The 72,089-nt window shown below is 46.2% G+C and overlaps 1 protein-coding gene across 1 annotated transcript; it reads right to left on the reverse strand.

Moving 5' to 3' along the window:
* Positions 1–681: 681 nt before the first annotated feature.
* Positions 682–58,556, reverse strand: spata1 (spermatogenesis associated 1). The gene is made up of 12 exons (XM_078561806.1): positions 58,453–58,556; positions 34,402–34,508; positions 31,084–31,201; positions 19,807–19,860; positions 19,130–19,709; positions 15,586–15,733; positions 14,847–14,901; positions 13,011–13,119; positions 11,761–11,886; positions 9,735–9,907; positions 2,968–3,066; positions 682–1,044 (listed from the first exon to the last, which is right to left on the reverse strand). The coding sequence occupies exons 1-12, from the start codon at positions 58,489–58,491 to the stop codon at positions 916–918; spliced, it is 1,737 nt and encodes a 578-aa protein (XP_078417932.1). The 5' UTR covers positions 58,492–58,556; the 3' UTR covers positions 682–915.
* Positions 58,557–72,089: the final 13,533 nt, after the last annotated feature.

Genomic DNA, 72,089 nt, shown 5'->3' on the forward strand with positions numbered 1-72,089 from the left:
TGGTAAGTGCCGGCAGGATTATCTTTGCATAGCCTTTGACTTAACTCAGAAGAAAACACTTGAACAAAGGTAAAACTTTCCCCCAACGCCCACATCTGTTGTATTTATTATTGATGCCGCTATGCACAAGGCCATGCTTGTGTTATTTGAAGGTGTGGCAGGTAACACCTGTATAACTTTTCCAATGCCCCGTTGGACTGGGAACAATAAGCAGGGATTTGGTTCTATCTACTTTTCCAGTTTTTTTTTTCCTCACCTTGCTGTGGTGTAAGGTAATGACTGGTGCCTGGATCAAATAGGAAAGTGAGTGGGATAGGAGCAAATTGACCTTTCCCCTCCAAGGTGTCACATGACAAAAGTTGACCATTTTGTGCCGTTGCCGTGTGTTTTGACTGTCAACGGATAAAGTTATAATCGCTGCTCTACATTTATGTCAGTCAAGAAAAGAAAAATTGCTGAATTTGTTTACACTTTAGAGCTGACTGGCTTGCATCATATCATCACTCAGGTTTTTCCACTCCTTTGGGAAATATTGGAGGGATTAACAGGCTAATTTATCAACCTGTTCGAATGGTATCACAAGACCTAGAGTCAGGCTAGAACCCAGCTACCCTGGGTTCAAGGGGCACAGATGCTACATACTGAGTCACAAGACCTGCTCAGCTTACGGCTGCTTGGAAACGAATGAAAAGCAAGATATTTTGTCTTTTAGGGTCGGCCAGTCTATTGTACCCCCCCCCTCCATACAGCCCTCACTGCTCATAAAATGTCAGTAAGATACCCCAAAGTGCTTCACAGGCAGTGAGGTGCTTTTCGAAGTGTATTCACTCTGGTCGTCGGCAAACATGGAAACCATTTCAAGCGAGTTCCCACACAGGCAGCGACAAGATCAATGGCTGGATAACCTGACGTGGGCTAAGATGCTAAAACGTTCAAACTGTGAGGTATGGGATCTCCGTGCAGGCGATTTAGGGATGACTGGGTTTTCTTCTGTGCCAGTTCAGCGCGGAGCACTCGAAGGTCTGTTGATGTTTGTTTTCTCAGCTGCAAAGGTAACAGAGGTTATTGAGCTACTTCTCAAACATCTACTTAACTGAATGACAACTTTAATTACCTAATTCAGCCAAACATTAAACAGAGACCAGAGTGTTTATTTTACTTAGCCACATATGTAAAGCCCAAAGCACTAACTCAACTCATTCAAAAACACTAGTTTTATACTGGCCATGCAAATAACTGGCACAGTATGGCCTCCTTTTGTGCCTGTAATTCCAAACTAACAGTTCCAGTACTTGACGACCAGCATATATTTAGAGTTGGTAATGCAGTGTCACAGGCCTGAATTTTTCCGTTGGCGATTTGGGGGCGGGGCCCGCTTGCTGACGGGAAAATGATGCGGGATGACATTGGGAGGAACCCCCGACGTCATCCTGCCCCATTTAAATTTTCAGGAAGGCGGGGGGAACAGCGCGATCAGCTGTCCGCCCGCCGACCTATCAATGGCCAATTGAGGCCATTGACAGGATCGTTAAGCCACTTATAGGCCCTGCCCATCCAACCTTAAGGCTGGCGGGCAGGCCAGGAGCCCCAGCGGGAAGGAGAAAAAACATGTAACCTCATCCACCGGCGGGATGAGGTTTCATGTAGGGTTTAAAAAAGTTCAGTCATATTTATTAACATGTCCCATCTCGTGTGACATTGTCACATGAGGGGGACATGTTAATAATTTTTAGATTTTTCTACTTTTTATATTTAAAACGCTGCCAGTGATCTCCCTGAAACAGCACTTAGTCTCAGGGAAATGTGCGCACTCTGGCAGTTGGGAAATCCCTCCACCCCCTGCACAGGAAGCACATAGCGCTTCCCGTCGGGCAGCCCGCTGGGCAGGCTTTAATTGGCCCGCCCACTTAAAATGGCAGCAGGCCCCGTTTCGTTGGCGGCGATTGGCTGCCCGCTTGCCGCTGAGCTGGTGGGGCCCGCCCACCCATCAAGGGCAAAATTCTGCCCATGGATTCTGACCTTCCATCAGAGTTCAAGTCCAGATGAAAATCTCTTCTATCAGCTCCCTGCACTACTCAGGTAAACCATGCGATAGGTAGAATTCCGGTTTCACATCAGGCCCAATTTTACTCTCCCATAAAGCCAATGGTGCGTAATATTTGGCGGAGTGTAAAACAGGCATTCTACCTGACACTGTGGGTTTCCCACCCAATAAATATGAGGTTTTAATTGTCCCAATATGTATGTCAAATTTTGACAGATAACACTCCTGTGAACCACCTTTTTGACTACATTAAAGACGCTATATAAATGCACCCTACAACAAATCATTCCTATATCTGACCCCAGGAGCGTTTAATGTTGACACATTAAGTGTCTGAGCTAGGAAGTATTCCTATCCTCAGCTTTGACCCTGAAAGTTTCACAAATAAAGCATGTTAAACAACTGCACTTGTTAAGAGAAATTAGCCAAGGCAGCATCTATAAGCATCGCATCGGAAACATTACCATGGTAAAAGTACAGAAAGACAAAAATGATTCCTTTTCTATCATTGCTACACACGGAATAGAAACTGTAAAATGCAATTTTAAAAGGGGATTGGATAAGTACGTGAAAGGCAAAAATTTGCAGGGCTCTGGGGAAAGGGCAGCAGAATGGGACTAATTGGATAACTCATCCAGAAAGCCAGCACATGCATGATGGGTGGAATGGCCTTCTATGATTCGAATGAATCAGACATGAAAATTACAAGTTCAATTTGTTTATTCAATGGATTGAGTTATGCACTGATGTATTTAATTGTTTGATAGATTGAGATACCTGTAGGTATGTAAAAAAATATATGCCAAACCTTTTGAAGAACTTATTTATGTTGGTCTAAGTCTGTCATTTTTTCATGAAAATGATCTCGGTGATAATTTTAAAGTCTCTCACGCCACAGTTTGTAGATCACTGGATTACGATACCTTTATCTCAGTAATTAGCTTGGTTCTGGCGTTTTCCACGTTTCTGTACAGCTGATCAATCTCATGTTTCAGCGCTGTAATCTGAATAATTAACTCATTCTGCAAGAGAACATCATTAGTGTTTAAATTTATACAGCTGTTCATCACACCTCCCCAACCATCGCATCAAAGACAAAGGCCCAGATCTTCTGATCTCCGGATTGTCAGAGTCCTTTCATACAACTGGAGATGCACGTCAGGACCCTGTGGATGTCCTGATGCGCTGATCTCCAGGGGAATTTTCCAGGATTCAACTTCCCATGGCAATTCCCATGCTCCCCGAGAACTTCCTTGAAAGTCTTGAACTCTCAGTTAGAGTCGGAGACTTCGGACAGTTTCGATGTACTTACCTGAATAGTTACCCAGGAAATGTTAGACAGATTAAAACCTAGTGTAACTCCTGGGTAACTACAAAATCTACCTCCCCAATCACTCACACTGGACCCCCACAACCCCCTTGACTCACCTCCCCCCCAACTACCACCCTTGACCCCCGATCCCCGAAGAGCCCCACAAACCCAACCCGACTAATGCCACCTGACCACCCGACTACCTCCAACCCGACCTGACTAGCGTCCTGACCTCCTAAATACCCCAACCACCTGAATACCACTCCCCCTTCAACCTGACCTGGCTACCCCTCCCAACAACCCGACTACACCCCTGTCCCCTCAACTACCTCCCCCGACCCAAACCGACGATCCCCAACCAACCTACCTACCTCACCCGCCTTGCACCTCACTCACCTGTCAGCCTACCCACTTGCCATCTCACCCACCACTACCTCACCCTTCTGCCATCCTACCCACCCACCACCTCACCCACCTTCCACCCTACCCCTTGCCAGCTCACCATCCTACCACCCAGTCCACCTGCCACCTCACCCACCTGACACCCCAACCACCTACCACCTCACCCATTTGATCCACCCTACCACCCTATCCACCTGCCACCTCATCCACCTGCTACCTCATCCACCTCACCCCTCTACCGCCTTTCCCATCTGACCCAGCCTACCCGCCTAATTCCTCACCCACCCTACCGCCTCTTCACCTTCCACCCCACCCACCTCACCCAACCTACCCATTCACTAACAATGACCAATTTACCATATGCCACACAATGCCATTAAAAAGAGTGCGTCCTATCTTCCCCCAACTCTACTGCGATCCGGTGGGAGTTCTCCGAGGGACGCTGCACTCCGCATTTTTGGTAAAGCCGGGCTCAGAAGACCTGGCAGGAAATTCGGAGCTGTGTCAAGCCGGGGAAAGTTTGAGCGGAGCAGCAATCCAGCGATAATTGCCGTTCCTCAGGAGACCCAGGCCTAAGAATCAATTTTTCAACTATCAGTCCTCAACATGTGATTGCAAATCGATCTACATCAAGTGACCTTATATCAAAGAAACTTTGGCATAGCCATATCACAATTACGCAATAGTTAAATATGTATCGTTCTGGTCACCGAAATATAAATGGTATATAGAAACATTTGTCACAACGGCAGGAAATTGTGGACTGAGTGAGATCTACCTACAACTTCACCAACTAACCACAGACATATTGAACTGTTTAAAGGAGACCTGTTTAAAAAAACAATACAAGAAAAAACACTGATCAAAAAATAGCTGCCACGAGTCACCAGATTTCCGATAGTGTAAGCTGACCACTTTTCTAGAAAGTTTCTATAAGAATTGCACTGCAGACCTGTTGCATGGAATTTCACACCTGGTGGGGAGAATGGGGCGTGGGGTAATGTCAAGGTCCATTTCATAGCGACTTTCTTGAAAGCAAGGTATTAAAAATGCAAAGTGCTGGACTTTGATCAGCTTCGGCTCGACCAAGACACTGGGAACTGCTAACCAGCCAGATACTCATCAGACATTCGGAACCTGCTTGGAGGATGAAATGACCCCAGCTCCTGTTGATTTCTATCTTGAAACATGTCAAAGGTTTCGGAGATGAAAAGATCAAACAATGGGATTACTTGGTCTACAACAATGACTGCAAGACATGCTAACCAAATTCCTTCCTGGGAATATACAGACTGGAGTTTTAAAAATTGGTTCTGCCAAGCAGAGTAAGGGAGAGGAGAAACATCACAGTCACCTGAAAACACTGCTGGAAGAGAGCAGCAAAGGTTCTCTCTTTCTCTCTCTCTCTCGCTAAAGTTAAAAGAGTGCCTTTAACCTGAACGAAGCCAACTCCAGAATTCTACAGGAAACTAACTAACTTCAAATAGCCGCAATGTTTAACAATCTATGCCCCAACAACAAACAAAGGACTTAATCGTATATTCTTCTAACTTTTTATTGGACTCTAACTTCCTTACTTCTGAGATCTGTATGTGTCTCGTTGCATCTTTATTATTTTTTCTTGGGTTTAGTAACTAATAAACTTAACTCTTTCTTCAACTCACCAAAATCTGGTTTGATTGGCTCCTTATTAAAAAAATTAATACATTTGGATTGGAAAAGACATTTACCCGGGAAAGAAATTTTAAACCCTTTGTTGTGACCAACTGAAGGACTGAATAGAAGGGGAGCCCAGCTCAGACCTCCTCACCAGGTCGTAACACAAAGGAAAAAGTGCTGGAAAAGATTTACATGGAAGATATCAGAACTGAAAATTTATAACAATCAGGAAAGATTGAATAATAAGAGGTTTCTTTCTTTGAGGAGAGAAGGTTCATGGGGTGAACCCATTTTAAAGACCTACAGGAGGTCTTTAAAGTTTTGGATGGGTTTTCATAGAGTAAATGCAGAGAAGATTTTTCCACTTGCGAGGAAGAACAGAACAAGGGGCCAGAAATATGACAGTCGCTCGTAGATCCAATAGGGAATTCAGGAGAAACCTCTTTATCCTGAGTGTGAGAATGCAGAACTCACTTTCACACGGAATATTTGAGGAGAATGTTGTAGATGCATTAAGAGGAAACTTCATTAACACATGAGAAAGGAAGAAAGGATATGCTGATAGGGTGAGATAGAGTAGGGTGGGAGCATCAATACCAACATGCACCTTTAGGTCAAAAGGCCTGTTTCTGTGCTTTACATTTTATGCAAGTTCACGTAATTCTACCAACAAATTAAGGATAATCCATTGTCTGAAACACTGCAGAAGATGCTGGAGATGCTCAGCAGGTGAGGCAGCAAAGCTCAAGAGAACACAAGGCAACTGACAAGCCAGATGTAGGAACCTTCTTCAGATCACTAGCCACTGTGGCATTGGTAATCCAACTTCCTTCACCTATCACAACCACCAGAATGGAACTGTATCCAAATCTCAGCTACGCATGTCTTAGCTCACAGAAGACATGTTCACCTATCCCCCCTGGGCTTGCTGTCTTTCATTAGTTCCCCAACAAACAACGCCTTGATTTTAAAATTCTCGGCCTTGTTTTCAAATTCCTCCTGGGTCTCGTCCCCTCCCTATCTCTGTCATTTCTTTCAATCTCACAACCCTCCGAGATTGCTGTGTTCCTCTAATTCTGGCCTCTTGAACATCCCCATGGTTTTAATCCATGATTTTAATCACTCCGCCATTGGTGACCATGTGTTCAATGCCTAAGCCCCAAGATCTACAATTCCCTCACTAAACCTGTCCACCCCTCTTTTAAGAACATTAGAAATAGGAACAGGAGTAGACCATTTGGCCCCTCGAGCCTGCTCCGCCATTCAATAAGTTCATGGCTGATGATCTTGTGTTTCGATTTCCACATTCCAATCTAACCCCGATAACCTTTGATTCCCTTGCCTAACAAGAATCCATCTACCTCTGCCTTAAAAATATTCAATGACCCCGCCTCCACCACCTTCTGAGGCAGAGAGTTCAGAAGTCGCACAACCCTCTGAGAGAAAATATTTCTCCTCATCTCTGTCCTAAAAGGATGACCCCTAATTTTATAACAGTGTCCCCTAGTTCTGGACCCACCCACAAGAGGAAACATCCTTTCCACATCCACCTTGTCAAGGCCGTTCAGGATCTTGCATACTTCAGTCAAATCTCTTCTAAACTCCAGTGGAAACAAGCCCAGTCTGTCCAACCTTTCCTCATAAGACAGCCCACTTATTCCAGGTATCAATCTAGTAAACCTCCTCTGAACCGCCTCCAATGCATTTACATCCTTCCTTAAATAAGGAGACCAAAATTGCACACAGTATTTGAGGTGCGATCTCAACAATGCCCTGCATAACTGAAGCACAAAATCCCTACTTGAACATTCAATTCTTCCTGTAATAAAGGATAGCATTCCATTAGCCTTCTTAATTACTTGCTGTACCTGCACACTTAATTTTTGTGACTCATGTATTGGAACACCTAGATCCCTCTGTACCTTAGAATTATGCAATCATTCTCCATTTAAGTAATACTCTGCTTTTTTGTTCTTCCTGCCAAAGTGAACAACTTCACATTTTCCAACATTAAACTCCATTTGCCAGATTTTTGCCTACTCGCTCAACCTATCTATATCCATCTGCAACCTCCTCATGTCCTCTTCACAACATACTTCCCTACCTATCTTTGTGTCATCTGCAAATTTAGCTACCATGTCTTCACTCCCCTCATCTAAGTCATTGATGTAAATCGTAAAAAGTTGAAGTCCCAGTACAGACCCCTGTGGGACTCCACTCGTCACATCCTGCAAATCCAAAAGAGGTCCATTTATGCATACTCTCTACTTTCTGCCAGCCAGCCAATCTTCTATCCATGCTAATATGTTACCTCCTACACCATGCGCATTTATTTTCCGTAATAACCTTTGATGTGGCACCTTATTAAATGCCTTCTGGAAATCCCCTTTATCCACCGTGCATGTTACTCCTTCAAAAAACTCCAATAAATTGCTAAACATGATTTTCCTTTCACAAAGCCATGCTGACTCTTCCCTCTTCTAAGTGCCCAGCTATAACCTCCTTAATGATCGATTCTAACAACTTCCTCACAACAGGCGTCAAGCTAACTGACGCAAAGTTTCCTGTTTTCTGCCTCCCTCTTGAATAGGAGGGTTATATTTGCTACTTTCCCATCTGATGGAACCTTTCCAGAATCTGGAGAATTTTGGAAAATTAACACCAGTGCATTAACTGCCTCATCAGCCACCTCTTTTAAGACCCTAGGATGTAGTCCATCGAGACATGGAGACTTGCCAAACTACAGCTCCCATCAATTTGCTCCGAGCCATTTCCCTAACGATTTCAATTTCACCAAGTTCCTCTCTCCCTTTCATCTCCTGATTTGCACCTATTACTGGAATGATTTCTGTATCCTCTATAGTGAACACAGAAACAAAATATTTGTTCATTTCTTCCGCCATTTCCTTATTATCTACTATTAACTCCCCACTGTCACTCTCCTTTTTAAATACCTGTAGAAACTCTTGCTATCAGTTTTTACATTTCTAGCTTTATTTTCTCCTGGTTAACCTTTTAGTCATTCTCTGCCGTTCTTTATATTCCGACCAATCATCTGTCCTGCCACTCTTTTTTGTGGAGTTATATGCTTTTTCCTTAAGTTTGATGCTTTCCTACCCTTAGAATTTTTCTTTATAATAGGAATGTACTTATTCTGAATACTCTGAAATATTCCCTTAAATGTTTGCCACTGCTTCTCTATTGATCTATCCTCTAGCATAGTTTCCTAGTTCACTTCAGCTAGCTCAGCTTTCATCCCCACATAGTTGTCCTTATTTAAGTTTAAGATACTAGTCTTAGGCCCGCTTTTCTCCCTTTAAAACTGATGTAATATTCATTCATATTGTGGTTTCTGCTTCCGAGGGGTGCCTTTACTCTTAGGTCATTGATTAATCCTGTTACATTACACAATACCAAGTCTAATATAACTGCTCTCTGGCTCCAGAACATGCTGCTCTAAGAAACTATCTCAAAGGCATTCTAAGAACTCCTTATCCAGGCTACTGCTGCCAATCCGATTTTTCCAGTTTGTGTGTAGATTAAAATCACCCATGATAATTGTCGTCCCTTTATCACAAGCACACAATATTTTCTCTTGAATACTTTGTCCTACACTGTGGCTGTTAGGGGGCCTGTAGACAACTCCCACTAATGACTCCTTTCCCTACTATTCCTAATCTCCACCCAAACTGATTCTACATCCTGATCTCCTGAACCAAGGTCATCTCTAACTATAGTACCAATGCCTTGTTGGATTAACAGTGCTACCCCTCCACCCTACCTTTCCCCTTTAAGACACTCCTTAACACCTTTGGCCAAGTTTTTGGTCATCTATCCTAATATTTCTTCATGTGGCTCAGTGTCATACTTTGTTTTATAATGATGTTACGAAGTACCCTGGGGTGTTTTTTAAATTTTTTAAATTTCTGCTTGGGATGTGGGCATTCTTAGAAAGGCCAGCATTTATTGCCCATTCTGAACTGCCCTCAAGAAGGTGCTATGTTAAAGGCGCCAAATAAATATAAATGTTTGTTCTTGTTGCTGGAGGAAGGACAGAACAGTCATCACCTAAGTGAATGGCAGAACAGGCTAAAGGGGCAGAACAGGCTAAAGGGGCTGAACAGCCTTCCTCCTGTTCCTGCGCGCCTGGGGCCACAGCTTCTTCACCAAGTAGACCAACATCTTCAGATCAAAATCTTGTTCTGTGATTGGTCTAACAATGAAAAGAACGTAAGTGACTAACTTTATTTTCTTTCCAGGTTCAATATAATTCCCTTGACCACACAGAATGAATAGATCTGAATGAACTGCATTTACTTTAGAATTGCTTGTTGATTTTCTGGATTGTTTCCTCGTGTGTCTTGCCTCTAGCTGCTGTAGCAGTTTCAGGTAATACGTCTCCAGCTCTTGTCGTAACTTGCTCGATGTTTCTTCCAGTGGAGTGGTCACCTTCTTTGATTCAAAGTATTTCTTTTTCCAACCGTCACGAACTGTTGGGCAAAAGAATAAGGGCATTCATTTATACAGAAAGTACGTAGGACGGTCAATGAAGAGCTTTTGAAGTGTAGTTGCCATTGCAATCAGAAAACACAGCAGCCAATTTGCACACAGTAAACTCCCACAAACAGAAATGGGATTATGTCGAGAATATCTGTTTCTGTGATTTGATTGATGGATAATAATTGGATTTTTTTTCATAGATTTAATGCTCAATTATCTGCAGCGAGGTTGGAATGTCAGTAGGGGCGGTCCCTCAATTCAAGCATGACGTCTACTCAGGTTGGTGACTTTCTGCCATGGCTTTTCGTGTTAATGAACAGGCCAATCTTCACCCACAGATCCTGACTTGGAAATATATCGCCGTTCCTTCACTGTCGCTGGGTCAAAATTCAGGAACTCCCTCCCAAACAGCACTGCGGGTGTACCTACACCACATGAACTGGAGGTGTTCAAGAAGGCAGCTCAACACCACCAAGGGTAAATAGGATGGGCAATAAATGCTGGCCCAGCCAGCGATGCCCGCATCCCATGAATGAATTTTTAAAAACTCTTTGGGCACATGGGGCAGGCCTTCCTATGACATAGTGGGGTCCAGAGTGCAGGATTCACTTCCTTTTCTTCCCTTCTCAGCCGCCGCTGTGCCTCATCATTAAAACCCTGGGACTCAAAGGGTGATGCAGCTTGATGGACAAGTTGTCACCATTCTGAACAATTGGCTGCAAGCCCCTCCCAGTCATTAATGTCACTGGTGCTGTGCTTTCAAGGAGACTTTCCGAGTGTCCTTGAAGTGTTTCCTTTATCCTCTCCTGAAGCCTTGCTCACTTGATGCCTCTGCCACACCCTCTGGGTTTAAATGGTAGGGACCATCGAACAAATGCTAGTGTCCTTCTTGAAGCCAGATCCACAAGCATTCAGACAAAGTTCCTACAAAATCAACGTCGATGGACTGGCCATTGTATCTGGATGGCCAAAAATCATTTCCCCTGCCAAGTCCTGTTCTCTCAACTTGAACCTTTTGACTCAGAGTTATCTGTATACATCACACGGCATGATCAGATATTTCCAAACGTGTCCCCAGAGCCTTAGCCTGGGCCTCTGGATTACTAGCCGAGTAACTATCACCGTGCCACCCCTAAACTGTTTTAGGGGAGAGTAGTTATATACAATCTCCGACCTCAGAAACTTCTGGCTAGTCGAAGAAGATAGCTCCTTCTAACAACTGAATGTTCCAGCCTCATTTTGCTCCATTCACACAGTGAAGGTTAGTTGTTAGCTAGGCAAACACTGCAAGAGTCTCAAAATCCCACATCAAAGGACAGAAATGACACCTTTGGTGAACTAAGCATCCAACTTATTGATGTAAGAGAATGTAGGTGATTATCTCTTGCCCTTACACCCAAGTGATTTGTAGCTTAGCACTCTCGCCCCTGAATCAGAATAGATACGTGAGCACTAAATTGAGACTAACACTCCAGTGCAGTACAGAGCGGGTGCTACACTGTAGGAGGTTCCGTCCTTTGGATGAGGAGCTAACCCATGTCCCCCATCGGCCTGCCCAGTGGAGATAAAAGATCCCATGTCACCTTTGGAGAACAGCAGGGGGCATTCTGCCCAGTGTCAGGGCAAATGTTCATCCCTCAACCAACATCTCTAAATAAAAGATTATCTGGCCGCTATCCAGTTGCTGTTTGTGGGAGCTTGCTGTGCACAAATTGATGCTGGCTGCATTTCCTTCAACAGGGGCTGCAATCTAAAAGCACTTCAATGTCAGCTGCTTAAAAGAGTTAGTAAATTTATTTTATATCCTTATACAGCCACAGCTATTTGATTAACAGCTCCTTACCTTGGTTTTGTCTTAATCGGTTCTGTGCTAACAACCCTTTTGCTTTTTTCACAAGTTCTTCCCTGGTCTTTTCAAGGCATTTTCTCTCTTGTTTTGTCGCATTTATTTGTGCAATAAGCTGCTCCTCTTCAAAAAAAAAGTGTAACATAATGCTCAGAATATCGTCACGCACTTTGAAAATAAGAAAACGCAAAATATTTGGATCTATGTGGATCCTTATGTTGTTGAAATGCTTCAAAGCACATGACAGTGCAGTTGGGCCTGTTGTTAGGTTCAAACCTAAGAATCTCCCTGAAGAGGAAAAGTCCAATCGGCCCAACAAGTCAGTCATTTTGTGAAAGATTAACACATCCATTTGCCTTCTCACCCATACCCCTGAAGCTTGCGGAGAGATGGTGGTGTGGTGGTAATGTCACTGAGCTAGTAATCCAGGGGCCCGGGCTGATGCTCTTGGGACTTGGGTTCAAATCCCACCACAGCAGCTGGTGGAACTTAAATTCAATTAATAAAATCTGGAATTGAAAGCCAGTCTCAGTGATGGTGACCGTGAAACTATTGATTGTAAAAACCCATCTGGTTCACAAATGTCTTTTAGGGAAGGAAATCTGCTATCCTTGCCTGGTCTGGCCTACATATGACTCTAGATGCACAGCAATGTTAACTGTCCTCTAAAGTGGTCTAGTTCAGTTCAAGGACAACAACTCTAATTTCTCAATGGAAGTTTGTCTACTTGCTTCCCGAGATCCCTTTGTAAATTAAGCGGGTACAACTGAGTAGCTTCACCACGTTCCAATGCAAAACTAGCTTTGGACAAAGTTTTGCAGCTTTATCACTTTCTCCGCCCTTTCCCATCTCCTAAACAGGAGCATTGATTAAAGATTTGGCACATCAGCGGGGGAGAACGAGAAGCAGCAAGCAATGTAAGGATAGGATGGATATTCCCAACCAGCTCTTGGCTTTTCACAACTTACTTCCTTGAGAGAATAGAGGCCCTGCTTTTTCAAGCAGTCTTTGGGTCTTAATTCCGCTCACAGCGTAGGAACAGGGGGCGGCCATTCAGCCCCTCAGGGCTGTTTTGCCATTCAGCCCCTCGGGGCTGTTCTGCCATTTTGCCAGATCATGTCTGATCTCCACCCCAACGTCATTTTCCCAGATCAGCTCCCTATCCCTTGCTGCCTTTCCCTAACAAAAAGATCTACCATAGTCGGTCTTGCCAGAAGTATAAATCTGGAGTTACACCAGGTACTTACTGTCTGTTGGAATTGATTCAAGTTGGGGCGTTAGATTGCGAGTTAGTAGAGGTGGTGGGGGAGGCAGGGAATAGTGCTTTGTAACTGGTGGATAGCCATCGTTCTGTATCTAAGTAGCAAAAAGCAAAACAGATAAAAATTTACAACTGTGAGGGCAAAATTCTTTTTATTATTCTTTCATGGGATGTGAGCATCGCTGGCAAGGCCAAAATTTGCTGCTCATTCTTTGTTGACCTCGAGAAGGAGGTGGTGAGCTGCCTTCTTGAACAGCTGCAGTCCATGTGGTGTAGGTACACCCACAGTGCTGTTAGGAAGGGAGTTCCAAGATTTTGACCCAGCGACAGTGAAGGAACGGCAATATATCAAGTCAGGATGGTGAGTGACTTGAAGGGGAACTTCCAGGTGGTGGTGTTCCCATCTATTTGCTGCCCGTGTCCTTCTAGGTGGTAGAGGTCGCGGGTTTGGAAGGTGCTGTCTAAGGAGCCTTGGTGAGTTGCTGCAGTGCATCTTGTAGATGGTACACACTGTGCGTCGGCGGTGGAGGGAGTGAATGTTTAAGGTGGTGGAGGGGTGCTGATCAAGTGGGCTGCTTTCTCCTGAATGGTGTCAAGCTTCTGTAAAATGGTGAGGGAATTAAACAATCAGAAGAGGACAATCCAATTTTGTACATTATGTTATGATCCCAACTGATGTTAATACTGGACAAGTCAATTCTCAGAGTGAAACCTGGCCTGATAGGAACTGTGGGGGAAAAGTTACTGAACAAATTCACAAGAGTCTGCTGATGAACTTTTAACACAAAGGATAAAATATTTGTTAAACAAGAAAAATTAACTATATTACACCAGAGAAAAAGGTTGGAAAGATCTCAATACAAACACAAGAAGATAATTGAATTTCCAAATATTCCTTTACCCAGCAATATCTTTACAGACACATAAGCCAATGAAGAGTTACCATTAGCTTGACACAAAGACTTCTAGCTTGGGACTGGCTCACGTACCAATAGTTTTTTTCTGGCATTATCCTGATGCTTCTCACCCAACTCGTGTCTCTCCCCGAGATACCCAAAATTAACCACACTTCAATCTCATTGTTTCAGTAGCAACACCGCTAAACTGATCATGTTGCTGAGTCCTATAACTGACCATTCAGTTAACTACTATCCCACTAGCTTTGTAATGTTTCTTCTCGGAGAGCGTGTCTTCTCTCTCTGACACACGCTGACTGAACCTCCTCTCAGCTCCTGCCTTTCTCTGTGTCTGTGTTATTTGACCACTGATAGGGGGGCGGGGGCGGGGGCGGGGGCGGTGGTATTGTCGCTGGGCTAGTATTCCAGAGACCCAAGGTAACGCTCTGGAGGCCCGGATTCGAATGCCACCACGGCTGGAATTACAAGTCTAATGGTGACCACAAAACCATTGTCGTAAAAACCCATCTCGTTCACTCTCATCCTTTACTGAAGGAAATCTTCCTTCCTTACCTGGTCTGGCCAACATGTGACTCCAGACCCTCAGCAATGTGGATCGCTCTTGAAATGCTCTCCGAACAAGGGCAATTAGGGACAGGCAATAACTGCTGGCCTAGCCAGTGATGCCCCACATCCCATGAACAAATAAAAAAGGCAACAGTGTGGTTTTTTTCTGCTATGCTTTTGAATCCCTGAACTCTCAACCCATCTCCTGAACCTCAGCCACAGGTCCATCCAGACTTCCAAGCGCCAAGGCTCATAAACCAAACCTACATGAAACTGAAAGCTCTCTACCTTTCATATATAAAAATTCAGCTTAAAAATCATGCATGGTTCATCACAATTACCAGAAGCATATTCAATACCTGATAGGTTCCTTGGCCGGCCTTGTTAGATTCGAAACCCTGGTTTACTTGCTGCCTGCAGAACAGAATTGGAATAGTTATTGAATCAGTCTATCTCCTTTTTTAAACACAGTTTTGAGCTAGAGCATTGACTCAATTGTGGAAACAAATTGATCAATGGCAAAGGGGAAATTGATCAATGGCAGAGGGGAAATCGATCAATGGTAGGGGGGAAATCGATCAATGGCGGGGGGAAATTGATCATTGGCAGGGGGGGAAATTGATCAATGGCAGAGGGGAAATCGATCAATGGCAGAGGGGAAATCGATCAATGGCAGAGGGGGAAATCGATCAATGGCAGAGGGGGAAATTGATCATTGGCAGAGGGGAAATCGATCAATGGCAGAGGGGAAATCGATCAATGGCAGAGGGGAAATCGATCAATGGCAGAGGGGAAATCGATCAATGGCAGGGGGGAAATTGATCAATGGCAGGGGGGAAATTGATCAATGGCAGGGGGGAAATCGATCAATGGCAGAGGGGAAATCGATCAATGGCAGGGGGGAAATCGATCAATGGCAGGGGGGAAATCGATCAATGGCAGAGGGGAAATTGATCAATGGCAGAGGGGAAATCGATCAATGGCAGAGGGAGAAATCGATCAATGGTAGGGGGGAAATCGATCAATGGCAGAGGGGAAATCGATCAATGGCAGAGGGGGAAATCGATGAAAGGTGAGTTTCTAGTCAAAGATTCTTACCTCTTCTTTCTTTGATTTTCATAATATTCCAAATCCCTCTCATCCAGTGATTCTGGTACCCCTGAATCCCTTGTGCTATTACTCTGAATCCTGCTTTCCTTTGAAATTAAACTAATGTCCATCTGCGCAGCTCCCATGGTGACAGTTTCTACAAAAAAATAAGTCCACTTATAACAACAGAATTGGGTAAATGCGTTTGTACAATTATTTAACTTTCTCTTTTTCAAATGGATCAGTAGTGGTGAGTGTTGCACTGGTAGCATGCTCATCTCGGAGTCAGAAGGTGATAGGTTCAAGCGCCAGAACCAGGCTCCCTCTTCACTGTAGCACTGAGAGGGACTACTGTAGTTTCAGGGATAAAATTCAACTCTAATGGGGCCCCAAAAACAAAGAAAATCAGGCAAGGTGAGGTGCCCTCGGCCCAGCCATCTTCAGCTGCTTCATCAATGACCTTCCTTCCATCATAAGGTCGGAAATGGGGATGTTCGCTGATGATTGCACAACGTTCAGCACCATTCGTGACTCCTCAGATACTGAAGCAGTCCATGTCCAAATGCAGCAAGACTTGGACAATATCCAGGCTTGGGCTGATCAGTGGCAAGTGACATGCATGCCACACAAGTGCTAGGCAATGGCCATCTCCGACAACAGAATCTAATCATCTCCCATTGACATTCAATGGCATTACCATCGCTGAATCCCCCACTATCAACATCCTGGGGCTTACAATTGACCAGAAACTGAACTGGACCAGCCATATAAATATGATGACAGCAAGAGCAGGTCAGAGGCTGGGAATTCTGCGGCAAGTAACTCACTTCCTGACTTCCCAAAGCCTGTCCACCATCTACAAGGCACAAGTCAGGAGTGTGGTGGATTACTCTCTGCTTGCTTGGATGAGTGCAGCTCCCACAACACTCAAGAAGCTTGACACCATCCAGGGCAAAACAGGCCACTTGATTGGCACCACATCTACCACCTTAAACATTTACTCGTCCACCACTGGCTCAACATGCTGCAGGATGCACTGCAGCAACTCACCGAAGTTCCTTCGACAGCACTTCCAAACCTGCAACCTCTAGCACCTAGAAGGACAAGGGCAGTTGACGCATGAGAACACCACGACCTGTAAGTTCCCCTGGGTCAAAATCTTGGAGCTCCCTCACTAACAGCCCTGTGGGTGTACCTATACTACATGGACTGCAGCGGCTCAAGAAGGCAGCTCGCTAACAGATTCTCCATGGTAATTTGGGATGAGCAACAAATGCTGGCATAGCCAGCAATGCTCACATCTATAGAATCATCTGTTGCCACACATTCTGTGCCTAGAGTTGCCAACCCTTCAGGATTGTCCTAGATTCTCCAGAGATTAAAGACTAAGCTCTAGGACACTGCTGAGCAACACCAGGAGGAGAATCATAGTGCATTAAAAATGTGCATCCTCAAACTTTTATTAAGCCTGGGGGTAAAGAAAAACTTGACTGACACTCAAGGATCATCCAATCGGACAACGCGGAATGGATTCACTTTCCCATTGGTGTCAGAAGGCGAGACTTGGCGAGAATGGAGTTGTCCAGCATCAACAGTGAGGGCATGTATGGGGGCAGGGCAGTTGGAGGCAAGAAGTCATGTGAAGATACCTCCAGGACTATGTCTGACCTGAGCTAGCAACCCCGTTTGTTTCCCAGCCACAGTCGAACTTTATGCCCACCATCTTTCAGAAGAGAAGATAAACTGAGGCCATGGGCGGAATGTAAAAGATCACAACTCAGCGAGGAGGAGAGGAGATCCCCTAGTATCCTGCTGAACACCAACCCCTTACAGAAAACCAATTCACTGAGCTCTTGCTGTGTAAATTGTCTTCTTTGTTTGCATGTATAACAGTGGGGTTACCCCCATGGGATAGGGGGCATGGATTGAGGATTGGTTAATGGGCAGAAAGCACAGTAACAATAAATGGGTCATTCTCAGGTTGGCAGGTTGTGACTAGTGGGGTATCGCAAGGATCAGTGCTGGGGCCCCAGCCGTTCACAATGATTTGGATGTGGTGACCAAATGTAACATTTCCAAGTTTGCTGATGACACAAAACTAGGTGGGAATGTGAGTTGAGAGGAGGAGGTAAGGTGGCTTCAAGGGGATTTAGACAGGCTAAGTGAGTGGGCAAGAACATGGCAGATAACTGCCACGAGGAACAGTGTGCAGTTTCCCATGAAATCGGACCAGCCATGATCTTATTGAATGGCGGAGCAGGCTCAAGGGGCCGAGTGGCCTCCTCCTGCCCCTAATTCATTTTTCATATGTATGTTCGTATGTAACATATGAATTAGGAGGAGGAGGAGGCCACTTGGCCCCTTGAGCCTGCTCCGCCATTCAATAAGATCATGGCTGATCTGATTGTAATCTCAACCTCACATTCCTGCCTACCCCCGATAACCTTTCACCTCTTTGTTAATCAGGAATCTATCTAGCTCTGCCTTAAAAGTATTCAAAGATTCTGCTTCCACCGCCTTTTGAAGATGAGAGTTCCAAAGGCTCACAACCCTTTGAGACAAAAAATTTCTCCTCATCTGTCTTAAATGAGTGACCCCTTATTTTTAAACAGTGACCCCTAGTTCTAGATTTTCCCACAAGAGGAAACATCCTCTCCACATCCACCCTGTCAAGACCCCTCAGGATCTTAAAGGTTTCAATTAAGTCGCCTCTTACTCTTCTAAACTTGTGGATACAAGCCTAACCTGTCCAACCTTTCCTCATAAGACAACCCACCCATTCATGGTATTAGTCTAGTAAACGTTCTTTGAACTGCTTCTAATGCATTTACATCCTTCCTTAAATTAGGAGACCAGTACTGTACACAATACTCCAGATGTGGTCTCACCAATGCCCTGTACAACTGAAGCATAACCTCCTTACTTTTGTAATCAATTCCCTCACAATAAATGATAATGTTCTATTAGCTTTCCTAATTACCTGCTGTACCTGCATACTAACCTTGTATGTCCCTATGATAAAAGAGATATTGGAGCCATGGAGGAGTGGTATGGATTCATTAAGGCAGCACTCGGGTGAGCGGATTAGGATGGCAGACTTGGGAAACTAAAGATTGAATTCACTGATGTCAGAGATGGTTAACTGTGAATCTAATGCAGTGTCCAAAATTATAAAGGGATCTGAGATGGTAAACAGGACACTATTTGCGCTGGTTGGCAAGAAGTCAATACTATACTGGAAATATAAAGATGTTAAAGTCCGTTCACAAAAAGCATCATTGAAATGTGTTCCCATAAGTGGCTTCTAAAGCTGAATCATTCAGGAAATTTATCACAATTAGCCTGTAACAATGCCGCAGCTATCATCTTTACATCTATTTCTTGCTGTTCCCCTATATCCTTTCAATAATAAACATTTCAAGAAAGCCATTGAAAAGAATGTTATATTTAAAACAGCAAAACCAAGTGGTTAGATCCATTTGCAGAAGGAATTCTGGCTCAGGTTTAATGTGCCAAATGGCCTAAGGTTGCAAAGAATCCCCAGTCCAAGAACCTTTATTTCTCTGCTGCACTTGATGGACTTGCTGTCGACTCCCGAGTGTTTTCTGATCGGGCTGCTTTGCGTTTTGAAGGGGCTTCCCGTGTGCCTCCTGTTCCCAGCTGTTCCTTAAATCCAGACTCCTGATGCTCCGGCCCTCCTGCGAGGGACTGTCCTTAAGTTCCCTCCACTCGGCGATTCCTCCCAGATTTGTGTTGGGGGTTCCCCGGTGAAGTGGAGAGCAGGCGCCGCTAACGTCGGGGCTCCGGGTGCGGTGAACTTGGTGTGGAAAATCGTCAGCGTTACCATCCCTCGGCGTCGCCTGTCCCTCCCGGTCTGTATTCTGCGGGCGGTCATGTGACATGTAGGCGTCGAGTATTTCCGGACTCTTTGTCACATGCGCTTGGTAGGAGCAACCGGGATGTTTCAATTCTCCTGAAGGCTCATCCTCTTTCAGGCTCCTGTCTCTTGGTCTTGGATGCTGCATGTACATTTCTGAATCTTCCTTAGGGAGCTGTTGTCCATCGGGCAAAGACATGTCATGCGGCTGTCTCCTGCCAACGCCGGGTAACAGGTAGAGCTCTGGCTGGGGAGCCTAAGAAATGATCGTGGATTCCAATTAGATCCAGAAAAAATTCAAATAAAGGATATCACGAAATCATAATTCCATAACTGATAACAGATCTACTTACATAGGGAGGGGCAAACGATTTCACTTTGAGTTCCAGTTCTTGCTTTGCACTGACCTGAAAACAAAGTTCAGAATTTATTATAAAAATGAGGTACTGTATTGTTCTGTGTTTTTTTTAAACATGTAGACATGAATCAACGGGATGTCCCGTAAGGGAGGCAAAATAAGCAGCCAATACCTTATATACCTTATAACTCTGAAACTTCCAGAATACTGAAAGGCCTGGATAGAGTGGACATGGGGAAGATGTTTCCATTAGTAGGAGAGACTAGGACCCGAGGGCACAGCCTCAGAGTAAAGGGAAGACCTTTTAGAACAGAGATGAGGAGAAACTTCTTTAGCCAGAGAGTGGTGAATCTATGGAATTCATTGCCATAGAAGGCTGTGGAGGCCAGGTCATTGAGTGTATTTAAGACCGAGATAGATAAGTTCTTGATTGGTAAGGGGATCAAAGGTTACGGGGAGAAGGCGGGAGAATGGGGTTGAGAAACTTATCAGCCATGATTGAATGGCGGAGCAGACTCGATGGGCCGAATGGCCTAATTTCTGCTCCTATGTCTTATGGTCTTATATGTTCCATATTAAAATACACACGCTCTTTACATTGTAAAACATCTTAAAGTGCTTCACAAGAGCATTGTCCAACAAAACGTGAATACCAAAACACATAAGGAAACATCAGGACAGGTGATGAAAATCTTGGTCAAAAAAGTAGATTTTAAAGGGTTGGAGACAGAGATTTAACAAGGACTTTGCAGACCTTAGAGCCCTGACACAGGGGCTAATGGTGGAGCAGAGAAAATTGAGAATGTGCAGGAGGCCACAATTGGAGAAGCGCAGAGATATCAGGGATATTGCCGAAAAGAGAGACATGTTGGCGAAGCTTTTCATCTTGCACTCATCTCAGGACAAACACAAGAATGCCAAATTTCAAACGATCACAACAACTTGTACTACAGGAGAAAAGGGTGCTGATTGGTTGGCAAGTCAACTCTGATTGGCCGAGATGTTGCCATCGAGAAAGCAACAGCTCCCGGGTAATTCAAAAATACACAAGGCTTGAGCATAATCCTTTTGTTTCAGAGAAACAGATCACTGTGTACGAATGCATGTATATCTCGACCAATCAGCACCCTTATCTCCTGTAGTGCAAATTGTTGTGATCGTTTGAAATTTGGAATTCTTGCACTTGTCCTGATGAGAGCGAGGCGGGAAGCCGCGGCAATATGTCTCTCTTTTCGGCATTATTCAAGTTCTGTACCACCAAGGTCTCAGGGAGCTTTAGCTTTGAAGGAAGTTACAGAATGAGGGAGATATGAGCATGTGAGGCAAAGGCGGCAAATGTTTGGATGAGCTCAAGTTTACAAGGTGCGAGGCCGATCAGGAGCACATTGGAATCATCAAATCTGAATGTAGCCAAAGGTATGGTTGAGAGTTTAAGCATCAGAAAGAGATTTGGCGGGGGGCATTCCAGGGCTTAGGGCCTATGCAACTGAAGACACGGGCACCAATGGTGGGGCAATTAAAATGGAGGGTGCTCAAAGGGCCAGAATTAGGTGAGTTCAGAGATCTCGGTTATGTCCAGTGATGCTCAGTGTCCTGAAATATTTATGACTAAGCTCTGCTGGCACCTTATATCTTGTTTTCTCTGCTGTGTAGCACTGTTATGATCCCAGCTGATGTTAATACTGGACAAGTCAGATCCCAGAGTGAAACCTGGCTTGATGGATCCTAAGATAAAAGGAAAATACTGCAGATGCTGGAAATCTGAAACAAAAACAAAAATAGCTGGAAAAACTCAGCAGGTCTGACAGCATCTGACAGTTCTGATGAAGAGTCATACGGACTCGAAACGTTAACTGTGTTCCTCTCCGCAGATGCTGTCAGACCTGCTGAGTTTTTCCAGCTATTTTGATAGATCCTAACATTTTTAAGAAACCGTGGGGGGAAAGTTACTGAACAAATTCACAGGAGTCTGCTGGTGAACTTTTAACACAAAGAATGAAACATTTTATTTGTCAAGAAAAATGAACTATATTACACCAGAGAAAAAGGATGGAAAGATCTCAATACAAACACAGGAAGATGGTTCACTTTCCCAGTATAACTTTATCCAGCAATATTTTTACAGACACACAAACGAGTGAAGGGTTACCACAAGCTTGACACTGAGGCTCCTTGCTTGGGACTGACACACGTACAAATGGCTTTCTTCCGGTAAATTCCTGACCATTCACTTGATGCTTCTCACTGACCTGTACGTATCCCTGAAATACCCAAAACCGCACTCTAAACTCACTATGGCTTCAACTGCAGAGCAAACAAGAGTTCCCTAAACTCAGTCTCCCAGTAGCCTTGTAGTACTTCTTATCTCAGAGAGCTGAAAATCCCTGTCTTCACTCGCTGACACACACTGACTGAGCTGTCCCCTGCCTTTCTCTGTGTCACTTGAGAATTGTCACCAGGCAAGAGTAAGGCTTTCCAACTTTGCTTCGAATCCCAAAATCACTAAACTTCTAACCCCTTTTTAACCCATCTCTTTAACTTCAGGAGTTGTAAAACCTCATTAAAAATGTATACGTACATAAACAAACCCTAAAGAGTGTCCTTTCAGTCACAGGTCCATCCAGACTTCCAGGCACCAAGGTTCATAAACCAGCTACATGACTGAAACCCCTCTACCTTCCTTAACACAAAAAGACGTTTACAAATTCAACAAAAATTATACATTGTTCAGCACAATTGCTTCATCGGGCACTCCTGATTCAGAGCCGTCCTGCAGCTTAATGTGGAGCCCAAAGCAAGGTTATTAAAATAAAATTCTAACAGCACTAGACAGGGTAGATGCAGGAAGGATGTTCCCAATGGTGGGGGAGTCCAGAACCAGGAGTCACAGTCTGAGGATACGGGATAGACCATTTAGGACTGAGATGAGGAGAAATTTCTTCACCCAGAGAGTGGTGAGTCTGTGGAATTCGCTACCACAGAAAGTAGTTGAGGCCAAAACATTGATGTTTTCAAGAAGGAGTTAGATATAGCTCTTGGGGCGAAAGGGATCAAAGGATATGGGGAGAAAGCGGGAGCAGGCTATTGAGTTGGATGATCAGCCATGATCATAATGAATGGCGGAGCAGGCTCGAGGGGCCGAATGGCCTACTCCTGCTCTTAGTTTCTATGTTTCTAAATAAAGTGGGGAGACCATTGCGTGAAGCGTGTCACCTCCTTTCCAATCCTGCTCTCCTAGGGACCTGAACACCAAGATAAAAAGTGTCTTTATATTCGTTGGTGCCAAACTCCGGGACAACACCAGGGTGTCTTTTGTGAAGGGGATGAGCAGTATTATAGATGAAACTCAGAACAAACCATTGGGGATATGGTGGTGTAGCAGTAATGTCGCTGGGCAAGTGACCTAGAATAATGCCCTGGAGACATGGGTTCAAATCCCACTATAGGAGCCGCTGAGTTTTAAATTTAGTTAATAAATCTGGAATAAGAAGCTCGTTGCATAATAACTACCAGTGGGTGCTGCAAAAACCCATCTGGTTCACTAATGCCCCTTTAGGGAAGGAAATCTGCCGTCCTTACCTGGTCTGGTTTACATGTGACTCCAGACCCACAGCAATGTGGTTGACTCGTAGCTGCCCTCTGGAATGGCCGAGCAAGCCACTCAGTTTGAGGGCAATTAGGGATGGGCAACAAATGCTGGCCTTGCCAGCGACGCCCACAACCCATGGAAGAATAAAAGTTAAATGCCAAATTATAATTTGTGTTGTACTTCCCAGTGGCTAATTCAGGCGGGGTTCTGGAGACCAACGTGTTCAGTCCTGTGTCGTGTGGTTCAGTTCACTGCACTGTCACCTCTAAATTATGGCGTTTCTCCAGGAATTGGAGCCTGTAGGCCCGGAATTCCCTTTCCGGATAAAAGTGAATGTGGGAACGCTTCAGGGTCTCCCGATCCTATAGGTGGGACTGTCAAACAATCACTGGTGTCCTTCCTGAGGCCAATCCCACAGGAATTCAGGCATCATGGTCACCATTACTAAGATTCGCTTTTGAATTCTATATTTTATTTTATTTCCATTCCCAGGCTGCCCTGGTGGGATTTGAACTCATGTCTCGGGATCATTAGCCCTGGAACAGAAACATAAGAAGCAGCATGTTTTCTGAAACTTCACCCAAAATTTATTCCAGCTGAATGTTGTTCCACAAAAACCGTATTCCCCTCGCATTTGAATTTGCCCATTACCGTCCTTTAATAATTTAAAATATTAATTAAAGCGTTGCTCTGTTCCTTTACCATTCACCAAATTACCAGATGACGATATGTGAAGCCTCCCCATCAGCCAAACAGGGACGTGTTACTTATCACTCACCAGCCACAGCCTGAATGTCATCTAGATCTTGCTGCATTTGGACATGGACTCCTTCAGTATCTGAGGAGTCGCGAATGGTGCTGAACATTGTGCAATCATCAGTGAACATCCCCACTTCTGACCTTATGATGGAAGGAAGGTCATTGATGAAGCAGCTGAAGATGGTTGGGCTGAGGACACTAACCCTGAGGAACTCCTGCAGTGATGTCCTGGAGCTGAGATGACTGACCTCCAACAACCACAACCATCATACTTTGTGCTAGGTTATGACTCCAACCAGTGGAAAGTTTTCCCCCTGGTTCCCATTTATCCCAATTTTGCTCCTTGATGCCACAATTATTTTTTTCAGAGCAAGGACTTAAGCGCTGCTGCAGGATTTAAAGGGCTGCAGCAGCTTAAAGGGGACAGACCAAAGGGGAAGAAGAACCCCTGGTGCAATTTGGCTCACAAGAGCTGTTTATCAGGTCGACTGAAAGAGTGGGCAGGTTCACCGGTGATGAAGTGCCTCCTCTCAAAAATTAGACAGTGTTGGGGGGTGCAATGATTTCAATGCACGTGGCACAGGCTCCAGTGGTGAACAACAGAGCAGCGGCAGCGGAAGGAGGTGCCCAGGACAGTCAGTGCAAAAGTTACTATCCCCCACACAGGCAACTGTGTATTGCAAAGCGTTTAGTGATCCTAGCAGATCGGCCAAACTTAAAAAAAAATAGACACCTTCCAGAATACACTGGGTACAATAATGATCGAGAGTGCACAGGGGGAGCTGGTGAGGTAACGTCATTAGGCTAGTAACCCAGAGACCCAGGCTAATGCTCCGGGGACATGGGTTCAAATCCCCATTGGGATTTAAATTTAATTAATAAAATCTGGAATATAAAGCCAACCTCAGGAATGGTGAGCATGAAACCATCATCGATGGTTCTCAAAACTCATCTGGTTCACTAATGCCCCTTTAGGGAAGGAAATCTGCCAATCCTTACCCGGTCTGGCCTACATGTGACTCCAGGCCCACAGCCATGTGGTTGACTCTTAAATGCCCTCTGAACAAGGGCAATTAGGGATGGGCAATAAACGCTGGCCTATCCAGCAACGCCCACATCCCAGGAATGAATTTTTTTTTAAAGTGTATATTTTAAGATGTCTGCACCGGGGTCTGACAGTCACTTTAGGTTCTGATGGCTGTTTGATCAGCCAGCAGAGGGTCTCAAAGTCACGGTTATCGGATGTCCTTGCTGGACAAACTTGGACAGTGGAGTAGAAATCGGGCTGTGTTGTTGCTGTAGGGTGGCCGAGTTGTACCATTAATGAGGGAGTTGATCTGCAGACACATCTTGGGTGGAAACATTAAGTTTGTTTACAATATGCTCAGCAGCAACTACACGTGAGCTTTCAACTCCAACTCTAACTCCACACTCACTGCTGAGGTAGCCCCGCGCTACTCTCCTATTGGTTACTACAGATCATGTAATCTTGCCTAAGAAGTATTATTCTTAAAGGTACATTTCACACTGAATAAAACCATAAATTACTACAGTTGTCCTGATTTTCCAGGTGCTTTGCTGACAAGTGGGATGGGCCTTGCCCAACCTGCATTCACAGGAGTGACAGCCGAGAGGGGGTGGGGTGGGTGCTGAAAGGCGTAAATTATGAAGACCGGTTGCATAGACAATGTTTGTATCTCAACAGAGAGTTAAGAAGGTGACTGAGTCAAGGCCCATGAGAAGTTTCAAAGGAGCCTCTTACAGAAAGTAAAGCTGGTGCTGGATATCCATGATCGAACCTGGAATGATGCTGCCATCCAGTGGCTTTCCTGAGAACCGCAGCTGTAAAGAACTCGTGTTAAACCTGAGACTGAAACTTGCTCATTCACTTTAAACAGGGTCCCCGGTGGGGGGGGGGTGTTCCTCACCCTGAACTGCACAGGGGTAGAGACCGGATTTGCAGCCTATACGACTGGGTCTGGTAAACAAGAAGAATCAGATTAATCTGCTTTAACCGTTTCCAGTTTCCTGGCCTGAATCAGCTCCTTTTACCCCAGGGATGTCCAGTCCGTCTACCCCACCAGGACAGTCTGAGGGCTCTCCGCTTCTTTCCCAAACGGAAGCCCTAGTGCCCATCCACCACCACCCTCCTCCGCCTGACTGAACACTCTTTGCGAGTGAAACAATGACTTACTTATGCTTTCAGTTTATTATACTATATTCGCTGCTCACAATGTGGTCTGCTTTACATTGGGGAGGCCCAATGCAGACTGGGTGACCTGTGTTCACTTAGTCATGGCCCGGAGCTTCCTGTCATTTTACTTCTCCGCCTTACTTTCACTCGCACCTTTCTGTCCTTGGCCTGCTACAGTGTTCCAATAACGCTCAATGCCAGCTCCAGGAAGGCACCTCATCTCTCAATGTCTATCGCCTTCTGGACTCACTGAGTTCAATTATTTTAGATCAGAACCTCTGCCTCCGTTTTGTTTTGCGTTTCTTTGCTGCTGTTGTTTTCCCCCCCTCTGATTTCTCTCGTTTCCTTCACTTCACATTTGGATGGCAGTTAAGCTGCTATTTACACCTCCCCAAGACACATATTTTCTTTCTTTACTTGTGTTTTTCATTCATTTATGTGGAAGGGACGTCTCTAGCTGGGCCCAGCATTTATTGCCCATCTCTAATTGCCCTTGAGAAGGTGGTGTTGAGCCGCCTTCTTGAGCCGCTGCAGCCCATGTGGTGTAGGTACACCCACAGTGCTGTTAGGGAGGGAGTTCCAGGATTTTGACCCAGCGACAGTGAAGGAACGGTGATATATTTCCAAGTCAGGATGATGAGTGACTTGGAGGGGAACTTCCAGGTGGTGGTGTTCCCATGTACCTGCTGCCCTTGTCCTTCTAGATGGGAGTGATCGTGGGTTTGGAAGGTGCTGTCGGAGGAGGCTTGGGGAATTCCTGCAGTGGGTTTTGGCCAGGATTTTGCCCTCCTCGGGTGAGGTCCACGGGGATGGGCAGAGGCGAGAAGTCGGCCACCACCCTCGATCGGGGCCCGACCGCCATTTCACACTGGTGGGCTAATTAAGGCCCACCCGGCGTGAAACACGTGCTGCAGGGCTTAGCGCTGCCTGTGTGGGGGGGGTGGGGGGGTGGGGGTGGGGGGGAGAGCAGGGAGCTCTGCACAGGAGAAGCTCCCTGGAGGCACAGAGCTGACTGGGGAAATGAAGATTTTAAAAATTAAAAATAAAGAACTTTAAAATGTTATAAAACACGTCCCCTCACATGACTCGGTCACATGGGCAGGGACATGTTATTAATGAAATGTTAAAATGTTTATTTGCTGTTGGAAACCTCATCCCACCCGTGGATGAGGTTTCCAAAAAAATGCAAAGCTCACTTGGCCTTTTCACCTGCCCACCAACCATAAGGCTTGACAGGCAGCAAAAAATTTAATTCAATTATTACTTTAATGGCCCTTTAATTACTGGCGGGTGCGCTACCAGCTCCGGAGGGAGTGAATGCGGTGCCAATCGAGCAGGGCTGCTTTGTCCTGGACAGTGTCAAGCTTCTTGAGTGTTGTGGGAGCTGCACTCATCCAGGCAAGTGGGGAGTGTCCCATCACACTCCTGACTTGTGCCTTGTAGATGGCAGACAGGCTTTGGGGAGTCAGGAGGTAAGTTACTCGCTGCAGGATTCCTAGCCTCTGACCTGCTCTTGTAGCCACAGGGATGTACTTGCATTGGGGGCAGTTCAGTGAAGGTTTATTAGGCTGATTCATGGGATGGAGGCTTATCTTATGAGGAACGGTTGAGCAGGTTGGGCCTATACTCATTGTAGTTTAGAAGATATTGAAACACATTCAATTCTGCGGGGGGCGCTTGACAGGATAGACGCTAAGAGGATGTTTCTTCACGCAGGGAAATCTAGAACTTAGGGACATTGTTTAAAAATGAAGGGTCCCCATTTAAGACAGAGATGAGGAGGAATTTCCTCTCTCAGAGGGTCATTAATCTTTGGAATTCTCTTCCTCAGAGAGCAGTGGAGGCTGGGCCATTGAATATATCCAAGGCTGAGTTAGACAGATATTTTATCAACAAAGGAGTCAAGGGTTATGGCGGCGGGGGTGCTGGCGGGGTGGTGCAGGAAAGTGGAGTTGAGGCCAAGGTCAGATCAGATCAGCCATGATCTTACTGAACAGCGGAGCAGGCTCGAGGGGCCGAGTGGCCTCCTCCTATTTCTTAGGGAAGAGCACGGCAAAGGCTCCCTGCTTCTTACCTGCCATCCCATGATCCCTTCTAGAAAGGTCGACAGGTTTGGGCAGGATTAGGCTGAGGTTTTGGTGCTTCTCTGTTGGCCCCGCCCAATTGGCGGAAAAGCTTGCACGTGATTGGCTGGTTCGGATCATTAATGAGGCTCGGAGAGTCTGAGGCGCCCCCCTCCCTCCGCACTCTAACCTCCATTCCGGGCACCACACTTCAGGGAGGATGTGGCTACGTTAGAAAGGCTTCAAAAAAAGATTCGCAAGAATGGTTCCAGGGATGAGGAGTTGGAGTTTATGCGGATAGATCGGAGAAGCTGGGAATGTTTTCCTCGGAGAAGAGAAGGTTAAGAGGAGGGGTCTGGAGAGAGTAGACAGAGAGAACTTGTTCCCACTAGTGAAAGGATCGAGAACCAGAGGGCAAAGATTTAAGATAATTGGCAAAAGAAGCAATGGCGACACGAGGGACAGATCTTCCACACAGCGAGTGTAGGGTCTGGACTGTGGTGGAGACCCTGTCAATAGGATGCTTTCCAAAGAGAATCAGATGACGACCCGACGAGAAAATAATTTTCAGGGTAATGGGGAAAAGGGCAGGGCAGTGGGACTAGCTGAGTGGATCTTGCAGAGGCCTGATGGGCTGAATGGCCTCCATCTGCGCTGTAAGCTTCCTATGATTCTATGAGGTCCACATCTTCAGGTGGAGGAGGGATGAGAGAAACTGCAGCTCACACGTCACCGTGACTGCACACTTAGTCAGCAAGTGACTCACTGTGTGACCCCATAAAGCAGGGGCGACGGAGCAGTGCACTGAGAGTTTGCACACTGTAATATTAACGACAGCACTCCAGCAAAAGTAAACCACTGAGGACAAAGAACTTCAAATCATGTACATGCCTTAGCATGCCCTGGAATTCACATTGTAACTCTTTACTGATAAAACTATTGATTGTGCAAGATTACGCAAAACCCACTTCTTAAAGAGTTGAAGTCCTCTGGAGTTAGTCATATACAACCTACTAAAATGCAATGTCTTTAGCAATATACAGGCTAGTGCATCGGAAAACAGCATTGCTTTAAGGCACATGGAGGGGACTCTCTAACCCCGGTGCCCAACAGAAAGATTTGCATTGTCACAACTTTAATGAGCTGAGCTGACAAAGCACTTTCACACTGCAATGAATTATTCTGCAATGGCTGTTACTGGCAAATGCAGCAGCCTTATCGCACAGCAAGATCCCAGAAAGATCACGACGCATGAGTGTTTTTGGTGGCGCCGGTTTGGGGAGCACCATTGGCCAGAAGACAGGGGACATCAACGTCCACATGAACCACCAGGACTCAGACAGGCTTTGTGTGTCTCACGAGGGCGATATTGCAACAAAAATTTAGATGGGGGGGGAATTTTTTAAAAAATACAAACCATGTTGTTGTGATCTGCAACGCATCAACTGAAAAAGGTGGTGGAAACAGGTTCAACATCAACTTTCAAAAGGGAATTGGATAAATATTGAAGGGGATAACTTGCAGGGCAACACAGGAAGAGCAAGCGATTAGGATTAACGGAGTAGCTCTTCCAAAAGAGCCGGCACAGGCCCCGATGGGCAGAATGGCCCCTTTCAGTGCTGCATCATTACACGATTCAACAAACAGAAGGAAACCTTGCAGCAGCTTCATAAGACCATAAGACATAGGAGCAGAAATTAGGCCATTCGGCCCATTGAGTCTGCTCCGCCATTCAATCATGGCTGGTAAGTTTCTCAACCCCATTCTCCCGCCTTCTCCCCTTCAGGTCGAGATACAATCTTTGGGAGGCCATAGGGCAGGACTCTTCCAAAGTGTGTAGATAGTTCCTGTGAGCAAGTGTGGAGCTGGGGGGGTGGGGGGGGGTGTGGGAAATTAAGGTCTGAACAGTCTTAGACACAAGGAAGGAAGGGGAGCGACTGAATGATCTTTCCTGAGGGAGGGTGACTAATGAAGGAACCGAATTCTGTGCAATCAGTAGAACCACCCATGCAGCAGCGAATGATTGCAGGTGCTATTTATAAGCTTTCCTCCTTAACAACTGTCACAGCAATCCCATTTACATGACATTTCTGAGTGACGCGGTAAGATGCTTTGCAAATGCAAGCTTTTCTTGTCTCATTAAGTTGTTAATAGCCCATTCTGCTACACAATAGACAGCGTCTAAACCTTCAAAGATAATCATTCACAGGGTGAGGATGTCGCTAGTCAGGCCACCATTTATTGCCCATCCCTACAGACCCCGAGACATTGTTGCTGGGCCTTTTTGTATCCAATAACTACCGAGGCTCAGCTGAATGGCTTTCCAGGCCATTCAATCACCCAGGTTGACGCTATGCAAGTTCAGAATGGGGCCGTGGGACTGGAGTCCTATATAGCTTAGAAGGGGTTATGGCAATAGGTTTCTGTCTCTAACGGACATTAGTGAGCCACTTGGGGTTTTTACAACTGAAAGCTCCACAATAGCCTATACAAATTACCAGCTTTTAATTTCCAAATTCATTTATTTTAAACTGAACTGTGAATGTTGATTTGGAATTCACATTCTGTGGATTACGAGACCAATAACATAACCACTACCCCACCCGCACATCCAAGTTAGTTCTTTATGATTTTTCCACTGTGTAGTCACAGCAACGAATGACTCACCACGGCTAAACTCCTTCCGACGCATTTTAAAAAAGCAAATGTGTCATCTACAGGATGGGCTGCGAGCAGATCTCCAATCTGTTGCCTCAGCGCTTTCAGACTCAGGTCAGGTAAAACCCTGCAAGATGAAATATGGCATGTTTACAGGTTCCAACTCTCCAAATATTGGTCAATTATTCTCACTGATGCTCAGAAAATTATGTGTCAAAGGAAAAAACAACTTTAATTTATATAGAGTCCTTAATGGAATAGAACATCCAAAACCCGATAGCGAGCCACACAAGGTGATATGAGGGTAGATGACCTCTTTCTTCTCTCTGAGGCAGTCTCTCTCGGGATCGAGGGTGACTTGCTTCCACTCCGGGTCGATGGGTTCTGAGATGGCGGTTAAGTCCAACACACAATCTGCAAACCCTATCACGCCTGGAGAAGGTGGTGCTCCAAAAGGGTTGGGTAGATGGGTTGTCTGGAGGTTTATACGCTCCCTCCCACCCCTCGACTTCAGCTCTGCACAATCCAATCAGGAGTCTCTCGATGTGTTCAGTGCCTTCCCGGATGAACCTTCTCCATTGTGGTCGGTCGCAAGCCCGAGTCTCCCATGACTCAGTGGGGATGGTTTGATCTCTTCAGGGATGTTTTGAGGACATCCCTAAAACGTTTCCGCCGTCCTCCTGGGGGTCTCCTGAGGCAACCGAGCTCCGAGTAGAGCAGTTGTTTCGGGAGTCTGGCGTCAGGCATACGGACGACGGGTCCCACCCAGTCGGACTGGTTTTGAGTGATTAGCGCCTCGATGCTGGGCAAGTTGGCTTGGGAGAGGACGCTGCTGTTGGACTATCCTCTCTTGCCACTGGGTTTGGAGAATCTTGTGAAGGCTCCGCTGGGGGTACTTCCCCAGTGCTTTCAGGTGTCTGCTGTAGTTCTTCCAAATCTCCGAAGCATATTGTGGGCCGGGGGGGGGAGGTGAGGGGGTGTGGACGGTGGCAGGCATTACTACTGCTTGGTAAACCAATGGTGGCCAAGCATTTGGTCAGAGGTAGGTTGCAAAGGAGCGTCATAAAGGAGGAAAGTGAGGTAGAGGGAGGGTATTCTGGAGTTTGGGGCTTAGGCAATGAAGACGCGACCACCAATCGGGGAACAATCAAAATCAACAGTGCTGAAGAGGCCAGAGTTAGATGAGTGCAGATATCCTGGAGTGTTGTGTGGCTGGGGGTCATTATAGAGATCGGGAGGGGTGAGGCCACGGAGGGATTTAAAAACAAGGATCAGAATTTTTAAAATCAAGGCTTTGCTTAACCAGGAGCTAATGTAGATCAGCGAGCACAGGGGTGATGGGTGAATGGGATCTGGTACAAAACTGGAAAACTAATTGAGTTATCTCCCTCCTTTGACTGCGCGGTAGGTTGCTATAATGCTTCACCTCTGATAGAAGGTGGAGAGTTGGATGCCATGGCCACAGATATTTAAGAGGTCATTATTCCCAAATATTTTATGGTGAGTTTTTTTTTAAATTATAAAATAAGCTGAGATATTAAACCCTGTATTACTATAACCTGCTGGCAATCAGCAACTCTATTCCAATACTCAGTATAGATCGGTATACAAGGAGTGTGAGCAACAACACATTTGTAATTTTGACTCAGTATGTAAGCAACCAGAGAAAACTTCTTGTAACCTTGGCAGCTCAGGAACAATAGAGTTTATTGTCCCGAGTACACAGTGTTTTTTATACAAGCATAGCAGGATCACAAATCAGGTAACCAGAGAAAACAGATAGCTGTAAACAAACAGCAAACACACCAACACACACAGACAAGACGACCAGGCTGACAAATCAGTTGGGCTGATAAAGACATTAAGCTGTCCATCTTTCCCCCAGAGACGGACTGTATTTCCAACATTTTATTTCGGATTTCCACTAATCACAATGGCTCCACATATCTCATCTGGAGAAAGCAATCCTGGAATACTCCAGGCTCCCCGCTTTACACAATGCTGGGGCAGTCCTGTAGCCCTGCTACACAGCATCACCCCTTGTCCAGCCACAGTGTTACACTTAGTCCCTCACTTAGCATCACAATCCATCAAGTGTCAGTAGCAAGTTGTATTATAATCATTCTTTAATACAGCACAAGCACTGTATAATACAGGATCGGACTTCTGAATCTGCCTTGAAGCAGTTCAGTCTCTAGAAGGATATCACTGCGGCTACAATCCATTTGGAACCATAGGATGCACAGGACTGTTTGTCTTGTAACATTTGGCCTCTTCACAATGAGCACTTGACATCGGGAATGTCATTCTCACATACTGCATTAACCAATTAAACTACTTGCTTCAACACAGATCTAAAAGGTTACACTGATGGGTACAAAGAGTGTTTGAAGAGGACGAGATCAATGTGATTGTGAAGGACACAATGATTGAATACAGAGTTAATTTTTTTTAAATGGAGAAATTGTGGAAAGGTTATATTGATAAGAATGGTGAGCATCACATAAACGTACAACTTTAAATAACTGTAGACTACAAAGTGAATTTAATAATAAAGTGTTTTCAATTACGTTCATGTTCTGCTGGATAAAAATTAAAAAGAGCAGAGGGATATTTTTGTTTTTATGCTGCGTTTTCAGACTAGGAATATGTTACTGAGGCTAGCGATCAAATCAAAGAACCTGCTCATGCTTAGGAAATTGGTCAAGAAGGTGGTTGTAGGGAAAAAAGGATAGTGGATATCGAAACAAGTGATACAGACTACTGCGCGTGTGAGGGATAAACAGCACTGAGCAGAATGGCCTCTTTCTGTGCTGTAGTTAGTTACGTAGTGAAAGGGTGAAATTGAATGAACAATAGGTTTTGTCCGTAATGAACAATCCACAAACCAAAGTGCATTCAGAGAAATTGGGAGGAGTGGACAAAACACTTGAAGGAAGGAGCAATGAATGAATGATTATAATGAAATTTGCAACTGATACTTGACCACTCGGTTGGAGCACTCACTCCCAGAGGTCTCTGGATGGTCACCTTGGCCAGTCTCTGGAGCAGACCCACCCGGAGATCCTCCGACCATCACACACACCACCCTCCCCACCAACCCCCTCCCCCGCCTTGCCCTCCTTCCTTCAACGCCCAACGCCCAACGATCAGCCCCATGGGGGTTGAAGTGGAGCCAAGAGCTTGAGGAGCAGCCCTTTCAAATCGCGAAAGAGGGGTTGCAGCTGCACACAGCAAAGAAAAATACAAAACACAGAGTCGCCCAGGCTGCGAGTGAGCGTGGTATTGGATTACACTCAGAAAAATTGATTCAATTTTAATCCTCACCTGACAAACCCGGCTGAGATGAACTGGCTGATGGTGTGGTTAGAAACCGTGTTTAATTTACTGTTCCACAATTCAGCCGGGACACAGAGGACATGAAGCTCTAAGACCTGAAACAGTTTATAATGTGAAAGCCATGAATACACAATAGCCCAACAATGTAATTATATCTTAACATGATCAATAACCCGAGTAACTGCCACAACAATGGAAGCTGAATGTACTCAGCGGAGGCAGACAAGGCAATCACAGTTGCAAAAATAAACAGCTATAATGGTTTCAAATCACTGCTGGGATTACACTGCTGTATCAGCAGGCCTAGTTAACTGCAATGCTATTAACGGACTGCAGGATAAGTATTGACATTATAATAACAATGCTGTACAATTTCACCACAGTGCCAAACTTCTCCGGCAGAATCTCTAATCGAACAGTTTACACTGGTCAAAGTAGAGGTGGTGCAAAATTTTAAAATACTCACAATCACACTACACCAATTGGCAACAGAAGTTCATATTGATATCCTTCTAGAAATTAAAGACTGAATGAGCATTGCACAGGCTCTGCAATATGTCCAGATGCAATTGTGAGCAGTTCACATAGGTGCAGCCCCTGCCCAATTCCTACTTATATATTTGCATAACCTAGGGGACATGATAATGTGTCACTCTTGAATTAAAACTGGATACTGTGTCTTTTGCAAATGGTACCTCGCCCACTAATCCTAACTTTCCAAAGACATTCCAAGAAGACATTTGGTCAGACGAGGCCATGAACGAATAATTAATCTGCTTTATTTCACAGTCAACAAGGGAATGTACGAGGGTCATGTTATGGCAGGTGGATGGTAAATGCCAAGCTGCCCAAATCCCAGAGGGAAACTTGAAGCAGCCGCCACAACTATTTTGCAATTTTCACTTATTTCAAGATGCGGGTTTTGAATTCAATAAAAAGGCGGCCACCAAGTCTCATATTTTCTTACAAAACTAAATTAAACGTGTATAATAGAAGAAATCGTTTTAAGCACATATAGAGATCTACAAATTACTACTATGATAACTTCTAAATCCCCTAATGAATCTAACCCCAGTTAGACCTTCATTAAGGCAACAGTGAAACACTTAGATTTAAACAGAGCCAGGCAAAGCACACATTCTGGATAGTTGATTCAAAGTGAGTTTTCTCTGCTTCAGTTCCTTGTAGACAGCAGCTTGAGGCTTAGATGCTGGAGGCTTTTCACACTTGTTAAATCTTAGAATGCCTGCCCTTACACACAGCCTTCTCTCCTTTATACATATTTTCCCCTTTGAATGTAAGTTCCCATTGTTTCACTATGTCTTTGGGCTTTACCTCTCTAATAATAAAAAAATCTATCATAGCACCACTTTTACCAGCAATCTTTGGGAAAAATAAACACACTGTTTCTTAATTTCTCCTGGCTAGGTGAAATATTTCATCCCCCTCTTTGAATTCAAGCCCAGTCTGGTTTATTTAAAAATGCAAAAGTTCCCTTTAAACCTTGCACTCTAAAACATCCCCCATGTTTACCTACTTAACATTTCAAACCTAACTTATTTTCTGATACATCAAAGCCTTCAGACCAGCTGCCTTTAATTCAATTAAGTCACACACATACACACAGACTTAGACACACATCCCACTATTACTCCACTTGACAATAAATTGCAATAGCATTATGAAAATTATTATATTTCCCTGACAGTCATGAGACTGTGGAACTATCTCCTCCAGACAGTGGTAGAGGCAGGATCATTAAATATTTTTAAGGCTGAGTTAGATATTCTTTGGGGTCAAGAAGGAAAATAGCATCGAGGCCACAGTCAGATCAGCTATGATCTTATTGAATGGCAGAGCAGGCTCGAGGGGCCGAATGGCCTACTCCTGCTCCTAATTCATACATTCGTACAAGTTATAATCAGACTCATTTAATTAATTCAACCACCAAAACATAGCAATTGAACACATAACTTTAAAATATAGTTATAGATATTGTCTCTCCATGATTTTTTTTGCCATTGAAATGAGATTATTACATTTAAGGGTTTTATTATAGCAAAGTCTAAGACAAAGGCACTGAGGCAAAAGCTGGTTAAAATGCTAATAAGCTAGTCTTTGAACTTGTTTCCCAACAACTATATCCCTGGATGAGTGCAGCTCCAACATCACTCAAGAAGCTCAACATCATCCAGGACAAAGCAGACCACTTGATTGGCATCCCATCCAACACCATAGCACAGTGGTAGCTGTGTGTACCATCTACAAGATGCACTGCAGGAACTCACCCAACCTCCTTAGGCAGCACCTTCCAAACCCACAACCACTGCCCTCTAGAAGGACAAGGGCAGCAGATAGATGGGAACACCGCCACCTGGAAGTTTCCCTCCAAGGCACTCACCATCCTGACTTGGAAATATATCGCTGTTCCTTCACTGTCACTGGGTCAAAATCCTGGACCTCCCTAATAGCACTGTGGGTGTACCTACACCACATGGGCTGCAGCAGTTCAAGAAGGCAGCTCACCACCACCTTCTCAAGAGCAACTAGGGATGGGTAATAAATGCTGGCCTAGCCAGTGGCGCTCACATCCCATGAAAGAGTAAAAAAACAAAGGCTATCTCAGTAATCCTTGCATAATAATAAATAAATCACACTTCACAATATCAGAGGGTTTTCTTGCTTCACCTAAACAATGACTTCTGACTAATCTCCTGCACTCTACAGCCTTTGCTGACTGTCAGCCGACCTGATTGTCCTCCCAGCTTGAAAAGCTTTGGTTGACTAGTTGTTTTGCTACTTTCATCTGCTCGAGTTAAAATTTAAGGAGAGGGCCAATGTCACACACCCACTGCCAAGCAGCCAGGACCAGAGACTTCCCAACGCAATGGGTGTGAGGTCCTTACCGATTGCAGAGATTGACAACTAATACATTGATTAAAACACAGAGATAAAAACAAAAAACTGCGGATGCTGGAAATCCAAAACAAAAACAGAGACAGAAATTACTCAGAACAGAAGTAATCGATGATTACTTCGGTGCTGCTTCATGCTCTCGTCAGGACCTGGAAAAATTTATTAATTTTGCTTCCAATCTCCACCCCTCCATCATTTTCACATGGTCCATCTCTGACACTTCCCTTCCCTTCCTTGACCTCTCTGTCTCAATTTCTGGTGATAGACTGTCCACCAATATCCATTACAAGCCTACCGACTCCCAAAGCTACCTCGACTACAGCTCCTCACACCCCGCTTCCTGTAAGGACTCCACCCCATTCTCTCAGTTCCTTCACCTCCGTCGCATCTGTTCTGATGATGCTACCTTCAAAAACAGTTCCTCTGACATGTCCTCCTTCTTCCTTAACCGAGGTTTTCCACCCACGGTCGTTGACAGGGCCCTCAACCGTGTCTGGCCCATCTCCCACGCATCTGCCCTCCCACCTTCTCCTCCCTCCCAGAAACATGATAGGGTCCCCCTTGTCCTCACTTATCACCCCACCAGCCTCCGCATTCAAAGGATCATCCTCCGCCATTTCCGCCAACTCCAGCATGATGCCACCGCCAAACACATCTTCCCTTCACCCCCCCCGGCGGCATTCCGTAGGGATCATTCCCTCCATGACACCCTGGTCCACTCCTCTATCACCCCCTACTCCTCAACCCCCTCCCACGGCACCTCCCCATGCCCCTTCACTTCCTCTCTCCTCACCGTCCAAGGGCCCAAACACTCCTTTCAAGTGAAGCAGCATTTCACTTGCACTTCCCTCAACTTGGTCTACTGCATTCGTTGCTCCTCATGCGGTTTCCTCTACATTGGAGAGACCAAATGCAGACTGGGTGACCGCTTTGCAGAACACCTTCGGTCTGTCCGCAAGTATGACCCAGATCTCCCTGTCGCTTGCCATTTCAACACTCCACCCTGCTCTCATGCCCACATGTCTGTCCTTGGCTTGCTGCATTGTTCCAGTGAAGCTCAACGCAAACTGGAGGAACAGCACCTCATCTTCCGACTAGGCACTTTACAGCCTTCCGGACTGAATTCAACAATTCAACAATTTTAGATCTTGAACTCTCTCCTCCATCCCCACCCCCTTCCCGTTTCTTCCCCTTCCTTTTTGTTTTTTCCAATAATTTATATAGATTTTTCTTTTCCCACCTATTTCCATTATTTTTAAATGTATTTCCACCCACTGTTTATTTCTATCTTTCAGTATTCCCCCACCCACACTAGGGCTATCTGTACCTTATCTGTCCTGTCTTCTACTCTTAATTAGCACATTCCTTTAGATAATATCACCACCTTCAACACCTCTTTGTCCTTTTGTCTGTGACATCTTTTGGTTATCTCCTCCTATCACTGGCTGCTTGTCCCAACAAACCTCCTCCCCCCCTTAAACCAGCTTATATTTCACCCCTTTCCTATTTTTACTTAGTTCTGTTGAAGGGTCATGAGGACTCAAACCGTCAACTGTGCTCTTCTCCGCCGATGCTGCCAGACCTGCTGAGTTTTTCCAGGTATTTCTGTTTCTGTTTTTGTAATACATTGATTAATGAGGCCTTTGGGAAACAAGTTCAAAGACCGGCTTACGAGCATTTTAACCAGCTTTTGTTTTAGTCTTTGCTTTTAAATAAAATCCTTAAATGTAACTCTCATTTCCAAATCCTTTTGCTGCAAATGGCAAAAAAAGAAATCACAAAGGGTGACGATATCTACATGCATGTACTACCTGACTAAAAAAAAGACTTACTTCAGGTCTCACAAACTTGTCCCATTTATGTCCCATTTTTCCAGCATGAATTCCACATGCATTATGCAAATTACGGTTAACTTGTCATGCTGTAATTATAACCTGTAACCAGGTTCTGGTATTTAATTATAAAATGCTTTGCTTTTACATTATTTAAGGAGAAAATGTTGAATTTGCTAAGCTGTTTTCCACAGTAAAATAGACTAAATTTAATGGTGCTCAAATTATCCCTCCTCACCTGTAGACAACCCTTGATGTTGACTTCCCATGTGCATCGCCCCATGACATTCAACAGCAGCAGTGGTTGGCACGTAACGTCTTAGAGGCCCTGCGGGAAAAGGAGAGGGTGGATCCTGTGGGATGGTTCCCCGAGCAGACTGTCAAAGTCATTTGGCAGAATGCCTCATCGCCAGAACTTTCCAACAAGCACCAAGACGTAGCTTGGCTGGTGGTGAGAAAGGCCCTCCCCGTCAGATCCTTCCAACATGCCAGGAGTCTCACCCCCTCTGCACATTGCCCTCGAGGTGGTTGTGGTGGGGACGAGACCGTTGTTCACCTCCTCACGGATTGTGCCTGTGCAAAGAAGGTCTGGAGAGAGACGCAGTGGTTTCTGTCGAGGTTCATCCCGAGCGGTTCTGTGACACAGGACTCTGTGCTCTAAGGGCTGTTCCCAGGGACACACACCGAGTCAAACATCAACTGCAGCTGGAGGATCATCAACTCGGTGAAAGACGCTCTTTGGTCTGCCCGAAACTTGTTGGTCTTCCAGCACAAAGAGTCGTCCCCGACCGAGTGTTGCAGACTGGCACATTCCAAAGTCCAGGACTACGTGCTGAGGGACGCATTAAAGCTTGGGGCAGCCGCCGCAATGGCGCAATGGGGAAAGGTCGCTGTCTAAGACCTTTCTGCCACAGTGCACCGAGGGACTGGGAACTGGTCAGAGCCCCTTGGGCTGTACAGCTCAAAATGAATGTCTGCAAATGATTGTAATATTCATTGATTGTATTGATGCACTTCGTGATACATGTGTAAAAGTTGAATCTGATTGTACTTTTGTGATAGTGATTTAGAAATGGTTTGTAATGTTCTTCCAGATATTTTATGAATAAAGTATATCTTTCAAAAAAACCAGCTATAAGATGCACTGCAAGAACTCACCAAGCCTCCTTAGCACCTTCCAAACCCACAACCAGTACCATCGAGAAGGACAAGGGCAGCAGACACATGAGAACACCACCAGCTGGAAGTTCCCCTCCAAGTCACTCACCATCCTGACTTGGAACTTCACTGTCACTGGGTCAAAAACATGGAACTCCCTCCCTAACAGCATTGTGGGAGGTCACAAAAGGGAGACCAGCCAGGAATGCGTATGAATCGTTGGATCTAGACGTAAGGAAGGCTTAAATGAGGGTTTCAGCAGCAGATAAGCTGAGACAGGTGCGAAGTTACAGAGACTTATGGTGGTGTAAATATGCAAGGCCCGGGAGAAAAATCATGGGCCCGGGAGCTTCTCCTGTTTTCGGGCTGGGTGTGTGGTGCCTTTTATATCAGTATAACTAATCACTCATAAGGGATTGGGTAAACATGTTGTGGGTTAATTTATTGAGTCTCGGCACATGAGAACAGATTTACATTGAAGACATCAGCAGCAGTGCTGTTTATGGGTTTGTGCATGCTCTGCCCAAAAGCAAAAGTGAAACTAAGACTGGATCACAGGACACACTTCCATTCTAGTGATGTCACGCTGCTATCCCTTAAAGGCATATTACAATGTGGCCCACTGATCACATTACATAACAGATTTAAATTATTTAATTTAAATAAGTTCAACAATTCTGTTTGTTCTGGAATTGCAATTTCTTTTGTGTACACAGTACCAATGTTATTACAATTGAATGTGAAATGTCAATACTGCACAAATGGGCAGTATTAACATGGACACTTAAAAACAAAAGTCAAGACAAAAATCGGAAGGAGGGGTTGCATTGGGAATGTTCAGCTCTAAGTTCCTCTACATCTGTGGCTTCTGACCCACCCAATCAGAGGTCACTTATTTTCTCAGGCTCCTAGCACTAGGCTGCTATCCCAAGAAAGTGAACATAGGATTAGGTTCAAAAGCATAATCTCCTCTGACCCATTCCAGTAGCTCGTTTGCATGCAGTATCTAGTCAACAAGGTACTTGGCCAGATGCTGCTGATCACCTTCCAAACCAATGGCCACTACCATCTAGAAGGACAAGGGCAGCAGATACATGGGAACACCACCACCTGAAAGATCCCCTCCAAGTCACTCATCATTCTGACTTGGAAATATATCACCGTTCCTTCGCTGTCACTGGGTCAAAATCCTGGGACTCCCTCCCTAACAGCACTGTGGGTGTACCTACGCCACATGGACTGCAGCGGTTCAAGAAGGCAGCTCACCGCCACCTTCTCAAGGGCAATTAGGGATGGGCAATAAATGCTGACCTAGCCAGCAATGCCCACGTCCCATGAATGAATTTTAACAAGACATAAGGTATGAGGGGAGGCAATGGCGTAGTGGTATTGTCGCTGGACTACTAACCCAGAGACTGGGGGTAATGCTCTGGGGACCAGGGTTCATATTCCTCCACGGCAAAATTTCAATAAAAATCTGGAATTAAGAGTCTGATGACGAACTCGAAACCATTGCCGATTGTCGTAAAAACCCATCTGGTTCACTAATGCCCCTTTAAGGAAGGAAATCTGCCATCCTTACCTGGTCTGGCCTACATGTGACTCCAGACCCACAGCAACGTGGTTAACTCTTAAAATGCCCTCTGAACAAGGGCAATTAGGGATGGGCAATAAATACCAGCCTAGCCAGCGATGCCCGCATGAATGAATAATTTTTAAAGAGAGAATTGTAGGCAGGAGAGAAAAGAAGCTACACGTCGGCCCCAATAATCATAGGGGTGGGGTAGGAGGATAATGCAGGGGAGGCCCAGAACCTCTGACAAACCCAGAAAAGTGGGGAACTGAAGGTCCAGCATTTTTAAACGCTAGACCTCATTAACATGTGTAACTCCTCTCCCTTCTGTCCTGGTCACCTCACCATTCTCAGCTTTTCCCTCTGCAAAGCAAAGCCACAGAGGAATCCCTAATGGAGACATGGGGCTGGATTTTGCCATCGGTGAGCTGGGGGCGGGGCCCGCTCGCCAACGGCAAAATGACACAGGATGACGTCAGGGGGAACACTCGACATCATCCCGCCCCATTTAAATATTCAGGAAGGCGGGGTCACAGCGCAATCAGCTGTCCGCCCGCCGACCTGTCAATGGTCAATTGAGGCCATTGACAGGATTATTAAAACAATTAAAGGACCTGCCCGTCCAAGCTTAAGGTTGCCGGGCAGGCCAGGAGCCCCAGCGGGAAGGAGAAAAAACATGAAACCTCATCCACCGGCGGGATGAGGTTTCATGTCGGGTTTAAAAAAGTTTATTAAAGTTTCAGTGAAATTTATTAACATGTCCCATCTCGTGTGACATTGTCACATGAGGGGGACATGTTAAGGATTTTATTTTTTTTTCTATTTTTAATGTTTGTACAGCTTTCAGCGATCTCCCTGAGGCTGCACTTAGCCTCAGGGAGATGTGCGCACTCTGGCATTTGGGGAATCCCCCCCTGCCCGCACAGGAAGCACATAGCGCTTCCCGCCGGGCGTCACGCTGGGCGGGCCTTAATTGGCCCGCCCACTTAAAATGGCGGTGGGGCCCGCCGGACATTGGGTCAGGCCCGCCCACCCGACAGGCAGAAAATTCTGCTCATGGAACGTGCCTTGTGCTTTATGGCTGAACTATGTCTACTTGACTACGGCAGAAGATTCTTGAATACAAGTATGTCGGATTCCTGCAAAATACATCGGTCCCCACCCCGAGATGTTTTTTGTGGTCCACTGTGCAGAGTTTCATTTATTCTTTCATAATTGCCCTTAACTGAGTGGCTTGCTAGGCCAATTCAGAAGGGCAGTTAAGAACCAACCACATTGCCGTGGGTCTGGAGTCACGTGTAGTCCAGGCCAGGTAAGGAGGGCAGATTTCTTTCCCTAAAGGGCGTGAGTGCACCAGATGGGTTTTTACAGCGGTCGATGATAGTTTCGCAGTCACCATTACTGAGACGAGCTTTATATTCCAGGTTTAGTAATTGACTTTAAATTCCACCAGCTGCCCTGGTGGGATTTGAACCCATGTCCCAGGGCATTAGCCCGGGCCTCTGGATTACTAGCCCAGTGGCATTACCATCTCACTCCCATCACTCCAGTGTACTCAATAAAAGGTGGTGGACAAGAAAGTTAGTGAGAAGGTTATGTTTCTGGGCCAGAAGAAGCAGGAATCGCCCACTTGCCACAGGCACAGGCCCTGTGCCATCTTCAGCTGATGCCTCCTCTGCCAAACCTTGCCCTCCTTGTCTGCACGCAACCCAATTCAGGGTAAGTGCATATTCTACGGTTGTCACGCATTTTATTTTTTGCGCATTCCTACACACAGTGCCAAATACGATCAGAAACTCATGACGTCAACATTTCCTTAAAAAATAATAAGATATATGGACCTCTGCAGGTTGGCCGGTTGCCTCTGCCTTACTGAGCTTTACCTTGCCTGGTGCATCCAGCGGTTTCACGCCTCCGCCCACTGCGTGCATATCTGTGCCCACCCATGCCAGCCCAGCCAATCCTGTGCAGGTATTCGACTGACGGGCAGCATCACCAACCAACGGAAAGCCGAAACCTCACGTCAATCGGGCACAGCTCCCCCCACCCTCTCTGCGGTACTCCGCCCCCTCAGGACCAGCAGGGGAAATAAACCGGAGGTGGAAGGAAAGAAGGGTTAGCTTATCAGCGGAATAATTAATAATCCACGGCATCGACTTTTTAATCTAGAAAAGGAGGGTTTGTTTGAGCCTGGGCCCTCCTATGGCGCAGACCCCAGGTTTTGCACCTTGTACACCCCCCCAACCCACCTCTCCCGGGCCTTTCCGATGAGGTCAGAAGGTCACCTCAGGATGAAATGTGACACGAAGGTTGTGCACAGACTGGCATAACCTCAGATTGTTTCCGGAAAGGGGGATGGAGTCAGAAGCTCGGGAAAGGAGGTTGGAACTGGGACCAAAAACAATGGCTTCAGTCTTCCCAATATTTAATTGGTGGGAATATCTCATCAATTGCTGGATATCAGATGAGAAGTGTCATAATTTAGTAACAGTGGAGGAGTCGAGAGAGGCATTGGTGAGGTAGAGCTGGGTGAAAACTAACATTCCACCTTTGGATGATGATGCTGAGAGAGGGCATGTAGATCAGAAATAGGAGAGAGTCAAAGATCAATCCTTGTGGGGTGGGGGGGGGCAGTAGAGGTAAAGGTGCAAGAGCAGAGAGAGAAACCATTTCTCAATTACAATTAAATAGATAATGGAATCAGGTGAGAACAGTCCCAACAAGCTGGACAACCATGGAGAGGTATTGCAGGAGAATGGTGTGGTCAACCATGTCAATGACTGAAGGCACGCTGAGAAGGGCAAGTTAATCTTTATTACAGTTACGTAGGACGTCAGTTATGAGTTGCAGGGGCAGAAACCTAATTGGAAGGATTCAAGCATAAAATTCCAGGAAAAATGGGAATGGATTTGAGAGGCGACAACATGTTCGAGGACTTGAGAGGAAAGGGAGGCAGGGACAGTAGTTTGTGAAGATGGTTGTATGAAGGTTTGTCTTTTGTGGAGAAGGATGGTGACAGCAGATTTAACAGCGAGAGGGACAACACCTGAAGCGAGGGAACTTTACAATGTGGGCTAACATGGGGGCCAGGAGGAGAAGTTGAGTGATCAGCAGTTTAGTAGGAATAGGATTGAGGGAACATCAGGAGGTTGTCACGGACATGATTAGCTCACAGACAGCTTATGGGGATGTAGAAGGGAAACTAAAGAAAAATGCAAGCTAACTAAGGACTATGGCGGGAGTAGTGGGGTATCATTAAAGGAGTTTGCAGGTGGGCTAGTGGAAGGATTGGACGCGGCAGAGGCAATTGATCAGATTGTCTTGATCTTAGTGACAAGGAAGTCCATCGGATGAATGTTGTCCCTCAAGATCCAAGCAAATCTCGAAAGACCAATTCTAAAAGCAGAATTATGCAAGAAACACAAAATATTCTTTCCAACAACAGTCCAAGTTTGGAAGGGCAAAATTCTCAATTGGCTGATTTTCCTACAGTTCCAGAGGGCACAGTTTGAAAATTTTCACAGGGCCAACATTGGATTCTACTGGAATCCTAGTGACAGCACTCATCTTGTGGCCTTCCCGCCCATGGTTATAAGAACAGGAGCTGTGATATCACATTGGAACATTTAACAAAACATTGAGTAAATACTAGCTTATGTTTAATTCATCTATTAACAGTGCATGTTACAACGTGAAGTCATACAAATAGAGCTACATGAATCTTTTAGTTACTGCTTACTATATGGCCTGTCAAGTTTGCAAACACTTTTCCACAATGTTTGACAAATAAGTATCTGATGTTAAACATTGCTTTTCTATTTTGAAAGGTGTTGTCCGCTTTTACAAACTAAACAAAATATAGTCACCCGTGAAGAACTGCGACTAAAAACTTTGCAATCATTTCCCAAACAATTCAGTTATAAATTCAGATAAAAGCTAACAGAACTAGCACATGCCTAACTACTGTATCTGTTTACACATTCCCAACATTCTGGCTGCTTTGTTTTCAATACAAATCCATTTCTCTGGAAAAAGATGTTGATCATTATGTTCTTAATTAAACTCGATGATATATTTTATGTTGCTTGCTTGCCAAAAAAAATGCAAGCTATAGTGATATTAGGTGGAGGGCAGGTTGCATAGACTAGGGCTGCATTACGTTGAGTAGAGAAGAGATGATCTAATTGAGGTGTTTAAGATAATTCAAGGATTTGATATGGTAGCTGGAGAGAGAAACTAGTCCTTCTGGTGCAAGAGTCCAGATCAAGGGACATATCCTTAAAATTCGAGCTATGACACTCAGGGGTGCCCATCTGCACCCAACTCCACTCCTACCTCTGCTCAACTGTTGATGTAACCCTCATCCATACCCTTGTTACCTCTAGACTTGGTTAGTCCAAAACTTTCTTGGCCAACTCCCCATTTTCCACTCTTGATAAACTTGATATCATCCAAATCCTTGCTGTCATATCCTAACACGCACCAAGTCCCGTTCACCCATCACCCTAGTGCTCACTGACCCACAATTGCTCCCAATTAATTCAAATTAAAAAGTCTCATCCTTGTTTTCACAACCATCCACTGCCTCACCCCTCTCTATCACTAAACTCCTCCAGCCCTACAACCACCCAAGATCTCCTCACTCCTCCAATTCTGGCCTCTTGTGTACACCCATTAGCAGCCCTGCCTTTAGCTGCCAAGGCCCCGACCTCCAGAGCCTTCCAGCCTCACTTACGCCCTCCCCACCATTAAGACACTTCTTAAAACCTACCTCCCTGACCAAGCATTTGACCATCTGACCTAATATCTCCTACGTGGTTCAGTGTCAAATTTTATTTGCTAACTCCTATGAAGTGCTTTGGAACATATCACATTTACATAGTGCCTTTCACATTGTAAGTCTTTGCTGATGAGACTAGGAGGCATTTCTTCACACAAGGGTCAGTGGAAACTGGAAACTCTCCCTCCCCAAAAAACTGCTGAGGTCGTGGAGTCAACTTTAAATTTCAAAACCGGAAACAGGTTTTTGCGAGTAAAGGTTTGAAGAGTCACAGAACCAAGACGGGTAGATGGAGTTAAAATATGGATCAGACATGATCTACATCAGCGGTATTCACTAGGAAAATAGCGAAGGCCAATTGAGACATTGAAGAATTTTGATCGGGCCACATGTTTTTTTAAAAATTTTTTCATGGGATGTGGGCATCGTTGGCAAGGCCAGTATTTGTCGCCCATCCCTAACTGCCCTTGACCTGAGTGACTTGCTCAGCCATTTCAGAGATCAGTTAAGAGTCAACCACATCGCTGTGGGTCTGGAGTCACATGTAGGCCAGACCAGGTAAGGACGGCAGATTTCCTTCTCTAAAGGGCATTAGTGAACCAAATGGGTCTTTGATGACAATTGACGATAGTTTCATGGTCACCATTACTGAGACTAGCTTTATATTCCAGATTTATTAATGGAATTCAAATTCCACCAGACGCCATGATGGGATGTGAACTCATGCCCCCAGGGCTTTAGCCTTGGTCTCTGGATTACTAGTTCAGTGACATTAGCACCATGCCACCATCTCCCCATCGATATGTAGAGATGCAGGGGAGGGGGGGCTCAGGCAGAGTTGTGAGAGCAAGGGAGGGAGGGTGGGATCTGAGAGAGGGAGGGGGAGATATGAGCATGGGGCATGCCGGGGAAAGAGTTGTGATAGTGGTGGGGGGGGGCGGGGTGGGTGGGAACCAATGGCTTTTCCCCCCACAATCGTTTTGCAGTCTCTGATGGAGGCAGCGATAGGGGCCCTAGGCGCATTTCCTTAGGACACCCCCTCCGAACCACAGCAAGAAAAAAAAAAATGTGCGTGTGTATTTGCGTGCATGTGTCACGGGGCCTAGTAACCATCATTGCTGCCTCAGAGGGCGAGGAACTCACGATTCCAACCATAATCTGGTAACAGGGTGACGTGGTACTATTTACTATTGGACATACAACATACAATGGGGGTAAGGGCTGCAGGAAAGGCACGTGGCAACTACCCCTGAATGAACAGTGGAACAGGCCCGAGGGGCTGAATAGCCTGCCCTTGTTCCCATGTTCCTACCAACCCAGCAACCTCACAGCCTCGGCTTTGGAAAGCGGGACAACCCCATGGGTGTTTGAGTGGAGACGCTCCAAAGCCCCAAACAGAGAGCTCCTTCCTCATAAATCAGAAATATTGAGGGGCAATAGTTCAGATGGTCAGCGCAGAAATCAAATGGGAAAATGTTAGAAAGGAGATTTATGATCATATGGCTGAAATAGCTGAGTGTATAATCAAACTGAAGTCACTTTTAAGTGATGTACATAAAAAGGACTTGCATTTATATAGCGCCCTTCATGACCTCAGGATATCCCAAAGTGCTGTACCCCCAATAAAGTGCTTTTGAAGCGTAGTCATTGGTGTAATTTAAGAAAACACAGCAGCCAATTTAGCTCAGAAATAACAATGGACTAATAATAACCAGATAATTCTGATGAAAGGTCATGACTTGAAACGTTAACTCTGTTTTTCTCTCTCTCTATAGATGCTGCCAAGCCTGCTGAGTATTTCCAGCATTTTCTGCTTTCGTTTCATGTTTCTTATGAAGTTGGCAGAGGGCTTTAAAAAGAATTGCCAAAGACACCAGGGGCAACCCGCTTTGCAGATCTTCCAAATACCATCAGGTGAAAACCATGAGGGGTCTGGACAGAGTAGACAGGGGGAAACTGTCCCCACTCATGAAAGGATCAAGAATGAGAGGGTACAGATTTTAAGTAATTCGTACAAGATGCAAAAGCAAAATGAGGAGAAACTAATTTATGCAGCGAGTGGTTAAGGTCAGGAATGCACTGCCTGAGGGTTCAGGCATGTTCAGTTGAAGCATTCAAAAGGGAATTAGGCTGTTATCTGAAAAGGAAGAATGCTCAGAGTTATGAGGAGAAGGGCGCTAAGTGAATTGCTCATTCGGAGAGCCAGTGCAGACATGATGGGCCAAATGGCCTCCTTCAGTGCCATAACAATTCTGCGATCCTGCAAACTCATCTGAGAAGGGTAGATTGATGGGATAGAACAGGCTCCAAGTTGGCCATGGGTGTTATCAAAGAGGCAGATATGGGGAAATACGAGGCAAGGCAATAGGTTTAGTAAGGTATTTCTAAATGGCACCGTCATCAACAGTAGAGCAAAGCGGGTGAGCGAGGCAATGTGCTGCAAATTCTATGCAATATTGTGATTAATTTGTCACATGTAACCTGTATTTGTAAAATAAATGACTTCTTCAATGTGGCAACTTTCATTTCCTACGACTGTTATCTCAAATAACATTCCAAACTTCACATGTTAAGTGGCTTTGATATCCCCCTTCTTCCCAAAGAGAAGAATTCTAAATACCTTCATTTCTTCTAATACCAGTTTCCCCAGGGTGCTGCAATTTCTGGGTAATTTTCCATTGAAGGGCAACAGAGGGTGAATGGTCAGGACTCAAAAGGACAGCAAACGATGATAACTGAATGACGAGACGCGCTGACAATCACACAACATTCTAGGCGTTGTTATCGGTTACCTTATTCAATCTATTCGTCTGAACAAGACAGCTCCACAAAACCTCAAACTTAAGCCCTGCATTTTGTGAAAAGGCACAATGTTGTTAAAGACATTTCACACAAACAAAAGATGTCACTGACTCAATTACTTTCTTGCTGGTTTAGCATTTTTATCCTTTTTATGTGCGAGCCTTATTCCTGGTACTAAGCTTTTCATCTTAATCACACATCAAAATGGTCACACAAAAAAAAAACAAATAATAAATAGGAGCAGGTGTAGACCACACGGTCCTTTAAGCCTGCCCTCCGCCATTCAATGTGATCATGGCTGATCTTGGGCTTCAACTCCATTTTCCTGCCTGTTCCCCATATCCCTCGATTCCCCGAGACACCAAAAATCTGTCTATCCCAGCCTTAAATATATTCAACAATGGAGCATCCACAACCCCCCGGGATAGAGAATTCCAGAGATTCACAGCCCTTTGAGTGAAGAAATTTCCCCTCATCCCAGTCCTAAATGATCAGCCCCTTATCCTGAGACTGTCCCCCTAGGTTTCAGGTTCCCCAGTCAGGGTTTATAAAACGTTTCCCTTTCTATTCAGCTTACTGGTAACAGTGACCACATGGCATTAGTTGGGATGTCCCGAGGATGTGAAAAGTGCTATATAAATACAAGTTTTTCCCCTTTGGTAGGTTTTACCGATTGAACATTTTCAGCAGTTTTTCAAATGCAACTTGCATTGCTAAAGCACCCGAACACTTTAGCTGTTAACTGGGTAGCTGAAACTGGATTCCCCTCTCTTGTAATAGTACTTATTTGAGGTCAAATTCAGCATTTTACCTCAACAAGCCAACAGCACTAACTCCCAAGCTGGTTACCGTGTGGTAAGTAGGAATTTTTAAAAAAAAAATATTCATTCACAGGATGTGGGCATCGCTGGCTAGGCCATCATTTATTGCCCGTGTCTAGTTGCCCTTGAAAAGGTGGTGGGGTGAGCCGCCATCTTGAACTACTGCAGTCCAAATGATGTAGGTACACCCACAGTGCAGCTAGGAAGGATTTTGACCCAGTGACAGTGAAGGAACGGGCGATATGTTTCCAAGTCAGGATGGCGTGTGGCTTGGAGGGGAACTTGCAGGTGGTAGTGTGCCCACACATCTGCTGCCCTTGTGCCTCTAGGTGGTAGAGGTCACAGGTCCCAATGAATTGGGAAACAAGGAAAATTGTTATTTGCAATCTCAAACGTTTCACCTTGCTGTGCTGAAATTTGTGACTCTGAAATGGTTAGATGCTGGTTCATTCCATTTGTACTGCAAGGTGTTCAGCCAAGGCAGACATTTAAGAGCCTTATGTTCCCATGACAAAGGGGAGACGTTTCAGTCAGGGTAGTGATCCTTACTGATCACTCAGTAGACCAAACCCCTGACCTCATAGATCTCTCGCTATCAATAGAGAGTGAGCTGTATCCCGACAGCAGTCGGAAGGTGCCTGTCGCAGCTTTTAAAGCTCAGGCTAGCTAACACTATAGGCCTACCCGGTAGCTCCATTCACAAAGTTAGCGTTTGCATTGTTATTATTCTTCATAATCTAAGAACTCGAGAGGGTGGCAAAGTTATCCAGAGACCCAGGGTAACGCTCTGGGGCTGCAGGTTCGAATCCCACCACAGCCGATGGTGGAAGTTGAATTCAATTTAAAAATCTGGGATTAAAAGTCTAATGTTGAGCATGAAACCATTGCCGATTGTCATAAAAACCCATCTGGTTCACTAAATGCCTTTAGGGAAGGAAATCTGCTGTCCTCACCTGGTCTCACCTAAATGTGACTCCAGACCCATGGCAATGTGGTTGACTCTTAAATGCCTTCTGAAATGGTCTAGCAAGCCACTTAGTTGAATCAAACTGCTAAAAAGTCAATAAAAAGGAATGAAACTGGATGGATCACCTGGTATCGACCTAGGCACCAGAAATGACAACGGCAAATTCAGGTCTGTCAACCCTGCAAAGTCCCCCTTACTAACATCTGGGAGCTTGTGCCAAAATTGGGAGAGCTGTCTCACAGACTAGTCAAGCAACAGCCTGACATTGTCGGTAAGGTGTGATTCCAGTAGCATGACTATGTCCCAGACACCACCATCACCATTCCTGGGTATGTCCTGTCCCACCAGCAGGACAGACCCAGCAGAGATGGCGGCACAGTGGTGTACAGTCAGGAGGAAATGCCCTGGGAAACGTCAACTCTTTTCTTCTCCGCCGATGCTGCCAGACCTGCTGAGTTTTTCCAGGTAATTCTGTTTTTGTTATGGGCAAGGAAACCTCCTGCTGATTACCACATACCGCCCTCCCTCAGCTGATGAATCAGTGCTCCTCCATGTTGAACATCATTTGGAGGAAGTGCTGAGTGTGGCAAGGGCGCAGAATGTACTCTGGGTGGGAGATTTCAATGTCCATCACCAAGAGTGGCTCAGTAGCATCACTGCTGATCGAGTCCTAAAGGACATAGCTGCTAGACTGGCTCTGCGGCAGGTGGTGAGGGAACCAAGAGGGAAAAACGTACTTTACCTCACCCTCACCAACCTGCCTGCTGCAGATGAATCTGTCCATGACAGTATTGGTAGGAGTGACCACCGCATAGTCATTGTGGAGACGAAGTCCCGCCTTCACATTGAGGATACCCTCCATCGTGTTGTGTGGCACTGCCACTGTGCTAAATGGGATAGATTTCGAAAAGATCTAGCAACTCAAGACTGGGCATCATGAGCATTCATCAGCAGCAGCAAAATGTACTCAACCACAATCTGTAGCCTCATGGCCAGGGTATCCCCCACTCTCGTTACCATCAGTATATCAACCCTGGTTCAATGAAGAGTGCAGGAGGGCATGTTAGGAGCAGCACCAGGCATACCTAAAAATGAGGTGTCAACCTGATGAAGCTACAACACAGGATTACTTGCATCCCAAACAGCATAAGCAGCAACTGATAGATGGGAGCTAAGCGATCCCACAACCAACAGATCAAATCTAAGATCTGCACTCCTGCCACATCCAGTCGTGAATGGTGGTGGACAATTAAACAACTCATCGGAGGAGGAGGCTCCACAAATATCCCCATTCTCAGTGATGGAGAAGCCCAGCACATCAGTGCAAAAGATAAGGCTGAAGCATTCTCAACAATCTTCAACCAAAGGACCCCAGCATCACAGATGCCAGTCTTCAGCCAATTCAATTCACTCCAAGTGATATCAAGAAGTGACTGAAGGCACTAGATAGCATTTGCACTATGGGCCCCTGACAACATTCTGGCAATAGTGCTGAAGATTTGTGCTCCAAAGCTTGCCGCGCCCCTAGCCAAACTGTTCCAGTACAGCTACAACACTGGCATCTGCCTGGCTTTGTGGACAATTGCCAAGGTGTGCCCTATACATAAGTAGGACAAATCCAACCTGGCCAATTACCGCACCATCAGTCTACTCTCGATCATCAGTAAAGTAATGGAAGGGGTCATCAACAGTGCTATCAAGCAGCACTTGCTTAGCAATAACCTGCTCACTGACGCTCAGTTTGGGTTCCACCAGGGCCACTCAGCTTCTGACCTCATTACTGCCTTGGTTCAAACATGGGAAAAAGAGCTGAACTCCTGAGGTGAGGCGAGAGTGACTACCCTTGACATCAAGGCAGCATTTGACAGAGTGTGGCATCAAGGAGCCCGAGCAAAACTGGAGGGGGAAACTCTTCGCTGGTTGGAGTCACACTGAGCACATAGGAAGATGGTTGTGGTTGTTGGAGGGCAACCATCTCAAGCTCCAGGACATCACTGCAGGAGTTCCTTGGGATAGTGTCTTTGGCCCAACCATCTTCAGCTGCTTCATCAATGAGCTTCCTTCCATCATAAGGTCAGAAGCGGGGATGTTCACTGATGATTGTACAATGTTCAGCACCATTTACGACTCCTCAGATACTGAAGCCCATGTCCAAATGCAGCAAGACCTGGACAATATCCAGGCCTGGGCTGACAAGTGGCGAGTAACATTCGCGCCACACAAGTATCAGGCAATGACCATCTCCAGCAAGAGGGAATCCAATGCCCCTTAACATTCACTGGCATTACAATTGCTGAATCCCCCACTATCAACATCCTGGGGGTTACCGTTGACCAGAAACTGAACTGGGCTAGCCATATAAATACTGTGGCTACAAGAGCAGGTCAGAGGCTACAAACCCTGTGGCGAGTAACTCACCGCCTGATTCACCAAAGCCCGTCACTATCTAACCCTGCACATTCATCCTTTTCAGATAATAATCCAATTGCCTCTTAAAAGCCTTGATTAAACCTGCCTCCTCCACACTCCCAGGCAGCTTTTACTTCATACCTTTCAATCTTGGAGCTGATCTATTTCCCTTTTCTCTTTCTAAGAGCTTTACCCAGCCTGCTTGACCTTTGTATGTCATCCTTTCCAGTTCTTTTATTAAAAGGAAAATAACTACCTCTTTCTAATGCCAGCTTGGCAGCAGTCTTGGTAGCAATGTTGCCTCTGGGTTCAAAGGCAATGGCTTCAAAGTTTACGCTAGAATTTGTCTAAACTGGCACACCCAATATTTACTTTGGTATCAAGGGAGTATTGCACTGCCCGAACTGTTCTCCAAGTGAAATATTAAAGCAACGTCACCCTGTCTGCCTATTCAAGCGGAAGTTAAAATCCCATTTTATTTGCACTGTTCACTGTCTGGTCTCAGTATTATATAAAAAATAAGATTATAGAGACATTGGAAATGGTGTAAAAAAAGAAAAGATTCACAAGGATAATATCAGAACTGAGGGTATATACTCATCAGGACAGGCTGTACAGGCTGGGGTTTGTCTCTCCAAAGTGAAGGCTGAGGGGTCGGCCTGTTAAAGCTCTGAAAATAAAGAGCAGACATAGAGATAATGGGCAGAATTTTCCATGCCCATTGGCTCAAGCATCACGACAGGCGTGAGTGGACAATGTGGCGGGAAAGCCAAAAATCGGTTTCACGCCGTCATTCTTGCAATCACCTGTTCCACCCATCAATGGCGGCCTGCGTTTCCCACCGTTACAAGCCCTGCTCTCCAGAAACATCCCCTCACGTCAAACTTACCGCCCATGTCGGCTGGAAAACACGGCCGGTGCAGAATACATCTTGACAAGTGTGACGGTCAGGAGTCAGGGCCTTGCTCACATCACGGACATCGGAGGAGCAGAAGTTACTGGTGCCCTACAGCTACCGGACCCTGGAAAAACATGTGCATCGCCTGCTGGGTGGACTCGCATGGACACGGCTCCACCGCGAAGCAGTTCACAGAAGGGGGAAGGTCAACGGTGAGGATCCGCTTCGGGACATCAGTGCCTTGGCCATGGTCTGCTATGGGTGATCATCGAGGGGCTGGAGAGGGAGGTGGGGGTTTGACTGGGAGAGGAAGGTGTACCAGGGGTGTGAGGTTAGGGGGGGGGGTGGAATGATGGTGTCGGGTGCTTGGTGGTGGTGGTGGGCTGGGGGGGGGGACAATCATGTCACAGGGGGGTGAGGTTGGGAGGGTGTAACGGGGGAGTGAGGTTGGGAAGGAATGAGGGAGTACTGGGGATGGAGGGAAAACGAGGTTGGGAGGAGGGTGTAACAGGGGAGAAGATGTCCAGGTGAACGTGCAAAGGGTGGTGTTGTGGTGTTGATGACTGCCCCCTGGTTGGGAGTGGGGGGGAGCTGAAATGAGGATGGGTGTGGTAGGAGGGAACACGAGAATGAGAGAGGGCAGAGTGAGTCAGTAGGGTGAGGATGCGTTGGTAGCGGTAAACGGATGGTTGGTGGGGACTCAGAGGCAAACCTGGGGGTGGGAAGCAGGAGGTCAGGGAGGTTAATGTGGATGGGCTGGGATTTTCGGGAAGGTAGGGAACGTTCACCTGGACATTCCTGAAAGGGAAGGGTTATGGCAGGTAGATGACGGTGGGGAGGTGGAAGGTGATGCCAGGGGTGTCAACAGTGATGGGGGAAAGGACATGGGAGCTGAAGACAAACTTTACCAGTACCGTGCTTCTGAAATCGAAAGTGGGCAGAGCCTCGTGTTGGACGGGAACAGGTGCTGCATGGGAGTGAGGTCAGTGGGTGGGCGGAGATGCAGGTCGGCTCAGATGGACAGAGAACCCCAGCCGGCAGCATTGAAAATGCTCGGGACACTGAGATGTGTGATGGAGGAAGGCTCTGTGTGTGTGGGAGAGGCTCACACGAGGCTCCGAAAGGCCCTGCCACACACACACACTTCTCCCTCCAGAATAATTCATGGTCCGGTTGCTGCAGCTGAACTGCTCGTGGGGGTTGTGGGGGGGGGAGGGGAGGCAGCGGGAGGACTCGCGAAGTCTGGCAATGAAGCTGAAAGACACCATTACACATTGTTCAGTGAAAGTGAATATATTTTCAGTTTATAAAGTGACAAAATGTGTTCATCTGTGCAACCACTTGTGATCAGAATTTCTTAACTTTTCTAGGCCTACCACTTCTTCTAGGTGCTGCCCTGACATCCGCAGCAGGGGTGAAGACAGCCTGTCCAATGGTTGGCCCCATTGCCAGATGACTTTGCTGGGCGCCCTCTAGAGAGCCGAGGCCTTGTGGGCCCCGGCTTGCTTTATCCTCCTGCAGGCCAGCTGCTCCCTCTGTGGTCACAGAGGACGAGGTTGAGGGGGTCACAGGCAAAGGGGACTCGGAGGGAGAGGACGGCCTCTGACATTCCTGTGTGGATGGCCATGGGGTGTCCACCTGCCGCTCCTCCGCCTTTCAGGTGCCTGAGGGCCTCAGCCTGACTCCTTGAGGAGAAGGAGCATCTAGAGGGATGCTGAGGTGCCCTGTTTCCCTCTCACATTGCCACTGCAGGAGCTCACCCATTGCTACTGTGATGGAGCGCAGCTCTGTGCACCTATCTCCACATTCAGCTGGATCAGGGTCTCCATGGCACCCGCTATCCTTCCCATGGAGACCTCCATGTGCACATCTGGGCACCACTTCATCAGAGTGCAGACCGACACATGACTCATGAGCCACTCTGTTGAGGGTTTCTAACAGCTCCAAGTGATGTTCCTCCGCCTTCTGCTGACTCTCCAGGATGAGCTGGAAGGCCAAATCCAGAGGCTCCTCATCTGACTCAGACTTGCAGGGTGTTGGCGCTGACCACCGCTGCCACCGTCTCCCATGCTGGATTGGCGGCCTTGTTTGCTGGTCTTTGCCCAGAGCGGGGATAGAGGACATCACGGCGGGCCTCTAAGTAGGCGCTCAAGGGAGGCGTCACTAAATGTGGGGGCAGCATGTTTCCTCCCTTTGACAGCCACCAGTTCGTAGCAGCTTCCTATCCCTTGAAGAGAGCTCGCTCTGTGCAGGGACGGGTTTTAAATACAGCACCTGGTTTACTGAAGGCCTGTAGTGATAGCGGGCAGAGAGGATAAGCAGTGCCTGTTTCCCGGGAACGCAGGATTACTGAGGTGGGATTAGGGCGGTTTGGCATTTAAAGCTGCCATTGCGGCCTGCAGGTAAATTGTCCTTTTTCCCCACCCGCTACCGCACAGTGTGAATCTGGGACGATTCCCCCCAATATTCCCACTCATGAGCCAGTCCAAAACCAGAGATCATAAATATAAAAGAGAGTCACCAACAGGAAATCCAGAAAAATACCTAATGAGTGGCAAGAACGTGCAACATCTACCACAGGAAATTGTTGAGGCAAATTGCGTAATACGAGTGGAAGCTAAATAAAGAGAAGATACATTGATAGAGTTAGATGAAGAGAGATGATAACAGGGTCATGTACTGCACAAATGGTCTGTTTCTGTGCCATACTCTCCACGTAGTTGAGCTATACTCTTGGGAATCAGTTCGTGGCTCACTCTGTAGCACTCTTACCCCCTCAATCACAAGGGTCTGGGTTCAAGTCCCACTCTAGGACTTGGTCACAAAAACCAAGGTTGATATTTCACTGAAGTACTAAGGGGGTGCTGTACTGTCAGAGGTGCTGTCTTTTACATGATAATGTTAAACTGTGGCCCCATCTGCCTGGATGGATGTAAAAGATCCCATGGCACAATTCCAAAGTAAACCAGGGGAGTTTTCCCTGGTGTCTTGGCCAATATTTATCCCTCAAATCATCACAAAAACTGATGATCTGGTCATGATCACGTTGCTGCTTGTGGGAGTTCGCTGCAGGCAAATGGGCTGCTGCCTTCCCTCCATTACAACCGTGGCTAAATGCTACAATAGCTGTGAATCTCCCACGGTGGAGAAAGGCACTACACAAATGCAACTTTTTTTTAAAATCGTAATGCGGATTTCTCTCAACTTCAAATGGACCAATGGGACTAAAATATTATAAAATAAAATGAAAGCAAAATACTGCGGGTGCTGGAAATCTGAAACAAAAACAAAAATAGCTGGAAAAACTCAGCAGGTCTGACAGCATCTGCGGAGAGGAAGACAGTTATTAGCTGCTGTATGTTAAATGTTGGTGCAGAATGGCTGTTGCGTGTGTGTCTGTACCACAGGCACTAGACCTCACCGCTGTGGGGGCTGAGTAACGATATGAAGATACAGTTTGCAGGAAAGATCTGTATTCGTGTGGCACCTAAATAACCAATCGAGTGCTTTCGAAGCCTTTTCACTGTTGCCATTTAGGACATTTAAAATATTTATTTAACCCACCTTTCCCAATAACCCCATCCTACACCAACCACAACACTACCCCAAAATTCCCCACTCTCTCTGGACCAGTTCTGTGTGTGAAAAATCTGCCTTCATTTATTTCACGGTTCGATCTGTCCTTTCAGGGTGTTAATGGTCTTGTTGCCTATTCCAGAAATGTTCTTAACTCCTAACAACTGTTACTGAAAGTGCTCGACAGCACCGTTTACTCCCCACAAACCATGACAGGTGCTGCCAAACAGTGACTTTTTTTTTTGTGTGTGTGTCGTTGTAATATTTTTTTATAAGATGATATAAAACTCGAAATGCCCAGACTCACCCCAGCACTCAGAGTCCGGCGGCGTCCAGCCGACCTCATTATTCCAAATGTCCCTGAAGTAGGGGTTATCCCGACAGAATAGTCAGGAATAGCAAGTGCTCCGGTCTCAGTGGCTCTGCCTCTCTCCCGTAGGTGAGTTGCACTCGAACCTTTATAGCCCAGGCCACCAGGTCTCAGTCAAGAGCTGACAACTTGTTGGTTTTGGGCAGGAGTCTTGCCCAGTTAGAGTGTAACGTTGGCATGATTGACAAATAATTGTGACCATTCACAGGGCTACTTGACTGACGTCTTTTACCCCGGTTAAGGTGGGCCATTGGCAATGATTGACAGAAGATTCATCCAGTCACAATTGACTGAAGTCTTACCCAGTTAGAGTGTTCCCTTGGCAGTGATTGACAGCTGGTTCTTGCCAACCTGGGTTATGTGATTATAAAATAGTCACCCAAAAGGGAATTCAGAAGAAACTTCTTCACCCAGAGTGTGGTGAGAACGTGGAGCTCAATATCACATGGAGTAGTTGAAGTGAATAGTACAGAAGCTAGGGAACATACGAGGGAGAAGAGATTCGAGGGTTACAATGGTAGATTTAGATGAGGAAAAATGGGAGGGGCTTGAGTGGAGCATAAACACTAGCACGGAGTGTTTGGGCCCAATGGCCTGTTTCGGTGCTGTATATCCTATGTAATTCTATGTATACCTATATCTACTCTCTCTGTTATCTCTTCACTGCATTCGATTTGATTGGTCAAGCAAGATTTTTCATCTTAAAATCTATGTTAACCATTCATTATTATACTTTTGGTTTGTTCCATTAGTAGTGATTCCACTATTTTCCACATGACCAATGTTGGGTTGACAGGTCTGTACTTCCCTGGGTATGTATTTATCTCCCTTATTCAATGTAGGTATAACATTAGCTATCTACTAGCCTTCCAGTAATACACCTGTCTCTAACAGATTATTAAGTATGTTTAATAGCGCGTCTGCTATCTGTCTTCTGGTTCTCTTAAGATGCATGAATGCAAGCCATCTGGACCAGGGGGTTTCGTCCCAGTTGAGTTTGACTAGCATAGAAAGTTTATGGCACAGAAAGAGGCCACTTTGCTCTTCGTGTCTCTGTGCCGGCTGAAGAGTGAGCCAGGCAGCCTAATCCCACTTTCCAGCATTCAATCCATAGCCCTACAGGTAACAGCACTTCAGGTGAATATCAGGACAACTTTTAAATGAGTTGAGGATCTCTGCCTCTACTACCCTTTCAGGCAGTGAGTTCTAGACCCCACCACCCTCTGGGTGAAAAATGCTTCCTCATCTCCCTCTAATCTTTCTACCAATCACTTTAAATCGGGACTGAGATGAGGAGAAATTTCTTCACCCAGAGAGTGGTGACCTATGGAATTTGCTACCACAGAAAGTAGTTGAGACCAAAACATTGTATGTTTTCAAGAAGGAGTTAGATATAGTTCTTGGGGCAAAAGGGATCAATGGGGAGAAAGCAGGAGCAGGCTATTGAGTTGGGTGATCAGCCATGATCATAATGAATGGTGGAGCAGGCTCGAAGGGCCGAATGGCCTACTCCTGCTCCTAGTTTCTATGTTTCTATACTCCCTAGTCACTGACCTGTCTGCTAAAGTAAATAGACCCTTCCCATCCACTCTATCCAGGTCCCTCACAATTTTGTACATCTCAATTAAATCTCCCCACAGTCTCCTCTGTTCCAAGGAGAACAACCCCAGCTGATTCAGACTTTCCTCATCACTGCAGTTTTCCAGTCCTGGCTACATCCTCACAAATCTCATCTGTACCCTCTCTAGCGCAATTACATCTTTTCTGTAATGAGGTGACCAGAACTACACAGACTATTCATGTTGCGACCTAACTATGTTTTATATAGTTCCAGCGTAACCTCCCTGTTCTTATATTCTATGGTCAGCTAATAAATGAAAGGATTCTTTCTTAGCCTGCTATTATCTGTGGGCATTCACTCCAAGGTCCCTCACTCCCTCTACACCTCTCAGTACCCTCCCATTTATTGTGTAATCCTTTGCCTTGTTTGACCTCCCCACCTGCATCATCTCACACTTCTCTGGGTTGAATTCCATTTGCCATTTTTCTGCCCACCTGAACAGTCCATTGATAACTTCCTGCAGTCTACAGCAATCCTCCTCGCTACCTACCGCACAGCCAAATTTTGTGTTGTCCGCAAACTTCTTGATCATGTCCCCTACATTTGCATCCAAATCATTAACATATACCACAAAAAGCAGGGGAGCTAGTACTGAGCCCTGTGGAGCCCCACTGGAAACAGCCCTCCGGTCACAAAAACACCCATCAACCATTACACTTTGTTTCCTGCCACTGAACCAATTTTCTATCCAGCTTGCTCCATTCCCCTGGATCACGTGGACGTTTTTTTTTAGTTTGGATTAGTTTAATTAATATTTCTCTTTCTTGTAAATGTAGTTATATCATTTATAATTTCATTTTTCAATGTCACTCCCGCTTGAAATGTCTTCCTGGTAAATACTGAATCGAAATAATTATTCAATATTTCTGCCATTTTGCTAATACTGTCTGTGTGGCTTGGTTGCCATGGGGACAGGGGGGGTCCAGGACAGGAGATATTGGAATGTACATGCAGTATTTCCTGCATGTAAACGAAGGCAAGAGCAGCTAGGCTGACTGTGGACAGACTTCTGGCCTCTGGGTTTTTTGGACAGAAAGAGAGAGAGAGAGGTCTCTCAGCAAGACAAAAGCTGAGCTAGTGTGATAAGCAAAGAGGAGTGTGCTGCCTTTCTGTGGGCTACCAGGCAGAATGCAGGAGGAACATGCTCTCCGGTTGAAGAGATGCATCTACCAGCAATTTAAAGACTCTGGAGCATTCCTCTTAGTGTGGCTGGTAGAAGTAATTGCCAGTGGGCCTGACTGTCGGTAGTCTGTTCAGTACTTCTTTAGAAACTGAGAGAAGTGCCTTTTGATGGTCACTCAACATTATGGCTCGGCAAAATGGGAAGAAGCAAACCCTTTGGAAGCTGGGAGCGATGTTGGGCTAGTTCCTGAAGAAACTGTGGAGAGTGGGCAGTGAAGTACAAACTGTAACAGAATTACCTGGAAAAACTCAGCAGGTCTGGCAGCATCAGTGGAGAAGAAAAGAGTTGACGTTTCGAGTCCTCATGACCCTTCAACAGAACTGAAGTATAGTTAGGAGAGAGGTGAAATATAAGCTGGTTTAAGGTGGGGGGAGAGAGAAGTTGAGGGTGGGGTGATTGTGGGGACAAGCAAGCAGTGATAGGAGCAGATAATCAAAAGATGTCACAGACAAAAGGATCAAAGAGGTGTTGAAGGTGGTGATATTATCTAAGAAAAGTGCTAATTAAGAATGGATGGCAGGACACTCAAGGTACAGCTCTAGTGGGGGTGGGGTGGAAAAGACTAACAAGGTATTAGTTGTAGATTTAAAAATAATGTAAATAGGTGGGAAAAGAAGAATCTATATAAATTATTGAAAAAAAAAACAAACAGAAGGGAGGGGGAAGAAACGGGGTGGGGATGGGGGGAGGGGGAGTTTAAGATCTAAAGTTGTTGAATTCAATATTCAGCCCGGAAGGCTGTAAAGTGCCTAGTCGGAAGATGAGGTGCTGTTCCTCCAGTTTGCATTGGGCTTCACTGGAACAATGCAGCAAGCCAAAGACAGACATGTGGGCAAGAGAGCAGGGTGGAGTGTTAAAATGGCAAGCGACAGGGGGGTTTGGGTCTTTCTTGCGGACAGACCGCAGGTGTTCTGCAAAGCGGTCGCCCAGTTTGCGTTTGGTCTCTCCAATGTAGAGGAGACCACATTGGGAGCAACGAATGCAGTAGACTAAGTTAGGGGAAATGCAAATGAAATGCTGCTTCACTTGAAAGGAGCGTTTGGGCCCTTGGACGGTGAGGAGAGAGGAAGTGAAGGGGCAGTTGTTGCATCTTCTGCGTGGGCATGGGGAGGTGCCATAGGTGGGGGTTGAGGAGTAAGGGGTGATGGAGGAGTGGACCAGGGTGTCCCGGAGGGAACGATCCCTACAGAATGCCGCCAGGGTGGGGTGAAGGGAAGATGTGTTTGGTGGTGGCATCATGCTGGAGTTGGCGGAAATGGTGGAGGATGATCCTTTGAATGCGGAGGCTGGTGGGGTGATAAGTGAGGACAAGGGGGACCCTATCATGTTTCTGGGAAGGAGGAGAAGGCGTGAGGGTGGATGCGCGGGATATGGACCGGACACGGTTGAGGGCCCTGTCAACGACCGTGGGTAGAAAACCTCGGTTAAGGAAGAAGGAGGACATGTCAGAGGAGCTGTTTTTGAAGGTAGCGTCATCAGAACAGATGCGACGGAGGCGAAGGAACTGAGAGAATGGGATGGAGTCCTTACAGGAAGCGGGGTGTGAGGAGCTGTAATCGAGGTAGCTGTGGGAGTCGGTAGGCTTGTAATGGATATGGTGGACTGTCTATCATCAGAAATTGAGACAGAGAGGTCAAGGAAGGGATGAGAAGTGTCAGAGATGGACCATGTGAAAATGATGGAGGGGTGGAGATTGGAAGCAAAATTAATAAATTTTTCCAGGTCCCAACGAGAGCATGAAGCAGCACCGAAGTAATCATCGATGTACCAGAGAAAGAGTTGTGGGAGGGGGCCTGAGTAGGACTGGAACAAGGAATGTTCCACATACCCCATAAAGAGACAGGCATAGCTGGGGCCCATGCGGGTACCCATAGCCACACCTTTTTTTTGGAGGAAGTGAAAGGAGTTAAAGGAGAAATTGTTCAGTGTGAGAACAAGTTCAGCCAGACAAAGGAGAGTAGTGGTGGATGGGGATTGTTCGGGCCTCTGTTCAAGGAAGAAGCTAAGGGCCCTCAGACCATCCTGGTGGGGGATGGAGGTGTAGAGGGATTGGACATCCATGGTGAAGAGGAAGCGGTTGGGGCCAGGGAACTGGAAATTGTTGATGTGACGTAAGGTGTCAGAGGAATCACGGATGTAGGTGGGAAGGGACTGGACAAGGGGAGAGAGAAGGGAGTCAAGATAACGAGAAATGAGTTCCGTGGGGCAGGAACAGGCTGACATGATCGGTCTGCCAGGACATTTCTGTTTGTGGATTTTGGGTAGGAGGTAGAAGCGGGCCGTCCGAGGTTGGGCGACTATCAGGTTGGAAGCTGTGGGAGGAAGATCTCCAGAGGAGATGAGGTCAGTGACAGTCCTGGAAACAATGGCTTGATGTTCTGTGGTGGGATCATGGTCCAGGGAGAGGTAGGAGGAAGTGTCTGCGAGTTGACGCTCAGCCTCCCCGAGGTAGAGGTCAGTGCGCCAGTGCGCTTCCTGTAAGGACTCCATCCCAATCTCTCAGTTCCTTCGCCTCCGTCGCATCTGTTCTGATGACGCTACCTTCAAAAACAGCTCCTCTGACATGTCCTCCTTCTTCCTTAACCACCAAACACATCTTCCCTTCACCCCCCCTGGCGGCATTCCGTAGGGATCGTTCCCTCTGGGACACCCTGGTCCACTCCTCCATCACCCCCTACTCCTCAACCCCCACCTATGGCACCTCCCCATGCCCACGCAGAAGATGCAACACCTGCCCCTTCACTTCCTCTCTCCTCACCGTCCAAGGGCCCAAACACTCCTTTCAAGTGAAGCAGCATTTCATTTGCATTTCCCCTAACTTAGTCTACTGCATTCGTTGCTCCCAATGCGGTCTCCTCTACATTGGAGAGACCAAACGCAAACTGGGCGACCACTTTGCAGAACACCTGCGGTCTGTCCGCAAGAAAGACCCAAACCTCCCTGTCGCTTGCCATTTTAACACACCACCCTGCTCTCTTGCCCACATGTCTGTCCTTGGCTTGCTGCATTGTTCCAGTGAAGCCCAACGCAAACTGGAGGAACAGCACCTCATCTTCCGACTAAGCACTTTACAGCCTTCCGGGCTGAATATTGAATTCAACAATTTTAGATCTTAAACTCCCCCTCCCCCCATCCCCACCCCGTTTCTTCCCCCTCCCTTTTGTTTGTTTTTTTTTTCAATAATTTATATAGATTCTTCTTTTCCCATCTATTTCCATTATTTTTAAATCTACAACTAAAACCTTGTTAGTCTTTTCCACCCTACCCCCACTAGAGCTGTACCTTGAGTGTCCTGCCATCCGTTCTTAATTAGCACTTTTCTTAGATAATATCACCACCTTCAACACCTCTTTGATCCTTTTGTCTGTGACATCTTTTGATTATCTGCTCCTATCACTGCTTGCTTGTCCCCACAACCACCCCACCCTCAACTTCTCTCTCCCCCCGCCCCCCACCTTAAACCAGCTTATATTTCACCTCTCTCCTAACTATACTTCAGTTCTGTTGAAGGGTCATGAGGACTCGAAACGTCAGCTCTTTTCTTCTCCACCGATGCTGCCAGACCTGCTGAGTTTTTCCAGGTAATTCTGTTTTTGTTTTGGATTTCCAGCATCCGCAGTAGCTTTTTGTCTTTATCTCTGTGTTTAATTGACTGCCACTCCTCTTCAAGAAATGCCTTCCCTGAAGAAGTATTGCTCTGTTTACCGACAGGATTTCCGTCTGTCTCTTCTGCCCTGTTCACCTTCATCGCTTTCCATTTCTCTCCTGGTGTTTGACAAGGTGTTTACTAAAACCCGCTTTCACAGCCATATTTCCTTTCTCAGTGACTGTCTCCGTCTCCGACTCACCCCACGTGGATTTCAACTGAAATTCCATCCCTCTTGTTTTGAACCCACCCAGGATTACAGGTATCTCCGGGACATAAAACGTTTCTCGGACTGCTGTTCCCGTCGCATTCTGAGATCCACGCTCAGTGCCATGCGCCGCCATATGAACACACTCGACCTCTTCCTCCAGCAGCACCGCCGCACCCTTTTTCAAAGCTGCGCGTGCCCCCAGTTTCATTTTATTCTTCGCCTCATCCGACGCCTCAACAAGAAACTTTTTCTCTTTCTCTCAAGTGCTAAGGAACGCAAGCTCCAACAACTCATCGACACCAACACCCATCTGGGACCCTCCACCCCTGCTTGTCCCTCCGTCCCCACCCCATCTTCCAATCCCAGCCCCAGCCGCGTATTCACTATACCCCCTGACCTTCCCCTCTCCGATGCTGAACGTTCAGTGCTCAGCAAAGGACTTAGTTTCATACCCTTATGCCCTCATCTCAATGAATTTCGGGCTCGGCACGATGCTAAACTCTTCTTCCGCCGTCTTCATCTCCATGCTCACTTCTTTGGGCAGGAGTCCTCTCCCGTTCAACGGATCCTTTTACCCACCTCCAATATTCTCCTTCCACCTGGACCCCTCCCTCTGGATTCTTACCTTCTCTTGATCTTTTCATTGAGAACTGTCGGCGTGACATTAGCCGTCTCAATTTCTCTGCTCCTCTCACCCATTCTAATCTGTCTCTCTCTGAACTTACTGCACTCCGTTCTCTCAGGTCCAACCCCAACATTGTCATCAAACCCGCTGACAAGGGTCGTGCTGTTGTTGTCTGGCGCACTGACCTCTACCTCGGGGAGGCTGAGCGTCAACTCGCAGACACTTCCTCCTACTTCTCCCTGGACCATGACCCCACCACAGAACATCAAGCCATTGTTTCCAGGACTGTCATTGACCTCACCTCTCTGGAGATCTTCCTCCCACAGCTTCCAACCTGATAGTCGCCCAACCTCGGACGGCCCGCTTCTACCTCCTACCCAAAATCCACAAACAGAACTGTCCTGGCAGACCGATCGTGTCAGCCTGTTCCTGCCCCACGGAACTCATTTCTCGTTATCTTGATTCCCTTTTCTCTCCCCTTGTCCAGTCCCTTCCCACCTACATCCGTGATTCCTCTGACACCTTACATCACATCAACAATTTCCAGTTCCCTGGCCCCAACCGCTTCCTCTTCACCATGGATGTCCAATCCCTCTACACCTCCATCCCCCACCAGGATGGTCTGAGGGCCCTTAGCTTCTTCCTTGAACAGAGGCCCGAACAATCCCCATCCACCACTACTCTCCTTTGTCTGGCTGAACTTGTTCTCACACTGAACAATTTCTCCTTTAACTCCTTTCACTTCCTCCAAATAAAAGGTGTGGCTATGGGTACCCGCATGGGCCCCAGCTATGCCTGTCTCTTTATGGGGTATGTGGAACATTCCTTGTTCCAGTCCTACTCCGGCCCCCTCCCACAACTCTTTCTCCGGTACATCGATGATTACTTTGGTGCTGCTTCATGCTCTCGTCGGGACCTGGAAAAATTTATTAATTTTGCTTCCAATCTCCACCCCTCCATCATTTTCACATGGTCCATCTCTGACACTTCTATTTCCTTCCTTGACCTCTCTGTCTCAATTTCTGATGATAGACAGTCCACCAATATCCATTACAAGCCTACCGACTCCCACAGCTACCTCGACTACAGCTCCTCACACCCCGCTTCCTGTAAGGACTCCATCCCATTCTCTCAGTTCCTTCGCCTCCATCGCATCTGTTCTGATGACGCTACCTTCAAAAACAGCTCCTCTGACATGTCCTCCTTCTTCCTTAACCGAGGTTTTCCACCCACGGTCGTTGACAGGGCCCTCAACCATGTCCGGTCCATATCCCGCGCATCCGCCCTCACGCCTTCTCCTCCCTCCCAGAAACATGATAGGGTCCCCCTTGTCCTCACTTATCACCCCACCAGCCTCCGCATTCAAAGGATCATCCTCCACCATTTCCGCCAACTCCAGCATGATGCCACCACCAAACACATCTTCCCTTCACCCCCCCTGGCGGCATTCTGTAGGGATCGTTCCCTCCGGGACACCCTGGTCCACTCCTCCATCACCCCCTACTCCTCAACCCCCACCTATGGCACCTCCCCATGCCCACGCAGAAGATGCAACACCTGCCCCTTCACTTCCTCTCTCCTCACCGTCCAAGGGCCCAAACACTCCTTTCAAGTGAAGCAGCATTTCACTTGCATTTCCCCTAACTTAGTCTACTGCATTCGTTGCTCCCAATGCGGTCTCCTCTACATTGGAGAGACCAAACGCAAACTGGGCGACCGCTTTGCAGAACACCTGCGGTCTGTCCGCAAGAAAGACCCAAACCTTCCTGTCGCTTGCCATTTTAACACTCCACCCTGCTCTCTTGCCCACATGTCTGTCCTTGGCTTGCTGCATTGTTCCAGTGAAGCCCAACGCAGACTGGAGGAACAGCACCTCATCTTCCGACTAGGCACTTTACAGCCTTCCGGGCTGAATATTGAATTCAACAACTTTAGATCTTAAACTCCCCCTCCCCCCATCCCCACCCCGTTTCTTCCCCCTCCCTTTTGTTTGTTTTTTCAATAATTTATATAGATTCTTCTTTTCCCACCTATTTCCATTATTTTTAAATCTACAACTAATACCTTGTTAGTCTTTCCACCCCACCCCGACTAGAGCTGTACCTTAAGTATCCTGCCATCCATTCTTAATTAGCACTTTTCTTAGATAATATCACCACCTTCAACACCTCTTTGATCCTTTTGTCTGTGACATCTTTTGATTATCTGCTCCTATCACTGCTTGCTTGTCCCCACAACCACCCCACCCTCAACTTCTCTCTCCCTCCGCCCCCCACCTTAAACCAGCTTATATTTCACCTCTCTCCTAACTATACTTCAGTTCTGTTGAAGGGTCATGAGGACTCGAAACATCAGCTCTTTTCTTCTCCACCGATGCTGCCAGACCTGCTGAGTTTTTCCAGGTAATTCTGTTTTTGTTTTGGATTTCCAGCATCTGCAGTAGCTTTTTGTTTTTAGAAGTACAAACTGTATTCAGTTTGTGGTCATGTAAAAAGTTAAAGGAGGGATATCTTTTCTGATTTAGAGTAATTGCCTACTAAATAATGTTTAGTCAATAACAAAAACAGAAAATGCTGGAAAAACTCAGTAGGTCTAATAGCATCTGTGGAGAGAAAAACAGTTAACGTTTCAAGTCTCTGAAGAAGAGTCATACGGACTCTGTTTCTCTCTCCACAGATGCTGTCAGACCTGCTGAGTTTTTCCAGTATTTTCTAATTTTGTTTCAGATTTCCAGCATCCACAATATTTTGCTTTTATCTTAATGTTTAGTCAATGTTGCTTTTAGTATAAGCCTTAAGGTTTGAAATCTTGTTGTGCAATTTGTTCAATTCTTTCATGGGATGTGGGCCTTGTTGGCAAGGCCAGCATTTGTTGCCCATCCTTAATTGCTCTAGAACCAAGTAGCTTGCTAATGTGCTCAAGCACACTGCTGTGGGGTCTGGAGTCACATGTAGGCCAGGCCAGGTAAGGACGGCAGATTTCATTCCCTAAAGGACATTAGTGAACCAGATGGGTTTTTACAACAATCGGTGATAGTTTCACGGTCACCATTACTGAGACGAGCGTATATTCCAGATTTATTTTTATTTTTCCAGCTTCCATGGTGGAATTTGAACCCATATCCCCAGACCCCTAGCCTGGACCTCTGAATTACTAATCCAAAAACAATACCACCTCGTCACCATCTCCCCAATGGATAGATGTGCCCTACTTTTACTTCTCTTATCCACTCTGTTACATTCCCCATGACCAGATCCAATAACAAATCCTTCCTTGTTTGGGCATCTTGCATATTGGGTTAGAAAAGAGTCCTGTACACATTGGAGGGCCTCCATTCCCTTATCCTCTTTACCTGTCTTTTCTGGCAATTAACATCAAGGTAGTTGAACGCCTCTTGATTATTATTCTATCGTTTTACTCATTTACCCAATTTGTCTGCATGTTTCTCCCTCCTCCTCCCTTCCTTATTATGCACTCTGTAGTCTACAACCCTATTAGTTGTGATTGATACTTTATTAGCTTTTATCTCTATCTACATGAATACTTTCTGTCATATTGTGTTATTTTTTCTACTGTTGTTATGTTATCTCCAGTAAATACAGTTACTATAACTTTCCATTGTTCCTCTTTATCACATTGAGATAGGTTATACCTGCAATGTTTATTTCCCGGGCTTGATTTTCTGTAGCCATGTCTCAGTAATCCCACCCATTTCTGATTCCGCACAATGTATATTTCGTCCAGTTCTCCTGTTTAATTATGGACTCTGTGAGCATTGCTGTACAGACAGTTTAAGTCATTATAGCAGGTTCTCTGACATTATTTTTAAAAATTATTTGACACTCCTGTTCTATACCTCTATTTATTCCCTGGCCAATTATGTCCTCCCTCCTTTCGTAACCTCCCAATTTACCTATTCCACTAGGGCACTGGTCCCACTCCATTTCAGGAGGAACTCATCCCTTCTGTCCCAGTATTGGCAGCAGTGCCCCACATTTACATTTGGCATGTGCATCCTTCTTTGGAGATCTGATGAGCATAAATACCCAGAATGTGTCTGGAGTATTTTCGAAAGAATGTTCAGTGAGCTATAGTTTGTGTTCCCCCTGTGAGTGGTCAGTGAGATGTAGTTGGTGTTCCCCCTGTGAGTGGTCAGTGAGCTGTAGTTTGTGTTCCCCCTGTGGGTGGTCAGTGAGCTGTAGTTGGTGTTCCCCCTGTGAGTGGTCAGTGAGCTGTAGTTTGTGTTCCCCTTGTGAGTGGTCAGTGAGCTGTAGTTGGTGTTCCCCCTGTGAGTGGTCAGTGAGTTGTAGTTTATGATCCCCCTTTGAGTGGTCAGTGAGCTGTAATTTGTGTTCCCCCCTGTGAGTGGACAGTGAGCTGTAGGTTGCGAAGCCCCTTTGAGTGAACAGTGAGCTGTAGTTTGTGTTCCCCCTGTGAGTGGTCAGTGAGCTGTAGTTTGTGTTCCCCCTGTGAGTGGTCAGTGAGCTGTAGTTTGTGTTCCCCCTGTGAGTGGTCAGTGAGCTGTAGTTTGTGATCACCCTGTGAGTGATCAGTGAGCTGTAGTTTGTGTTCCCCCTGTGAGTGGTCAGTGAGCTGTAGCTGGTGTTCCCCCTGTGAGTGGTCAGTGAGCTGTAGTTTGTGTTCCCCCTGTGAGTGGTCAGTGAGCTGTAGTTGGTGTTCCCCCTGTGAGTGGTCAGTGAGTTGTAGTTTGTGATCCCCCTTTGAGTGGTCAGTGAGCTGTAATTAGTGTTCCCCCCTGTGAGTAGTCAGTGAGCTGTAGTTTGTGTTCCCCCTGTGAGTGGTCAGTGAGCTGTAGTTTGTGTTCCCCCTGTGAGTGGTCAGTGAGCTGTAGTTTGTGTTCCCCATGTGAGTGGTCAGTGAGCTGTAGTTTGTGTTCACCCTGTGAGTGGTCAGTAAGCTGTAGTTTGTGTCCCCCTGTGAGTGGTCAGTTAGCTGTGGTTTGTGTTCCCCCTGTGAGTGGTCAGTGAGCTGTAGCTTGTGTTCCCCATGTGAGTGGTCAGTGAGCTGTAGTCTGTGTTCCTCCTGTGAGTGGTCAGTGAGCTGTAGCTTGTGTTCAGTCTGTGAGTGGTCAGTGAGCTGAAGTTCGTAATCCCCCTGTGAGTGGTCAATGAGCTGTAGTTGGTGTTCCCCATGTGAGTGGTCAGTGAGCTGTAGTTGGTGTCCCCACTGTGAGTGGTCAGTGAGCTGTAGTATGTGTTGCCCCTGTGAGTGGTCAGTGAGCTGTAGTATGTGTTGCCCCAGTGAGTGGTCAGTGAGCTGTAGTTTGTGTTGCCCCTGTGAGTGGTCAGTGAGCTGTAGTTTGTGTTGCCCCTGTGAGTGGTCAGTGAGCTGTAGTTTGTGTTGCCCCTGTGAGCGGTCAGTGAGCTGTAGTTTGTATTCCCCCTGTGAGTGGTCAGTGAGCTGTAGCCTGTGTTCCTCTGTGAGTGGTCAGTGAGCTGTAGTTTGTGTTCCACCTGTGAGTGGTCAGTAAACTGTAATTTGTGATCCCCCTGTGAGTGGTCAGTGAGCTGTAGCTTCTGTTCCCCCTGTGAGTGGTCAGTGAGCTGTAGTTTGTGTTCCCCCTGCGAGTGGTCAGTGAGCTGTAGCTTGTGATCCCCCTGTGAGTGGTCAGTGAGCTGTAGTTGGTGTTCCCTATGTGAGTGGTCAGTGAGTTGTAGTTTGTGATCCCCCTTTGAGTGGTCAGTGAGCTGTAATTTGGGTTCCCCCCTGTGAGTGGACAGTGAGCTGTAGTTTGTGAGCCCCCTGTGAGTGGTCAGTGAGCTGTAGTTTGTGTTCCCCCTGTGAGTGGTCAGTGAGCTGTGTGAGTGGTCAGTGAGCTGTAGTTGGTGTTCACCCTGTGAGTGGTCAGTGAGCTGTAGTTTGTGTTCCCCCTGTGAGTGGTCAGTGAGCTGTAGTTGGTGTTCCCCCTGTGAGTGGTCAGTGAGTTGTAGTTTGTGATCTCCCTGTGAGTGTCAGTGAGCTGTAGATGGTGTTGCCCCTGTGAGTGGTCAGTGAACTGTGGTATGTGTTCCCCCTGTGAGTGGTCAGTGAGCTGTAGTTTGTGTTCCCCCTGTGAGTGGTCAGTGAGCTGTAGTTTGTGTTGCCCCTGTGAGTGGTCAGTGAGCTTAGTTTGTGTTCACCCTGTGAGTGGTCAGTGAACTGTAGTTTGTGTTGCCCCTGTGAGTGGTCAGTGAGCTGTAGTTTGCGATCACCCTGTGAGTGGTCAGTGAGCTGTAGTTTGTGTTCCCCCTGTGAATGGTCAGTGAGCTGTAGTTTGTGATCACCCTG

The sequence above is a fragment of the Cetorhinus maximus genome, chromosome 17, assembly GCF_964194155.1.
Source record: "Cetorhinus maximus chromosome 17, sCetMax3.hap1.1, whole genome shotgun sequence".
NCBI classification, from domain to species: domain Eukaryota; kingdom Metazoa; phylum Chordata; class Chondrichthyes; order Lamniformes; family Cetorhinidae; genus Cetorhinus; species Cetorhinus maximus.

Excerpts from the sequence above, each read along its gene's own strand:
- spata1 (XM_078561806.1), bottom strand. The coding sequence starts at position 58,491 with ATGAGGTCGGCTGGACGCCGCCGGACTCTGAGTGCTGGG. Across the intron at positions 34,509-58,452 it reads GCCGGACTCTGAGTGCTGGG|GTCTTAGAGCTTCATGTCCT; the intron begins GTGAGTCTGGGC and ends AAACTGTTTCAG. Across the intron at positions 9,908-11,760 it reads CCGATTAAGACAAAACCAAG|TTCGTGACGGTTGGAAAAAG; the intron begins GTAAGGAGCTGT and ends TTTGCCCAACAG.